At 35.3% G+C, this 72,089-nt stretch overlaps 2 protein-coding genes and 2 pseudogenes across 2 annotated transcripts; all 4 read left to right on the plus strand.

Moving 5' to 3' along the window:
- The first annotated feature begins 2,178 nt into the window (after window positions 1-2,178).
- Window positions 2,179-28,824, plus strand: LOC132598982 (uncharacterized; annotated as a pseudogene).
- Window positions 9,877-17,477, plus strand: LOC132598981 (shaggy-related protein kinase kappa-like; annotated as a pseudogene).
- A 17,915-nt stretch (window positions 28,825-46,739) lies between the features above and the next one.
- Window positions 46,740-48,319, plus strand: LOC132598983 (uncharacterized). Its single transcript, XM_060312176.1, has 2 exons — window positions 46,740-47,106; window positions 47,758-48,319. Exons 1-2 carry the CDS (start codon window positions 46,802-46,804, stop codon window positions 48,134-48,136), a joined length of 684 nt encoding a protein of 227 aa, XP_060168159.1. The 5' UTR covers window positions 46,740-46,801; the 3' UTR covers window positions 48,137-48,319.
- A 20,347-nt stretch (window positions 48,320-68,666) lies between these two features.
- On the plus strand, window positions 68,667-69,377 carry LOC132644672 (uncharacterized). The gene has a single exon (XM_060361270.1). It carries the CDS (start codon window positions 68,667-68,669, stop codon window positions 69,375-69,377), a length of 711 nt encoding a protein of 236 aa, XP_060217253.1.
- The last annotated feature ends 2,712 nt before the right edge of the window (window positions 69,378-72,089 follow it).

The raw sequence follows: 72,089 nt of genomic DNA on the forward strand, positions 1-72,089 counted from the left end.
TCTCTTAGGGTTCATTTGGTTGGAAACAAGTTATTCTGGGATAAAATAACACTACAATCCGGGATAACTAATCTCGAGATTAGTTATACCACCATTTTATTCCAACCAAACGTAAGATAAATTGATCTCAAATATAATCCCAGAATTATTTATCCTTAATTCCCTGTAACAAGCGAGCCCTTAGTTTTGAATGATCATTTATCTATTTTCTCAAATTTTTAAGCATTTTAAAATGTAAAACATGTATTAGCTAAAAAAGAAACGCTTAAAAGTCACTTCCTCTGCTCATAAGTCGCAGGCCTTTGAGGATTAACTGAATGGTTATTCTATTACTTCTATTGTGATCCAAATCAACCGCCCATTTTCCCAGATCAATAGTAAATACATTACTAAATATTGTGTTCTCTTTCTTCTTGAAATACAGATCAAACTGGTTTTGTCATCAACATAGCCTTCACCTTTGAAATCTTCACTGTCAGTTTAATAAAGCTTTTTATAAGAAAGCCTCAAAAGAGAACAAAATGTTCAAGGACCCCCGATGCCCAAGATCATGAGGAATAATTTCGTTTGGTTGATTTTCTTCACGGCAAATTGACAACCATAGTTTCATTTCACGGATGCTGCTTTTGTGGTTACTGAAATGTCACAGACGTTTAACTTCCTCCTTCAGAGTGATATAAAATGCTTCCCAATCTGGCTATGTCAATTAAGTTTGAAGTTTTAACATGCTTTTCTTATGATATTATCCAAGAGGCTTCTTCTTACTAAATTGACTTGCTGTTAGAGCCTTCTTTGTCTTTCTATATATATTTGCCTGTTATGATTGTTAAGCTCTGCCTTATAAGACAGATTTTTACCCGAATAAGCATACTTTGCTACCAAGCTCTGTCTTACGAATTTTTTTTTAAAAAATAACTGAGCGGTGGTTCAAAACCTAAACTTATGAATTTTTAGGTGAAAGACAAAAATTAAAGACCACCAATTTGAGGCGCAAAAATTAAAGACCACCCCAGGACAATCGTGCAAATTGGCCTACAAGAGTAGGTTCGTAGGACAATCGTGCAAATTTCACTTCATTTCAAGAATGAAAGCTTTTTGTAGATGTACAAGTAAATTTATCTGAGGAAATAAAATTAAAAAAATCATAATTATCTTTATTTGTACAGTTTTGTCAGACCAGTATTCATACTTTCCGAAGTTTCATTCACATGCTTCAACTCAATCAAAGCACGTATTTTAAACCCCTCTAATACTGTGTGTCGCTCACTTGCCCTGACATGGAGGATACATTAGATCCATCTAGATAGATTGATGTCATATCATCATTTATTTTATAAAAATTACTACTTTTATGAAAAAAATAAATTTATCCCTTTTTCTTTGAAAAAAAAAAAAGAACTCAAACCTTTCTCTTCTCTCTTCACCCTCCCATTTCTCCCTCTTCCCTCAACCACCGCGGCACCACCACTCCCTGCTTCATCACCATTTCTAAAGCCCTTTATTGTGGCCTATATTGCATAGATGTCTGCATTTGAATTCTTAAAATCCAATATTTAACAAAGAAAATTAATCAAAATTAGATCTTTACAAAAATGAAAATACCATGTCAGTGCTTTGGTGGAAATCAGAGTAACCTTTTTAACGTAAGACATAACCGACAATGTTTCTTGTTTTTTTTTTCTTTATCCTTAAATACAATCCTGGGACAACCATACAATACCATTTCAAGAACACTCCTTTAAACATACATTTCTTCATTTAAAGGGGGAAATAGATGGAGGTTGTCGCGAAAATAGGCGAGGGGTGACGAAGAAGAAGAACGTGGGATAGGGTTGGGATTTTTTTGTTTTTGAAATATTTAATTTTTAATCGAAATTATCACATTTAGGCAGTTACGCTCAGCACGATTAATGCCACGTATGCTTGGTCAACGATCATATGAATTTAAAATGCTCAGTTTTTAAGAATAAAGAAGCTTAGTTGGCAAACTCGTAAATACGAATATCGGCATGACAAAACTAAATAAATGCAGAGTCTTACAAGCTATTCCGCCTGTAAATATATGTCTATGTACATTTCGTAACATTATTAGCCATCCATATGCATGAGAAATCTTTTTTCAAAATCGGCCAAACTCAACTAGCTAGCACATTGAACTATCAAACTCTTCACGCTTCCCCTAATCAGTGCTCCACTTGTCTTCTCCTAACCAAATGGTATGATTTGGTCCCAACATCAACTTGACTTTGCCGACAGTCTTTATTTAGTAGTACTATAAATACATAGTCCAATCCGAATCAAACATACACCAAGGCAACAACATCGACATATCAATGGCTAAGTTTTTGTTCACAATAATCTTTTGCTTGTTTCTCCCAGCATTTCAAAAAGGAGGCCATGCACTCACTGTAACGTACAATGCGACAAATAGGGATCCAAACTCAGCTGGAGGCATACGATTCGCTAATGAGTTGGTTGGCTTAAATTATACCAAGCAGACGCTGGCAAATTCCACTAATTAATTTCATTTGGGCTATTTTTCAACAAACTGTTGATGCTGACAAGAAACTATGCACAGTTCTCAATGCTTTTATTGAGAATATCACTATGGGATATGTTGCCTATACTGTTGGCAATGAAATTTATTTAGGCACAAGTTACATAAAATCTTATTCAGGAAACATAAAAGAAAAATCTATTTGGCAAAATCACGTTTGGGCAAAACTGTCAAAAATGGGGGTATATTAGTCATTTCATAGGGGATCCTAGGGAATCTTTGCCTTTCATTATTTTATTGTCATATGCTTTTACATCACTGCCCTTGTTATGTTTTTATTGAGTCGAGGGTCTCTCGGAAACAGCCATCCTACCTTGGTAGGAGTAAGGTCTGCGTACACTCTACCCTCCCCAGACCCCACGTTGTGGGATTTCACTGGGTTGTTGTTGTTGTTGTTGTTGTATGCTTTTACATCACTGCCCTTCCTGATAAAATGAGACTCTCTTTCATACAGGTTTTTCATATAGGCTAATCATGGGTTATGTTTCCCATGCTCTTTTTCATTTTTTTAATGTATCCTTTTTATTATTATTATTATTATTATTATTATTATTTTTACATTAGTTGTATTGTGTATACATAAGGTAGGCCTAGGGTGTATTTTTTTTGTTCACTTATTGTGTATGCATATGGTGGGCCCAGGGTGTATTTCCTTTTTTCTTTTTGTCTTTTTTTTTTTGGCATCTGAAAGTTTTTTTTTCTTGTAAATAAAGTGTTATTTATTGGCTATATACATACGGTATTTAGCCTAAAGTGTATTTTTTTTCTTTTTTTTTAATTTTATTTTGGTATCTGAAAGTGTTTTTATTTTTTCTATAAATTTGTTATATACTGGCTATATATATACGAAATTTGGCCTGGAGTGTATTTTTTTCTTCTTTTTCTAATTCTTTTTCTTGTTTTTATTTTTGTTATGGTATATATATATATATATATATATATATATACACACAGTATTTGGTTCCCGTTGGACGTTATATATTGAAGAGTGGAATAATTTGAGTAAATGATTAATTTCTGTTGTTTAATTTTGTATTATTTTTTGTTGAGCTCAATATTATTATTTCTTGTGAATGCAGTGTCAAATCATTATTTATTAATAACATAACAAATCAAGTCACTATTAGTGTTGAAGTAACTATGAACTAAAATTAGTTATGACCATATTATGAACTGTTGCCAATTTAATTATGAAAATGCAACAAACCAATATTTTGCATTGAATTTCCTATTAAATATTGAAAAGTCATTTATTTTACCATTTTGCTCTATTAAAAAATGCAGATAAGTAAATTTCTGTTCCAAGAAATGTCGAATGCTATTGCAGCGAAATTGGTCAAGGATCGCGTTTAAAACCCTTAGGTCCCGAGTTCAAGTCTAGGTGCGCGCATTTAGTCTAAAACTTTTTTTTTTTTCATTTTTTCTTTCACTTATATGATAACCAAACTCAAACAAATCAAGTACCTGTCACACCCCTTTTTAACCCCGGAGGGTTAAATTAGAAGTATGACGTATTGGAGATTCCTAAATATGCTTGTTTTTAAGGAGTCGCCACCTAATTATTTATGGTGAATTAGGACACCTAAAGTTTATTAAAGTTATGTTTAAAGTTAACTCTGTTTAAGGTCTGCGAAACGTAAGATTCTAGATAAGGGTTCAATTAGTCTAAAGGGAAGGTATTAGGCACCCTTTAAGACCCATTAACAATGGTTAACCGACCGGACTAAAATTTAATTAGGCTAAGTATAAATATAGTATTATAGAAAAAGAAAGTAATTTTGTAAATATAGCTAAAATTACAGATAAGAATGTTATTTAAGATAGGATTTGTAGAAGATAATAATGTGTATAAAAGAATACTTCTAATGTTATTTTAAAATACGACTCATAAATGTTGTTAAGTTTTAAACAAAAGTATAATACTTGTGGAAAGGTAATAGTTGCATAAAAGAGTTTTAGTCAAAAATAAACTAAAAGAAAGCGGGACATGTAATGTTTTATATATATTTGAAGAAAATTGAATTATGCCGACTCACAAATTAAAAGGGTTATTGTAAGATTAATGTTAAATAAATCTTAAAAGTTTCATATGAAGACTAATAGTTTGATATGTATATATTGTGCTAAAGTTGTTTCAAACAAATATGTATTTCGAGTGTTGGAAAGGAATTAAAATGAAAGAGTTATTCGTTGAATTAGTTTGTCTTTTTAATCCTTAAAATAAGCTAACGTTAGTGTAAGATTTGTGATGTTTTAAATTTCTAAAATGGTAAGCACAAATTATTAATCCCTTAGCCAAAAGACGTAATCATGCTATGTTGAAAATCAATTACTCAAATAAATGTTATAGATACTATAAATAGTTTAAAATATAAATAGAAGGGAATGTAATTTGTGGAACTAAACTACCCATTACTAAACTACTAAATCTGCTAAGGTTCATTTAATCTAAGCAAATAAACAAGTAAAATATCAGTCATACAATTACCAATAAGAAATAAAATAGGGGATTAAAATGGTTTAAATGGGCTCAGCCCACTTTGTGACTGCTGGAATTATGCTGCTGCTGGGACTGATAGAGAGTAGTTCACGTTGGGGCTTTTTAGCCCAACACCAAATGCGGGAGAAGACGACGAGTCGCTTGGACTCGTATGCGAGATGTCATGCATAAAAATGAAAAAAAAAAAAGATTAGTATGTGATTAATAAATAAGGCTAAAACATGTAAATATGCACTTGAAACAAATTAGGATGACAGTGTACAGTCAGATCTTAACTAGAATAAATAGTTCAGCATTTCTATTTTTTTAGTGTGGAAAGAAAGAAAACACAAAGTCACAGATGGGAGAGACAGCAGCCCAAAATCAACCATTTCACTAACAGGGCAATATACATCTTATATACTGGATATACCGACTCATATACACCTAAATGTGGATGAGGCTAAGTGTTCCGGGAATACTGACTGTTAACGTTTACAAAGCCCAACCATACCAAAGAGAAGCAAACGAAAGGGAAATCATGCCAATGTATTTAAACTCCAAAGATACATGTACACAATTATGTACAGCACCAAACAGAATCAGCCTACTGAATCTGAAGAACTCTTCTAAGCAAAAAAGAAAACATTTGGTAGTTCAATTATCTGTTTCCAATTCTTATATCCAACTTAAAACAGAAATGGAACACCCTAACGAGAAACTCATGTTTTAAGAGGCATTGATGTCCTTAAAGATTTTGGAAATTCAAATGAATACCCAAGGAATTTTACGACTGTGGGGAAGGGAAACTGGCAATATCTGTTTCTTTTTTTTTTTAGCCAGTTCTCAGAGAGGGAAAATAAAGGAAACATCAAGCATTTTCAGTTAACAGAAAGTTCTGAGCTTAAAATGGATTTGGATCATCAATCAACAAGACACGACGATTAATCGAGCCAAACCGTAATCATTTCAAAATGAAGCTCAACCATATTATTGTTTCTAGATAAAACAGATCCCAAGAGATGGCAATTGCTAATCCTTTGATAATTTAAACACATTGATAAGACAACTAAAATAAACTATAAGTGGAATCATTTGAGAGTATACTTCAAAAAATGACCAGTTATTCCATGTAGACCAGGGACAACAACCCTTCTCTGTAAACATTGAAAGAGGAGTGAACTTAAAATCTTTACTTCTTTGAGCTGTGTTTTAATAAGCCTTGGTCAGAATAGTAATCCCTTAAATCATTACATCAACATTTAATTAATAAACATCTTAACCTATGTTTCGAATTAATCTTCAAATGAAGAAGGCAGGCCATTGTATCACATTAGCTTCACAACAGAACAAAGAAAACGAGATTTTGAAACAAAGCCATAAGTAGGAAACAAGGCAAATTTTAGCATTGTGGTATACTCTACTTCTACATGGTTTTCACTGATCGAGGGAGCGGGAGAGTTACAGCCTCACAGTATGAAATAAATGTGTCTATGTACAAAAAGAATTAGTACTGGGCAGTATCAAAGTAACTAGCAAATCATTGATAAGTCACATAACCATTTCTATCACATCTAAACCCCAAACAGGCTGCATTCATGTCGAGCTATACTACTTGAACAAAATAGCGCAAAAAAGGGGGACAATGCTGACCTGTCTTAATCCTATACGTGATATACCTAAGATATACACACCCTGGTATATATATATCAGATGTATGTCGAATGTATATCCTTTATTTACTTTAATAATCTACTGTATATCTTGTGTATATTCATTTCAAATGTGTCCTAGGTCCTGGAAATTCAGTCTCAAGCATCCGGATTATACTAGATATCTTTCAAATTTAATTAATGATTAATGCACTATCCTGGCAGCTCCCAAACATCGAACAGATTAATGCGACGACGAAGAAACCACACAATCACTAAACATATCGCAGAATAAACTAAAAGAATTTCTTAAACGAACAGACACTAAAGATCATGAATAATGAGTGTATCGAAGTTTACCTGTTTTGTGCGCAATGAACTGGGGTGTCAAGATCGTCGAAACTACTCTCTCGTATGCGCTGATTCGAAACTCGACTCGAAAATTAAAATGATTCTGTTGTAGTTAAAGTTCTTTGTTCGAACAGCGAGGGAAATTAATCGAATGGTGAGACCTTAACCTCTCATCACAAATCTCGGATTTCAACAAAAGTATTTTTCGATTTGAAGGGTTTAAGACCAGATCAAAAGCAAGGAATTTGTAACGAAATATTTTATGTATGCCCAATCACCCCCCAAATCAGTGTTCAAATCCTCTTGCGGTTGAACTTCACGAAATACTCTCAGAAATTGATGAAGATTGATTTTCTGGGGCGATTTGAGGCGATAAAAGTTTGTGTTTTTGTAAGGGAATTTTGTCCCTAAATCTTTTCTGTTTCTCCCCGTCCTCCTTCGCCGTTCAACTTTTGATCCTATTTATAGGGCTCGTTTGTGTTAAAAAAAAAAGAGGAGCGTCGGGGAGAGACGATCGACGTGGGGAACAAGAGGAGATGAAAGTGGCAGGGAGGAGTATGGCGTGGAAGGAGACAAGGGAACGTGGATGTGCAGGGACAGCAGGGAACGTGAGGAGCATGAGCAGGCGTGGGGGGACAATGAAAGGTGGAGGGGAACGTGGGAGCGTGGAGGCAGGTGAAGGAGGAGAAAGAGAGAAAAAAGGAGGAAGAAGAGGATGGGGGTGTCGGCTGAGGGTGAAGAGAAAGAAAGAAATGGTGAGGGTTTAGGGTAAAGAAAATGAGGGTTGGGCCGGGTAGGAGTTAATTGGGCTGGCCTATTAATTTAAATATGGGCTGATATAAATGTGGATTGGATATTAAAAATGTGGGTTGCTTATTCGGGTAGGGAAATAATATTATATTGGTATTTTGGGCCATTAATTTGGCTGAAAATTGTTGGTCCTTCCTCCGCTATTTTAATTATTTTCGGGCTTCTAATTTAATAACTAGTACAATATTTATTATGTCAAGATAATTAATAATTAATATGTAGACAAATAAGGATTTTAGAAAGTGTTGTCTAGTAGTTAATTTAACGAATCCGAACCCGAAAATGAAACGATGACTAACTGTTTAAAATTTATGATAAAGTAATGCTCATAATGTTGAAAATAAAAGTAGTGATATTAATAGTAGTAGCAATAACATATCGTGAAAAATAAAGTATTTAGCTCGTTAGTAAATTTAGAAACCCGAGTAAATTAAAATAAAGGAGGGACAAAATTGGGTGTCAACAGTACCAATGTACTTTAATCCTTTTGAACACCAAAACTCACTTAGTATTGCTATTTGATTGAGAAAACACTAAGCCTTTGAACGAAATGTCATATCACATACTCATTTCTTTGAAGATAGCACATTAACGTATCTAATACTTTGAATGCAGTGGCAACTCATTATCTCTTAACATAATGCATCAAGTCACTTTTGGTGTTGAAGTAACTATGAACTATAATGAGTTATAACCTTGTTATAAATGAGCTCACAATTACCGATCGGTAATATAAATCAACGATGAGAACCGCTAACGATCGTCGTGTACACAAGTTCGTAACGTAAAAAACAAACAAAGCATGAATATCATGAATTGATGCCAATTTGATCATGAGAGTGCAACAAACGTATAGTTTTCCTATTTGACCGAGAAAACACTAAGACTTAGAACAAAGTGTCATGTCACATACTCATTTGTTTGAAGACAACACGTCAACGTATCTAATACTTTGAATGCAGTGTCAACTCATTATGTCTTAACATAATGAATCGAGTCACTTTTGGTGTTGAAGCAACTATGAACTATAGCGAGTTATATAACCTTATTATACATGAGCTCACAATTACCTATCAGTAATGTAAAATAACGACGAGAATCGCTAACGATCGTCGTGTGTTCGTAACGTAAAAAACCACACAAAGCATGAATATCATTATTTACATTCCAATTTGATTATGAGAGTGCAACAAACCTATATTTTGCATTGAATTTCCTATTAAATATTGAAAAGTCATTTATTTTACCATTTTGCTCTATCAAAAAAGGCAGCTAAAAAATATCCGTTCCAAGAAATGACGAATGCTATTGCAGCAAAATTGGTCAAGATCCGCGTTTAGAACCCTTAGGTCCTACGTTTGAGTCTAGGTGCGCGCATACAGTGAAAAACTTCCTTTTTTCATTTTTTCTTTCACTTTGATATTGACCTGCATTTCTCCTCTTCTGCTAAATATGTGGGTTGTGGTTGTTTGGGCCTAACTTCTTTGAGCAACCCAATGCCCATGCATCTTTATGTTTACAACAAACAGCCCACAAAATTAAATTTGTCCACTAAAATATAAATATAATACCATGCTTTTACTGGAGTTTTCTGACTTTTTTCTCAGGATTAGTCTGCCTGATATTGCTACTGCTTTAGTATTCACTTTAGGATCCTTGGATGGAGGCATTTGGTTGCACCTGATAGATAGGATTTGAAATTCTTACTTAAATCAGTTCAAATCAATCTCTATATTGTATTCATTGAAATGAACTTGATAACCAGTCATACGAAAGTTCAAAAATATGTTTCTAATGTTGAAATATCCTTGTAAATCCAGACGTCTCCCACCCAATGGACCTATCAACAAATATATTATAAAGGTTTTTTTTCTATTCGATGCCCCAAGAAACATGCTTACTTATAAACATGGTAAACTATAAGTACACAAATCTTAATGATAATTATCATTAAGGAATTAAGTCATTATTCCTACGGAATTGTGTATTGTTATCACTATGACTTGTTCACTCTATAACTGAATTCTTCTCTAACAATCCTGTGTTTCTACCAGTATTGGTGGTCGAAATGGTCAACCCAAGCAAGTTATAATTAGTTACGAGAAGTGTTACTTATCATGTGGTTGGAATGAAAAATGACTTTTTTTATTGGGGTTCACAGGATGTAAGTTACATTGCAGAACATGTGGTTGGAACTGGTTCTTTTGGTGTGGTTTTCCAAGTAAGCACTGCAATAATTTCTGGGTTATTTACTTCTGTTTTTTCTTTACAATATTCTATATTATTCTGATATAAATTTGCTATTGTCACGGGCAAAATGTAGAGGGACTGGAGAGATTGTGGCAATAAAGAAGGTTCTTCAAGATAAGCGCTACAAGAACAGAGAACTGCAGATTATGCAAATGTTGGAACATCCTAATATTGTTGCTCTTAAACACTCTTTCTTCTCAACAACATACAAGGAGGAAGTATACCTCAACCTTGTGCTTGAATTTGTTCCAGAATCTGTCAATCGTATTGCGAGACAATACACTAGAATTAACCAGAGGATGCCATTGATATATGTCAAACTCTATACCTATCAGGCATGTTGCATTTTCCGGTGGATCTAAACTGTTACTTAGACACTAGCTTGGTCATGTAACCTTTGTCTCTGAATTTGCTTCTCTCATTGTGGACACTGGCTGGTACTGCTTGTGCTATGTTACTTTGGCTAGTTTTGAGTTTTATTTGCCTTCTTTACTATCCAGTACCTGCTGGTAGCTCAGTCCTCTTCCCATTACTGTATTTAGCTTATTTATTTTGGGTGGGTGGGTGGAGATACATTGTGGGGAATCCACCATTGAAATTGTCACATGGTGCAAATGCTTAAGTTGGGAACCAAGTTATACATTTGGTGCGTATCACGAACTTGTAATTTATCTTGTTTGGACTTTTTAGACCTCCCCCCCAACACCCCCACCCCCCCCCCCCCCCCCCCCAAAAAAAAAAAAAAAAAAAAAAGAGAGAAAGAAAAACGAACAAAAAAGAGGAAAACAAAGATGGTTAAAATGTTAAGACTAGAAAACCTGTCAAAGAAAAATTAGAGCACTTCTAGTATTTCTGCCTATAAGTTGCTTTATATCCATCTAGACTTGTATGAGTTATTATTTGTACCAATGGTTGATGTACCTGTATTATGGACCAAAAATCCATCAGATTCATACGCCCACTGTGTATTGAAATTAAGTCAATGTTTCAAGGTTCATAGCTCCCAGGTTGACATTAGACCTTTCCTTTCCTTCTGTCCTTTTGATTGTCCACCTAGCTTTGATAGTTTTCATAGATGAAGTATATGTATTCTTGAAACCAAGAGAAGGGCCTTAAAATATTTTGATATGTTTTATTAGAAAATTTACGATTAACTACTTACAGAAAATTCAAACATTTAATGCTGGACTAGTTGCTGATTCGAGGCCATCTAACGTCTCACTTACTATACCTTTTTCCTTTGTTTGGCTCAGAGATGCAGGGCGCTGGCCTATATCCATAACTGTATTGGCATCTGTCACCGTGACATCAAGCCTCAGAATTTACCGGTTAGGTGTTTCTTTATGATAGTGGATTCTGTTCTTTTAAGTAAATATTTTGTTAAGTTTTACTTTACTTGCTCTTGACCTCATTCTTTGGATAATGATTTTCTGGATCGAAGGCCCTCTAATCATGATTAGTTAATTTGGTGATTTTTTTTTCTGAATGTGTATGACTATCTGCAATTCATTATGTGTGTGTGATTTTATAACTTAATAATCTAGTTGGACTAAATGTAATTTTTTGTTTATAGAATAGACTTTGATATGATTCTGTATTATATATTTAAATGATGTATGATGACAAGAGGGGTGACTTAGATGGTAAGCTTCCTCCACCTTTAATCTTAGGTTGCGGGTTCGAGTCACCAAGGGAGCAAAAAGGTGGGAGCTCCCAGGAGGGGTAAAAAAAATATGGTTAAACTGAGTGGATGAAGTTCTATACTTTATCGCATAGAAAGCCCTATTCTCATCAAAAAAATTCTTATAGAAAGCCCTATTAAATAAAATTGTGAAACTGTATAGCAAAAAGCAGGAAAGGGATTGAAAGGAGGAACACCCAAGCATTTGCATAAATGATTGCAAATTGTATATTTAGGGTCTTATGATGTGTGTATAATGATATGTGATGCCCGGCAGAATACTCCAATTTTGGGAGAAGTCTTAAGACCATAATGAGTGAAGTGGTAAAGGGCATTGAAGAGGTTTCTTAACTTAATATTATTTATTGGGCAAGCCGCTAAGCAGACTATAGAGAAACCAAGGAACTTAGTATCTAGCAGATCAAGAATACAAATCCTTTAAGTTGAACTGTCTAAGAGGCAAAACATTTACATCTTTTAGAAAGAGAGATGCAATAGCATAATCCTATGGTAGAATACGTGATGATGTCAGCTAATTTTTTGATAGTGTCATGTTATTGCTATTGCTGGTATCTTGTGGTTATTATCGTGATATTCTTATCTCACTAAGCTGGAATACTGTTTAATACTTAGGTAAATCCACACACGCATCAGCTGAAGCTTTGTGATTTTGGAAGTGCAAAAGTTTTGGTAATTTCTCTCTGCAAAGAACTTTGCATTTAAGAATCTCATACTCGCTACAGTTCTCCGACCTAATTCTTTGACCACTGGTTAGGTGAAAGGTGAACCCAATGTGTCATATATCTGTTCGAGATTTTATTGTGCCCCTGAACTCATATTTGATGCCATCGAATACACAACAGCCATTGATATTTGGTCAACAGGTTGCGTGATGGCTGAGTTACTTCTTGGACAGGTATGTCCACTGTCTTAATGTTTTTGTGCTATTCTTAGTTGTAGTTGTATTCTTTGTCCTAATACTTCTAATAAATCCAGTTTGATAGCCATTGTTTCCTGGAGAGAGTGGGGTTGATCAATTAGCAGTGATTATAAAGGTGAATTTTTATGAACTTTTCTATTCTTGATGTTGTCTTCTCAAAGGATACTTTGCTGATTTCCCTGGACCACTGTTGCCTCAGTAAATAAGGGAGCATATCTCCTTTTGGGGAAATTCGAAAGAAAAAAAGAAGCAGCATGTTTTCACATTATGGCTTAAGAGTTTGCCAACTTCTGCACAGTATGATTATAGAGTTAAATTGCCTACGTGATATTGATAGCTAATTTGTGTACGAAAAATATCCAGTTTTGGTAGTTCAACGGGCAATAAATAAGAGAAGAAAGATCTTGTACCCTGCATTTGTTGAAATTTGTGCAACTTGCCCACATCCGCTTTTGTCCTATATTAGATATCTATCCTTGAGTCAATGAAGTTTCACTCATCCACTTTTTTAACTTTTGAAATGCCAACTAGTTTTAGGGGTTCTTCATGATGAACACATTAATTCATGTCTGTGGTGCTGTTATACACTTTAAACTTCTGTTTTCTGCTTCCCCCGAGGTGGATGGTGGGGTTGGAGTCCTCTTTCTTTATACTCTTGGGGACTAATTTTGTGAGTACTTTTGCTTATAATGTAGCTATACATGTTGACGGAAAAGATGGATTGTTATTTGTCAGCCTACTTATGCAAGCGGGATTTAATCATATATCAATTGCTGTAGGAGTACCAGTATTTGCGATGGATCATCTGCCTTGATAATAAGTTAACTTTCCTTTTCTGCTTCAAACTTTATGCAGGTTTTGGGGACACCTACTAGAGAGGAGATAAAATGCATGAACCCAAACTACATCGAGTTTAAATTTCCACAAATAAAGCCACATCCATGGTACAAGGTATGTCGTGTAAATTAAAGATGAAATTCAATATATAAAGCTTGATTATTGGTGATCACTGCAGCATGCTTATGTGCTCTTGGTCATTCCATCACTTCTACTTTTTGATGAAAAACGGGTTGTGATTATAGCTTTTACTTTGTTCTTCCTTCTACTGAAAGTCAGATATATGTCACCAGAACCATGGGCTACTTCTGTTACCATTTTCAAAAAAAAAAAAAAGAACCATGGGCTACTTAATTTGATTCATTTTTTTCTTACAGCAGGTATGAAGGATGACGTTAGAAATACTGATGTTAATCAATTAAAGTTGGTTAAGGACAGTTTTGGAAGTTGCTTATTTCTGCTTAACGACTTAAAAGTCAAAAGGTGGATAAGATACTCGTGCCCAAAAAAAGGGCCAAATATAGAGAAAAAAAATCGGGGAACACCATGCAATCTGATAACTTGATTATCCTTGAGATTGTATTTGCCTAATTTAATTGCTTGAATTGGATCTGGAGTGACGATCTCTAGAGAAAGGGTCAATGGTATAAAGTTCCTCGAAGAGAGCCCCTCTTCCTCTTTACAATGGTAAATGACATTTAAAATTTTCTAGAAGCAAGTGGAAAATTGCTGCTCTGAAGAAACAAATAGGACTGGCTGGTAATTTTTCACCCACCCTTCCATGGTGTGGAAAGATGGGACACTGAAAATCAAGAATTGAGAATACCAATCAAAAATAAATAAATCAGGAGTTGAGAATGAGAGCAATCTGTTAAAAAGTACAACCTGTTGGCAAAAGATAGAGAACATATGGCACTTGGTTCCAGAATATCTTAGAGGATGGTGGTATTTGGTGCACCTCCCTAATATATGGAGTACTTGAAAATCATAGTGTGTCAAATACCATGAAAGACATGAACATTCTTCCCGTTGGTTCACATGTGTCTGATGGTAAGGCATTGTAAGATCCAAATTCTTCAGAACAACAGATGGAGTAGAGATTGAGTGTGGACAAACAGAGAAGAATTCTTAGAAGAGTTTTAGATGAGCCTTGATTGTGAAATGTCCTACATATATAAATACTTCTATTTCGAGGCTCTTTGAGTCTTTGAGATGCTTCCAAGCCTGAACAAGACTTTGTACATCAGAATGTACAGCATGTCAGAGTACTAGTGGAGTGATGAGTTGAACTAGCTTTTAATGTGATGCACCTAGAAACTTATGCTATTGACTAGTGCAGTGAGATATTGACTATATTTTCTTTCCATTTAGCCCATGGGAACATTCTCATTTATTGTCTTTTATTCCATATATCTGGATGAACTATGCTTCTCTTTTCCTGATTGTTTTCTGTCATATACAGAGGGTTCATATTTCTCTGTCGCCATTATCCCTTTCATAAGTTGTTTCCTCTATGCAAGTCTAACTGTACCTCACAATGCATCTTGCAGGTTTTCCAAAAGCGATTGCCTCCAGAAGCGGTTGACCGATTTGTCGGTTTTTCAAGTACTCACCCTATTTGAGATGCACTGCTGTAAGTCTACTTTCATTCTGAATTAATTCAATCTCATTATCTTGAGGTTTGGCTGTAGTAGCCTAATGAATTCTGCTTTAATCATGCAGTTGGAGGCTTGTATTCATCCATTCTTTGATGAATTGAGGGATCCTAATACCCGTCTTCCCAATGGTCGCCCTCTTCCACTACTTTACAATTCTAAGCCCCAAGGTAATGTACACCAAAAGAAGGCTATTTTACCACATTGTAAGCATATTATGTGGTTGACTTATTAAATTAGATATGACTGGTTTCAGACTGAGGCGTTGGGACTAATAATCATTATTTCAACTGCAACCACATATGGGAAAGAAAAATATGAGACCTGAATTGGGCGGAGCTTTTACAGTGGATTCATATAGCTGACTTCAACTAATTCGTATTGAGGTGTAGTTGATTGATTATGATTATGTTCTAATTATGAAGGAAGCTTAACCACGACTTTTTTTATCACAACAAATAAAAACACAATTCAGTACCACACCGGCAGACTTTTGCTGGTTGATTGAGCTGTTTCGGCTCCAGCATGGATCTTACTGCTTTTGCTCTAATTATTCACCATGTAGGTTAACTTATGTTGCACCTAGGATTCTAAGGAATGCGGTTAACTACCATGTGTCCAGCTGTTCAAAAATTGAAATAGTTCAACTTCTATCGCTAATAAGCTAGTCCTATCTCTTGTAAACAAAGTGTCCCACTCTTGATGGATTATGTTTAAAACATTTCTGAAAGAATTAAAGTAATAAAAAAAAGGGAGGTTCTGAGTTCATAATTATAGTCTCAGCAAAAGGGTTTAAGTTGTTCAGACAAAGCAAATCTCAAAACTGCTTTGAAATATTTTTCCTTGAGCCGAGGGTCTATTGGAAGCAGCCTCTCTACCTTCCGAGCTAGGGGTAAGGCCTGCGTACACACTACCCTCCCCAGACACCACTTATGGGAGTACTGGGTATGTTGTTGCTGTTGTAGACAAAGCAAATCTCGAAAAAAAGGAAAAATTAGAATAGGAGAAGAAGAAACACTAAATGATTTGTTTGCCATGGTTACAAAAAGAAACACGAAATGATTTGTTTGTAGATAGATGACTGTAATGGAACCTACTGAATGACCACGCAGATGATCCCATAACCTCGCAATATTTGGGCAAGCTAGTATAGGATGATGTTTAGTTATTAATATTTTGATGTGACACCATTGATCTGTTTTGCCATTGATGTTTCACATATAGCATTTTCATGATAATAGATGGAAAATTAACTTTTGGTATATATTTTTTTCTGATATGAAATGTATTTATTTCATGTCATTAGTTATGTTGTATTTTAATCTTTGCTGGATAATGTAACCAGTCAGTGTCTATGCAGCATAGCTTTGAGCATCCTGTGTTCATGTAATACTCCAATAATACATTATTTGTATGCATGAATATCAAGTCAGGTGGTTGTTTAGAGTTGATCATTGAAGTTGCCATAACTTAGTAGTCTAATCAGGGAGGTATATCTAATTAGAAGCTACCACTTCTGTGAATTTAGTCAATGGCATCCGATTTCACGAATTTGCTCGTCAAAATTCAATAAGCAAATCAGATGCAGTCAAGTGAAGTGTAGATGTGGTTTGCTAATACTCCAGTGATTGGACCACACGACAGGTAGACTTAGGCAGTACCTTTTGGCAATATTTTACTCTGTGTCTGAATATTCAATTTCTAAATTTGTGAGCCCTAAATTTTTCTCTCGCTCTTTTGATGTACGTGTCTTTTTTATTATGGCATGCACCTTTGCAGAGCTCACCGGAATTCCTACTGAAACCTCCAGCGCGTCGTTCCAGAACATGCTCGAAGGCAGAATTTATTCATGGCTTTACGACCCTAGTGGCTATTTCACATTTTTGCCACTGTCCCTTTCTGTACAATGTGATAAAGTGGTGTTTGGACATCATCCACTAGTGCTTGTTAAATGTGGTTGTAGATCAAGTTCACAGCGCTGTTAGACTTGCTGTTGCACGTATGTGAGAGAGCATCTTGTAATTTGTTCCTGATAGCTGTAACGAATACTGTGCATACATGTCAAAGCACGTTTTGTATACATACGAAAACACTGAGGTTTTAGGTTTGGATGAAGAAAAGCTGAAGAGGATTTTTATATAATTTTTTCAGTTTTTTGTTTTTGCCCCAATTTGCTTCATGGGCAATGCCAGCTAATTGTCATACCATAAAAGGGTAATATACGTCTTCAGTATTTCCTTGCATGTGTTATTCAGTGTAACACGATCACATATTCACATGTTACTTTTCTAAGACTAGAAGAGCTGTTTTCAGCAAATCGGATTATTGTTGGCTTTGATAATCATATCTCCAATAGACTGTTGATATTCCAAGAGCTATCCTCATGTGGCCAATAGCAATGTGTTTCATAGGTCTTATACGGTGAGCATTGATGTATGTGCCTTGTTGCTAGATTAGTAGTAGTACTCTCGACATTGTCAAGTCATTTGCTTCCATATCCAAATTGTGGTTTCTTCAAACCTTGCTATAGTCGTAGCTTGAATAGGATATGGTTATAGGAACTAAATCTGTTTGCACTTTTTGGACTTTGTTTGCTCCCTATATTTAGTATAGGAACTCCTGTAATGAAACTAACAAATTTAATTTTGTACTTGATAGTTTCTACTATCCGCATCGTCTTGATACCATCAATGAAATCACTTCATCAAAAATAAGAATAAGGGAACAAAATATGTGGCACTCCTGAGGTGTAAGCTGACAACACTTGGCCCATAAGTGCGTTTTGCCTGGACGATTTTCACCAAAAGAAAGCAAGACTTACAATATCACTGCATATATTGACAAAATCACATTGAAGCGAGCAACCTCTTGATTATGGGATAAAAGCTTACATAGGATCTATAATTTTGATGTCCCTTAATGGGTCTACATATTGTATAGAACAGGTTCTGGAAACCTCATAGTGCTAGATATTTTTGAGAGCTGATTTGAAATCCTACTTGACTTATAGAATGGAGCCTGTTTCATTCTTAGAGCCTGTTTGGATGGGCTTATTTTAAGCAGCTTATAAGCTGCAAACAGCTTATAAGTTAAAAAAAAAAAATATAAGTTGGGGTAGCCCAACTTATTTTTTTTGGCTTATAAGCTGTTTTGAGTTTATAAGCTGCTTTAGATAAACTAAGTCAAACTGACCCATTTATTTTTTTGAGCTTATTTTGTCACGACCCAGCTCCGTGGGCCGCGACTGATGTCCTATTTGGACACCTCAAACAGACTTACATACTGACTCGTCATATTTTTATCTAACTCAGACTTTCATATTAATCATCTCAAACAGATTGAAAGCAAAGATTATCTTAAGCGGTCGCACGTGCAAAAATTTTCATATCATAGTCAGAAGGGGCGGCGGAATACACATCGCCGAACAGATATACACATATACAAACATACGGGCCATTATGGCCGCCATAACAGACGGGACCGCATTAAGACGTAGATCATAGACAGACGAACACACACACATGACCCATTACCCACATATATGACTACAGGCCTCTACAAACCATAACAGAACCATATGGCGGGACAGGGCCCCGCCGTACCCCAAATAACCAAATATACAGAAGCATATACATCACAAAAGATATGTACCAATATATGGGCTCCGGATCAAAAGGAGCACTCTGTAATAGCAGAATGTGTGGCCTACACTGGCAGATCACGAACCTCTGTACCTGCGAGCATGAAACGCAGCCCCCGAAGAAAGGGGGTCAGTACGAAAGATGTACTGAGTATGTAAAGCATAAAGTATAGAAATCCAAACCATAACTGAAATGAAGGGTACAGAGAGAGAATACCGGATCAAAATATCAAAATCTGTACTGAAGACACATGTACATAATGCAAATAGAAAATCATGCATAAGGCTCAGGAACGTGGTCACCACTCCGACGCTGGTGCCACAACACAGCATACTGCAGAAGGTTTCAAATCTCCGTACAACTCCGAACACAACATATGATCACATCATATCGTATCATCAAAACATATCATAAGCCATATCACAGCATAACTCCATAAACGGAACCCGGCCCTATGGCGAGGTCTCGGGAACCGTAACACATCATACTGCCGAATTTATCATAGTGCGCACGATCACAAACCGGCCCGGGAACCGGCGAACGATATCATAGTAATAGGCACGAGCAGAGTAGTGCGGAAACCATATGCGTATACACAATTAAATTCCAAGACTCGACAAATAAATACACACACACACACACACACACACACACACACACACACACACACATATATATATATATATATATATATATATATATATATATATATATATATATATATATATATATATATATATATATATATTGAGATCAGAAAATTCAAAATAAGTATCGAGTCTGTCAGAATTAGTATACAAAAGATATGAGCCTTTAAATTTACAAAACTTTCGAAAAATACCTCATAAGCCATTTTCTGAAAATTTAGTGTCGTTCACATTTAGGAGCTTTCAAATAACTTATGGAACAAATCAAGCCTTAAATTCATAGGCAAAAGTCCCCTCTTTATATCATACGAAAGTAGATTAAGTAAGACAAACGAAGGAAGTCTCGTGGCTAGTGGGCCCACCTCGGGTCAAGTCGAGGTGGCGGACATAAATTACGAACATTAGACTCTATGGAGTCATCCATGTAAGTTTCAAAACGATTCTATCACATTTGTGCAAATTATGGATGTTCGAATAGTTTCCAACAAAACATAAGAATTATAATTCAATTACATTGAATGAATAGTACCTAAAATCAGACTCAGATTTCCATGAACAGAATTGCCCCCGAGGATCAAATCTCAACCTAGTATGTCTAGGACATGCCAAAAGAAGGAAAGGGATAGCTTTACATACCTTTTTCACTTCTTACGCTCGCCCAAACTCAAATCCCGTTTGCTCCAAAATCTACAATTGGTCATAGTTACCAAATATGAGTTTCAAGCTTTTATGAATTCAAACTTAAATTCATATTTGTCTACCGAAATTTCGGCAGCATTTCCCCTATAAATTCAACATCCCCGAGAATTAACTCGGCCACAATATCAACAACAAAACCCACAACAATCCAACAACATCAAGAATCACAATAAAACACATTCTAACATAATTGCTCTTCTTTTCTATATTATGCAACAACTCTCATTCTAACTTCACACTTCCAACCCAACATCAACGTTCTCATATCCATTTACTGATTCAAAGTTGTCCAAACATAATTCAATAACATTTCAAGCAATACTCAAGGATTCAAACAATCCCGACAATTCCATATTCTATCCAAAACTTCTACAAATGCGACGAAACAACAAAGTCGCATTGTTTCCTTCCAAATTCATGAATGACAACCAAAATCCACATTTTTTTGAATTCTACTTTCATAGTTACATAGAAACTATATTAAAAACATATAATTTCCCCATAACAACATACTACCAATTCCAATGCCGACTTAAATCGTCAAACCTTTATTTACGTCATAAATGCCACAACGACACAACTAACACACCAAATGAATTGCATTTCACCTTCCTTTCCCCACCCTATAGCACACGGCCATACACCCACTTTCACACACACACGGCCATGCACACACACAACACAATCCCATAATTCTCATTCAATTCTAATCATTATAACATGTGTACTTCTTCCATAACATAAAAGAATAGAATTCTTACCTTTATCTTCAAATTTCAACTTGCCGCAAACGTGGTCCTCTCGCTTAACTAATTATACCACGTCGGAGAGCGTCTTGAACTTAATAAGAATTCAAGAAGAACGAGATTTTTGGATGAAAGCTAAAGGACTTGGAATTTTTTTTTCCTTGCTTATGGTTCGGCCGAATGGCCTTGAGCTCTTGGTCTCTCCTTTGTTTTATTTTCTTGAAGCTTCTATGGATAAACAGTATATAATTATCCTCTTATATTAATTGATCACATGACTAATCACATGACCAATTTCATGGGCTTGGGCCAAGCCTCATGGCCGGCCACCCCATATACTTTGGGCTTCAATTTCTCTTATTTTTTTCTTGAGCCCAATTCACTAAGGATCATAATTTGTAATTCACGAAACTAATTTCCGAAATTTCAATTTTGCCCTTGGCCTTCTCCCGGATTTCCACATCAATATTTTTCATGAATATCACACATGTGTTAGATAAAATAAAACATAGCCTTATTTCTTTCAAGTCAAAATCATTTCTAATTTCCCGAATGCACAAAACACGGGATATAACATATTTTAACCATAAAATGACTTTAAGCTGGCCAACCAAACACTCAAAAAAACTGAAAACAGCTTATAAGCAACTTATAAGCCAATCCAAACGGGCTCTTAGTAGGTGCAGAGAGATTATATGACTCTTCTGATCTGTACTAGGGGTGAATGGCCCGTGCCAACACGAAGGAGGTTTAAAGCGTATACAGTCAGCTTTATTCGCAAAAAACTTGATACTTACTTTTCAGCTTGTGAGTATATGCCATAAGCCGTGAACTGCAAACATACCAAGACTGAAAAGACAGGCTTATTACATATAAACTGCTTGATGCAGTTCCTTGCCAGCACGGACCCAATAAGTATCAAATCGTCGGACAACACTGCATCATAGCTAATCGTGAGATACAATATACAGACATTTTGGAACAACATCCATGATGCATCATACTGATAAATGCTAAAGTACATATTGTTTACATAATGTATGGGAGAACTATTTACAGGTTAGCCTATGTTTAGTCTTCTTTGTAGCATTCTTCTAAGCAACTTTGGGAAAAAAACACCTGTACAATTGGGCAGAAATAATCAAATGTTAGTTCTTATATCTTGGAAGCAAGAAAAGAGAGAAGGCAAATAGAAATAGACATTTGTGAATGGAATTAATACCACCTTAGTAGTCGAGCTGTCAACAAAGTTGAATGCACATCCTTAAGGCAAGTGAGAAATGAAATTAGATGAAAAAAACTACTTTTGTTGGCCATGTAGAGTCAAAATGAGCTTATGTTTAACCCTCTTTGCATGAACTTCGTCTTCTCCAATTGTTTGGCAGCCATTTTCAGGATGAAGGGAACACGGGAGAAAAAAGGAGCATGTTAACATTCAAACAATAATTACAAATAAAGAGCTAAACAAATATGTAGAAGTGGTGCAGTGTACTCCTCAATGCTAAAGTGGTCTACATAAATACAGAAAATAAAAATTCAAATGCCAATCTTCGGAATATTGAAACTAGAAGTAACTCTCCCATTCTAGATGTAAGGAACGCATAGTCTTCTTACCTTTGAACTGTTAAGAAGTAACACACATATCCTCTACCGAAAATTTGTATTTATTTTGAATCTACTGGAAAAATACAATCTCAGCTGGTATTAAATGTTTTTCATCGTTTGTTAGATTTAAAGTCATTCACCAGCTTTCTCAACACATGCCTCAATTTTTTTGCTACAGCTTACTATTATTTTTCAAAATCATGTTCATCACACATCTCTCGAACAGCTTCAGTTGTTTCCTCTTGTTTCACCCCTTTCTGAAAGATTATTAATCGTAAAGTTTTAGCGGCACACGCGCTAGGTGAAATTCTCAAATGTTTACAAAATGAATTGATCTCTAAGTGGCTTCTTAAACTTTATCTAAGAACGGGGAATACTGAGATCGTCAAGTTTCTCTTGTTTTTTCCACAGAAATCTCCATCATATTCATTTGGGATTTAAGCATTTCACTTGACTTGTTGAATGCTTTGGAAATTGTTTTTCTATGTTAAGAACCTATCATATAAGTTAAAAATATGTTATATGTATAATCAATTGGCCACTCTTTTAAAGTTGGAACAACATTTTATCGAATAAGTGTTGTGCAAACGAACAGAGACCTCTAAACTTGAAAGCACATAGACGGGAACACCCAAAGATGCTATTACATTCCAGATCTTGTAAATAAGTTAAGAGAAGATGTCAACAGAGATTAGACAAAATCACAGGAAGGGAAATTTCCGCAAAATGAAAGAGAAATCAACATTTTCGAGGCAAAGATCCGTAGCCATCATCGACGCCTATATGTTTAAAATTACTAGTAAATGTTTAACATTGATTAAATGCAGACATGTCTACATACATATCATTCAGGAATGTGTAACATACATAACAAACTTAAAGATCGAACATACACGTTATCAAACAGAAAATATTATCTTTTAATTGAAAAGCCTACAAATAATGAATAAAACAGACAAATCCTTTATTATATTGAGAAGATGAGATACATCTTTGAGGGTCTGAATCTCAGAACTTTTTCAATAAGGAGAAGTTAAGATGTAGAAGAGCAGTACTTTCCACGCTGTTAAATGCTACGGCAAACACACAAATACACAACCACCATTATCACTCAAAAGAATGTTTGGTTCTAAAAGTGTTCCAAGTTATAGACTGATTTTCTTTTAAGAAATTGAACAATTAGTTTTTGCTTCCTCACCATTAGTTGGTTCGATATTTTTAACTTAAAGTCTTCCATGGATAATATGTTTTAGCACATTCGCAAACAAACCAATACAGTTAAAGTTTGAACAGTGAGCTTACGTTGAATAGAGCAAAAATAGACGAGGCCATGTAGGCCGACCAAACTCTAATTTATCCCACCAAAGGCTAGCTTGAATTCTGCAAATTAAACCTGATAATGTTATAATTGGGATGAGAACTTTGAAGAAAATTCTAATCTTCCACTATAACAAAAATGTAGGAACACTAACATTGCTCTCCCAAACATACAAATGCACTAACTTCGTGTAGTTACGTTGACCAACTAACTTTGATAGAATTGATATATATATATATACACGCAATCCAAATTATTCAGTTCAGAAGAATAATTACATTATGGGCATTAGTAAAGTTACAGATAATATATGGTCTCTATTTATTATTTTCTGGTTCAAAATTTTCTTATTGAGGTTCTTTTTTTATTAGACTGGGGATGAGGTAGGAAAAGGGGGAAATGAATCAGTGAGAGTTGAACTCACACATATTTTGTGGGAGATTTAACTAGTGCTAATAGACTATAATGATTTTATTGACTTGCAAATTACATTCCTATGACGTGGGAATACGTTAGTTACTACTTTGTGATCTTAGAAATCAAGTAAATTACCGCTTATACCATTAAATTATACTCTAACATTGCCAGTCTTCTCTTTGAAATAATTCATGTATTCGTCCTGTTGAAGCACAAAAAAATTATTAACCAATCCCAATAGACAATTTTTTTTTATTTAATCTCTTATAAGCATTATTGTTTACCAAACAATTCTTTTCACTAAATATTCTACTTCGGACACGCTTTTATAAAAACGAAAAGGACAACCAAAATAAATTGTTTTAATAACATAGATCAGGTTATAGATGAGGTCCTATCGATGCATTTCAACGTTAAAAGAGCTCTTAGTTTCACTTGACTATGTGGAAGCTCCATATAAAAGACTTAAAATTGCGGTACTTCTATTTATAACAAATGCTTACTACGTTAAGATCGTTATACTTCGAATATTTGCACATCAATAAATAAGTAATGCCAAGCCAGAAGGATTTTCATGTAATTAACGAGTAGAGGCAAAGCTATAACGATGGAATTCTTGAACAGATACATGTATAAAGGTATATTTTACTGGTTCTTTTCTTTCTTTTTCTTCTATCACAGAGTTATCCCTCAAAAAACATTGTGAAGGAGGAGTTTTTATATAACTATTTTCTTCAGCTTTTGTTTCTATTTTACGTTTTCGTTCCAGCAATTTCCAAAAGGAAAAAAAAATAACTTTTAATTTTAGTACAACTCCAACTCTAGAAATATGATACAATGGTTAAATTCTAAGTATTTCTTTCACGTTTTCTCTAATCTTTAAAGAAATATTATACAATCTTTTAAAGATGCGTGGGCATTAGGCTGCTCAAAGAAGTTGGGCCCAAACAATCACAACCCATATATTCAGCAGAAGTGGAGAAATGCAGCCCAATATCAAAAATTTCCCAACATTGTATCAAATATACTTGATCAACAAGGACAACTCACTTTTAATTATATTCTAAGGGAATGCAATTAATTATAGGCTAGGCAATAAAATTTAGACAAAATTGGATAAAGTACATTGGTACTTGATTTGTTTAAGATCATCTAAGTGAAAGAAAAAATGAAAAAAGAAAAATCACGTATATGCGCACACCTACAGTCGAACTCGGGACCTAAGGCTTGTAAACGCGGACCTTGACCAATTTTGCTGCAATAGCTTACGTCATTTCCTGGAACGGAAATTTATTTAACTGCTTTTTTAATAGAGAAAAATGGTAAAATAAATCACTTTTTCAATGTTTAATAGGAAATATGCAAAATATAGGTTTGTTGCACTCTCATAAAATTAGTTATATGCTAGCAAATAGAATTTGGACAAAAATTTTATAGGATTAAATATTATTCTTTTATTTCTAAGCATAGGTGCTCTTCTCTTTCAATGAAATACACAGAAATTTGCAATCTCAATATCTCTCAATTTCTACATATAAGGGAGGGAGTTTTTTTCCCCTCTAATAATCGTCGTTAATTTCTCGAAATCTGGTCTTAGACATCATTGGTTATTTATTTAAATAACCACCCAGAAATAACATTGTTTGTGTGGACTTCTATTAAAAAATTAAACTCTAATTGTTATAGCATTTTTCTCTTTTGATAAATGCTAAAATTATATATGATTAAAATTGAATAGAATTATAGATAAGGACATTTACATGATCAAGGACCAACACTAGTTTATAAACACATAGCTAAATCTAATTGTCTACGATGATTGCTATGGTTACATTTTTGCAATTGAATATTTGATCAAATGTTTTTTTTAGAGAAATATTCCATTTTAAATTCTCAGTAGAGGAAATAGTCAAAACAAACTACCTAAATAGCATAAACCTTTAAAAAGATCTCCTAAAACTAAGCACGACAACACCTAGAACAAATACCATAATCCATGCCTAAAACGTAGGAATTAAATAATGCTAATTTTAAGGGCAAAGTCAATTTGTTTTATTTCCAAAGAAAAGGTGTGGACTAATCAGGACCATATTTATTTTCTTTTCTTTGAATTTAAATTTGATTGATACACATTATTTCTGTGTGTTACAGATTCTATTTAGAATAATTTTTTTGTTTATAATGTTTTTAACCTTTGAAAATTTAAAATTTTAACAATATTATATGTGAAATATATATTGTTGTAATTAAATTTATATTGTAAATACAATTCACATATTTGGTATAATAAATGTATGAACAATATATATTATTGATGAATATTAACATTGGATATAGACAATTCATACATTTTGAATAATAAATGTATGAGCTTAATACAGATAATATATTGATGCAATATTAACATAATATAAAATAGTTATAGTATAATATATTTGAAATATACTAAATGTTTCTTTTAAGAAAACTGTCAGCATAAAAATAAAGTTTGAAGAAATCATTGTGGAAGTGAGAGAAAAGAGTAAATGAGTAAAATTGTATTAATGAAAATAGATTTCATTAATTAATGGAGAGGGTTGGCTTTAATCGGGGTTTATTATTGTATTTATTTTGTTCTTTTCAGAGTGCTATATTTGTTATAAAATGTGCTATATTTGTTACTTTTAAAAAGATATGTTATTCTTGTATATAATTTTTACTAACTGGTTTAGTGGGTAAATATATCTAACAAGAAAAAAAAGGGGGGGAGGGGAGGATTAAGGTTTTGTATATTGTTTAGGTTGGGCCACCGTATAATGAAAGAAAAAAAATCTATGTATATTATTTAGGTTGGCCCACCGTATAATGAAAGGAAAAAAAAAATCTATGTATATTATTTAGGTTGGCCCACCGTATAATGAAAGGAAAAAAAAAAGCTGTGTATATTATTTAGGTTGGCCCACTGTATAATTATGTAGAATATATAGGTGTATGTATAAGTGTAGGTGTATGCATCTTATTTAAATATTGCCAATAATGTTTAAGTGTGTCCCACTTTAATCATTACACTACATTAGAGGGAAAATATGGACAAAAGTTGGCTGTTTTGGATCCTTCTGGGGTTGGGATATTCTGGTCATTTTACGTGGCCCTATCCCCATTTTTGACAATTTTGACAAAATGGGTTTTGCTATTTAGCAGCACCCAACATAAAAACCGAGCTCACTGGAATCATATTCCGTGAGGCAACTCATGTTTGGCAGTGGGCTGGCAACTCATCGACTCCAGGACAGTGTCGGATTTAAACTAGACGCAGTGGGTTCACAGAATGCACGTCGTCTAGCTAGGACTATGCGTGGGTAGACGTGTCAAGTTTAGCACCCGTTCAGATTCAAGTGGGTTGGGATTTGGGCCGACATATTTAACGAGTCGTTTAGCTGTTTAGGTATGGCCCAAGTTAGCCAATCATTTGGCCCCTTGGCCGCTAGTTTGGACTACAGACATAACCCAAAATTGGTTGTAATAGTGCATGCTAACCATTTTTCTAGGCATATAACTGTAAAATAGCAATTATCATGAAGTTTCAAATTCAACAAGTAAAACTTCATGATAATATTTTTCATTTTTACCTATGAAATTTTATACTCCATGACAATGCCTGCTTTCAACTACATGGACTATAAAAAATGGATATTTGTGAATTTTATCCCTCAAATTGACCCATTAAAAACATCTTAAAATATAGAAAAATAGATTTTTTTTGTCGATTTATTGATATAGACAGAATAAATAAAAGGGAAAGTTTTTATTCATTTAATTTGGTAATTAAATAAATTTCTTTAAAAAATAAATAAAGTAGTACGGGTTGGGTTGTGAAAAACAATTATGAGTACCACGAGTCGTCACTCTAACCAATTTATTAATTCGACCCATATAAATAACAGAATTCACTAATTCTAAAATTGAAATTTGTCAGTGTTCTAGGTGGATTAATAGAAGGGATTGCGTATTACGTGAGACTAAAGGCTGGTTATGCGAGTAGTAACTGGGCGCAGAACGGGCAAGGCACCCGATGGGATAAAGGTTATTCTGGCAAGGCACCCGATGGATGCAGGGGCGGATCTAGGGCCCGCCGAGGGCGTTCACCCGAACACCCTCGGCAAAAAAATTACACCATATATATAAGGTATTTTTTCATTTTTTTTATGTACACATATGGATTTTGAACACCCTAAAAACAAGAAAAGATGTTGGTTCAGTGGTCTAGGGTGTTCAAAATTCACTTGAGTTTCTAAGTTCAGATCCCAGTCACTATATTTTTATTTTTCAAACCTCCTCAGTAAAAATTTTAGATCCCAGTAAAAATTCTAGATCCGCCACTGATGGGATGAAGGTTATTCTGTCACAACTAGTTTTTTGGATTACTGTAATGGTTTGAGAAATGGATTTGTGCCAGCGATGAATAAGAAGATGAGAACTGACTATAGTAACAATTTCTTTGTTCAATTGCTTGGCAAAACACCTGACCAGCTTTTTTCTGATTACAAGGCTAAGTATTAAGGCCAAACCCATCGGTAGACATTTGTGGTCGTCCAGTTCTTTCACTTGAGCACCTAAAGTGGACCTTGTTTCATTTAGACACCTAAGGTGGGCAATACCTGTTCCAGTTAGACAATTTTTGCACCGTTGGCATGTCGCGTGTTATCAGTCAAAAAACGCACATGTAACATTTTTTTTTAATCCTATGTGGCAGCCAACGGTATTATTACTTCCCCATTTATACATATCATCTTCTCCACTTCAAAATAAAATCCAATTTAGCCCTAATTTTAGCCCATTTTCACGATCAATTTTTCCCTCAAATTCAAGCTAATATTTTCTGCTTCATCTTGTTCGTTCCATTGCTGTTACTATTATGTCGAGCTTATCCGACTCTTTCATGGAGTTTTTTGATGAACATGCCCGATATTGTAGATGTGGTAATGAAACATTATTGAAGACTTCTTGGACCCAATTAAACCCAGGTCGCAGATTTTTATGTTGTAAAATACCAAAGGTAAACTTATATCTTCATTCATTCCTTATTTAATTATTTATTAGATGATTAATTGTTGGGTTGAAAATTGATTTTGTAGAAAATGGGTGGTTGTGATTATTTCTTTTGGATTGAAGATAGGCACCCTGTGCAAGCAAATAGGGTGATGTGGGGTTTGTTGAAGAAAGTGAAGGCTTTTGAGGAGAAAAGAATTCGAGTGAGAAATATGCTCATTGTTGCTGCCATTGTTGCTGGTTTTGTGATGCTCGGGATATGGAAAATCAAGCCAAATTGTTAGATAGAGCAGTACAATATGTGCTCCTTAAGTACTTGCCTTTTGCTAAGTTGTGTAGTTGAATATTGTTAGGATTGTCGGAATATAATTTGGTTACTGCATTGTTGTGACAATTTTGTATGTTGGCATGGCTGAACTTTGGCCAACAGTCACTCATGTAAACCAGCATTTTGAATGAAATGAAATGAAATGTTGTTTTGTCTATACTGTATTTGCCAAAAATGCTCTGTTTTGAGCTCACACAGTTGCATAAAAACCTGGCCTGCTCTGTTTTGTATTTGCCAACAATGCTCTGTTTAAGCTACATATTATTGCCAACAACCGGTAGGTCAATGTTATTCAACACCAACAGCATCTATAATTACATTAGCAGAACTGTTTAAACACCAATAACAGATATATAATGGGCACAAAGTAACCCCAAATAGTAGCTAATATATTAACATGCTCAAGAATGAGCTCAAAGTTAGCTGACAAGTAGCCAAAAGCAAACATTAAAATACTGTAAACTGTTTACTGCTACATACAAGTAGCAGATTGCCAAAATAACCATCCAAAAAGAGAAATTGTTTGGTGCCATATTACATTGCCAATTAAGTACTACATCCTATCCTAATACTGCCAATTCTTCTTCTTGTTCTTGTTCTTGTTTGCCATCTGCCTCAATTGGGGGCCAGTGACAGCTTCCTTGTTTTTCCATCTCAATCCTCTAGCTTTATAACTAAGGCCTATGCCTGTTGAACTTGCATCCTTGTAAGCTGAACCAGTTTCTAGAATCCTTTGGCTTGATGTTCCTGGCTGCATTTTAGCAGAAAAATGAAGCATAATCAGTTTTGTTACATGTAGTTGTGTTTTAGAGACCAAAGTTAGAATTGACTTACATTTAGTATTTGAGTTCCACTTGTACTTGTGTATATGCCAAATCCAACATCAGCTGCCCTCTTGTGTCCCCTAGTTGCAGGTTCCTCTCTAGTTGCAACCTTGGCTCTCTTCTGTCCAGCAACTTATCTTCTTTTAGGAGGTAGTTGACTTGTTATTCCTCTTGTAATAGGAATACTTGTATCTGTAGGTGGGGCTGGCTGGCTTAAGCTTCTAACTCTTTTTGATTGATTCACCCTCCTAACTCTAGTTGTATCATCACAAACTGTTGCTGAAGGTATAGGCTGGCTTAAGCTTGTAGGTGCTTCTACAGGGTGTTGTAAACTTTGGCTAGGTGCTTCTGCACCTAGCACAACCTGCATATTTAAAGGCAGTAATCAACGTAAAAACCCAAAATATATGATAAACAAGTTAACCAACTCAAAGAAAACTATTTTACCTTGCAATATTTCTTGTTATATCCTTGTTGATGACACTTTGAACAAGTTATTTTCCCCCTTTTTCTGGACACCTTTCGATACCTCATCTTTTTTGGTTCATCTTTGCCTTTTGTTCTTTTCTTCTTCGGCCTGCCAGGCATTGGTTTAGGTGCAGGAGGCTCAATCTTTGGATTGTTTGTTTCAGGCCACATCTTCATATTTGGAATTGGTTGGATGAAATGACTATGTGCCTTTAAGAATGTATCCTTCCTATACCAAGGCTCCACAAAGTGTTCAGGCTCTAGTTCTATGTGGTAGTATGCACAAACAGCATGCTGGCATGGAATTCCTCTCAGTTGCCAAGTTCTACAACTACAACTCTTAGTACTCATGTTAACTGTATGCCTATACTCACCCTCTCCAATCTCAAATCCAACATCAGCATTCCAAAGAACCTTGCAGCCCCTAGCCATTTCCTTATTATCCTCTAAGGTAAGTCTAGCCATAGGTGAAATCTCAGATATCCAAGTGTTGGCAAACTTAATCATATCACATTGTCTAGTCATTATCTTTCTCCTAATTTTCTCCAACATGGTTATAATTAATTTGTGTCTACAAGACAAGATCCATGAATTGATGGTCTCACACATGTTATTCTCAACAACATCACACTTAGAATGCTCTTTAAAGTATGCCCTCACCCATGATTTTTCTGGATAATGCAATAAATCAGCACAAATATCATTACCAAGTTTGCTCATTTTATCAAGCTCTGACCTGAATTTCACTTCAAAACTGGCCTTAGAACATCTCCAAAATTGTTTTCTTCTCTCTTCATGATAACGTCCAAATACACTCCTCAAAGAGAAAGTGTACACGGTCGTATGCAATATATTTACCCAACTATGAGTCGGGGTCGATCCCACAGGGAACAATATGCTAGGCGATTAAGAAAGTAAGGAACTTTCACCAACTAAGCTAAAGCCAAACGATAAATGATATTTTGGGTTTTTGGAAAAGATTATAACTAATGCAAAAATATAAACTAACCTAGAAAGCGAGTAAAATGATCAATGGCCACAAGCATGGATAATGGGAGATTACACTCAAGTAACGGTCCAACGTATTTTACGATTTTACAACTAAGAGCGGGTTTGTGTTGATAGATAATGATATCTAAAATCTCATTGAAAGTCTTCCAACCAAATCAATGAATTTCACTCTAAGATTTTCCAAGCCTTAGAGTGTGATATTAGGCACAATCAATTGAACCTCAAGTAACTATCCTCTTCCGAGCTCAAGTTATTAGATGAGTTTAATGACCCAATTTCTTGTTAATTAATCTTTCCCAACCTAGATTTCCTCTTCCGAGCTCAATCTAAGTAAATGGGTGAGTCCTAGGGTTAGCTAATCCCTTTGGAAACATTCAAGAACGAGATTAATTAAATCAACAAAGACCCACTTCAATAGCAATAAGAATCATTCAATACATAAGCATAACAAGACTTTCAAACCAAACTTTAATCAAGAATATTTTCATAAACAAGATTCAAGTCATGGAATAGAAAGCTACACACTTAGATATACAATACAAAGCAAGGAATTGAAGAAATGAATTAAAGGTTTAAGAAATACTCAACCAAATCTTCAAATCTTTAACCCCAAAGTGTGGTGTAAAAACTAGTCTCCAAACTTGATGAAAAACTGCCAAAGATAAATATTACAAACCGTAAAAGAGTATTTATATCATTCCAAAAAACGGGAACAAAATCTGGACCAAAATACCCTCTTGCACCACATGCTATTCGCATGTTCAACATGCTAATCGCATGTGGTGCCAAAACCGTAGCATGTGGTGACATTTTCTCTGTCACCACATGCTGCTCGCATGCGCGATATGCTGCACTCTGCGAGTAACATATGGTGCCATTTTCACTGGCAGTAGATGCTGCAGCAGATGCTGCTAGCATGTTCAACATGCTGCACCACATGCTATTAGCATGTGGTGCCAGAAACGTTGATTTATTCTATTTTTGCTCTATTTTGGTCTGTTTTGCTCCGTTTTGCTCCGTTATGCTCTCCGGGCATCTTTTCCTACAAAACAACATAAAAACACAAAAAATAACAACAAAAGTGCTTAAGGAGTCACAAAAGCTTAAGGAATTAGCGTCGAATATCGCGTAATTTCACGACTCATCACTTCACCCTTCCATTCTTGATGCCAATTGGACCAGGTGTGTCTTGCACATCTCCTATGCTCAGCATCTGGTAACAATTCTTCTATAGCAACATGAAAACCTGATACAATTCGAGTGGCATCAAGACCTTTTACAAGGAGCCAAGCGAGGGAACTTCAAGCTATGCAAGCATTGTTCATGAGGAGGGACATACTTGAATACACTCTAGCACCTTCCCGGGGATTTCAAGTGTTCATGATAGCATGGGAGGATGGTTTGGAGAAGAGGGTTGAAGATGGTCATACTTGTAATGTGGCTATTACTTGAAGATTTGCAAATTCAAGCTTTGTTCCCAAAAGAAGACACCCAAACAAGGCCCTTACTTCATTAAGGGTAAAAGTGTAATAGTGTAGTTGTCTTCTTTTGAGCCTTAGTATAAATAGTAGTTTCTTTCATTTAGAAGACTTAGACTATTTTGAATATTGATATTTAATATTGTAAAACTCTTGAGAGTTGAGAGCTTGTGAAACCTTTGATTGAGTAATTGTTGAGAGGATTGGTTATTAGGGATTCCAAATCCCTCTTGGTCATCCTAAGAATTTGGTGTCTCTTTTGTTCTTAATTTAGAGGTTTTAGTTTTCTATAACTTTGGTTGCTAAATTAGGTCTTAAGTTGTGTCGAATTATCTATCCTTTTATTTTCTTGCATTTTAATTCTATTTTCGTTCTTAATCTTGTATCAATTGGTATCAGAGCTTGGATTAGATTTGTTCTATCAAATCTAGCCTAGTGTTTGTTACCAAAAAAAAAATCTGGAAAATTTCCACCGAAAACCCCCAAAATTTTGTGTTTGTTTTGTTATTAGATTCTTGTTCCTTAGTACATTAGGGTTTCAAATCTTCAAATTTCCTGTCATTCGGGTCAATATTGAAGAATCTACCATTGTTGAGTTGAAGCTTTAGGAAAAAGTTGAAGAACAACTTGGTGAGTTTTGATTTGTGACGAAATTGGGAGTTGATAACCATTGGGCTTTGTTCTACTAGGTTAAGGGAGCCTAAATCCGAAATTTGGGGGTAAAATGAGTTGATTTGAAGGTAGCTAGAAATTTGAATGTTCATGTGTTCTTGAGCTATCTTCATAGATTCAAGTGGAGAAGAAGACTCAAAAGAAAAGTTAGATCCAAAAGTTTATACCCCAAGTTTTGGAAAAGTGTTTTTTTTGCCCTAAATGGAATGGTCCTAGGTTGAGTGGGTCCATTGTGTCAAAAAAAGTCAACAAACCCAGCCCAAGATCCAAGAAAATACGTGCAATACGTCGTCACTGAAGCAAAGATACGGTCCAATTTCACGGACCGTAAAAGAAGTACGGACCGTGAATCCAGTCCGTCAAATTGAAGCTTGGAAAAGTTGAACACTGTTGGAGATCTACGGTTGCAATATACGGACCGTAAATAAGATACGGTCTGTAGATTTGAGAGCAGTTCCCAACCGTAGGTTGGAGTGAAATTTGCTACGCTACTGTTGCTGATTTACGGTGACCATATACGGACCGTACATTTTATACGGACCGTATAATTGAAGAAGTCCCTTCCGTGAATCTGAAGTCCAAATTCGTAGATTCTGTTCCCTATTTACGGACAACATCTACGGTCCGTCAAAAATATACGGACCGTATAACTTCACTCAGTCAGACCGAAAATTCCAACAACGAAAAGGTACATTTGATTTAATTCCTTCACTTCTTTTCCAAAAACTTTCCTTTGATCCTTGGTTGTTTGTTTGTCTCCTTATTTCTTAGGTAAGGAACCAAAAAAAAAAGTATAGAAATTTTAAAATTTTCATTATTTCAAATTGATACCTTGGATCATTTGGGACTTCAAGACCACGTTTTCAAGTTATCACCTACCCGGGCCCGAAAATTCGATTTATTTCCCGATTTTTGCATTTCATTCTCTTGTGTCTCTCAACTAGTAGCCATTTAGTAGTTGTTCCTACTAGTGTTTGCTAGTTCTTGTGTCCGCATTTCTTTCGTGCCAATTCTTTCGTGCTTTTCTTCGTTTTGCTTCGTTGTCAATTTCTTGGTTCAAGTCCGCTAGATTGAATTGAGTCGTCCGTCTTTCTTAGTCTAACAAGAATCTATTCCGACCAAGAGTAGATTTTGAACCCTTGTGACTAGTCGGCATTAACAAGCACACAATCTTTGGCGGAAGCAATTTGTGAGGCAAGTAAAGGTGCGCATACTTGAGCGATTGTGAGTTGATTTTACTAATCTAACGTGTTTGCTTGTTTTGTTGAGTGTCTTAATAGGTACCATGGCTACGGAGGATGAAACTCGAGTTCCCACCGGGGAACTCACACTAGTTGATGTAATGAGGGCCTTACAAGCCTTGAACGATAAGGTGGATAGTATGGGTGGTCGAATGGAAAACATGGATGGTCGAATGGAAAACTTGGGAAGTAGGGTGGAAGCAATTGAAGGAGGTAGTAGGGAAGTCTCGTATTCGCCCTGAGTGCAATACCAAGGAGGTACTAGTGGAGCTACTCGAAGCACTTCACTTACATTGTCACCCGGCACCTTCCATCATCTATATAACTCCACTCCCCAAAACACCCCCCAAAACACCCCTCAAAACACAACCCTTACTCCACCAAACAAAATTCCCCTAGGCCAACGAAACAATCCACCCCCGCAAGATCAAACTCCAAATGATCTACATCTAAATGATCCACCCCCAAATGATCCGCACCTAAATGCACCTATGCCACCCCAACACCATCCAAACATCCAACAACCAAATGACGATGAGATAGAAGAAGCTATACTCGAGCACGAACGATATGAAGACCAAGGTTGGAGGCAACGAGGGCAAGCACAAGGAGGTTATCGAGAGAGGGGTGGAAGGCATGGTCCTAACCCTCACATGGGTAGGCAAAGAGGGTACCAAGCTCGTGACCATCAAGGTTATGATGACGATGGAGATTTCAATGGGAATCACGGTTATGGAAGAGGGCGAGACACGAGTCTCAATTCCATCAAGGTTACTCTCCCAACCTTCAAAGGAAGTAGTGATCTCGATACATTCCTTGATTGGGCTTCAAAGAAAAGAAATCATTAAAGAAACATTCAACAGTAAGAAACAGTAAGAAATTAAACAAGTTACTATATACATTACCTTTTGCATGTCTGCCATCACAGTAAGACCATCTCCAGTACCCAACTCCAGATCCTCTTTCAAGTAACTAATGAAAAAACTCCAACTATGCTTAGTCTCTGAGTCAACAACTGCCTAGGCTATAGGAAACATCTGATCATTTCCATTCCTGCCAACTGCTACTAGCAGTTCACCTTTACAAGCACCCTTTATAAAACACCCATCAAAACCTATTATTCTCCTACAACCTTCCATCCACCCCTTCTTCAATGCATCCAAGCAGACATAGAAGTACACAAACAAATTCTTCCCTAGACAACTTTCTCTGTCCATCCTTACCCAAACAGAACTACCAGGATTTGTTTGTTTTATCATATCAGCATAGTCACACAATCTTGCAAACTCTAAATTCCAATCACCCATAGACTCTCTTAGTATCTGCATTTTAGCTCTGTAGCAAGTTGTCCTACCAACATAAAGTCCTAACTTATCCCTGCACATGTCTTGTATTTCCCATATTCTCAAAGATGGGTGCTTAATTATTTCATCCTTAAATCTAGCAGCAAGCCATTTAGTGTTGCACATTTTGTTCTTGTTAGAAGTTGTACACTTGTGTACAGGATGGTAACTCTTAATCATAAAGTCACCAAAATCTCTATCTGTTGCAGCATAACACAACCACTTGCACTGTTTGTTACCCTTACACTGAGCCCTTACTTTACCAGGTTGATTAGGCCTTAACTTAAGACTAACTTTGTATTCTATTGCATAATCAGCCAATGCTTTCCTAAATACTTTTTCATTTTCGAAAACCATACCAAGTTCAAAAATAGCAACTACACAAGCTAGATCATACCTGACCTTTGTGCTCTTCCTTCTTGCTGGTAGATCAACACCCCTTACAACATCAACATCTAACTCATCATCACTATCATCACTACCACAATCTGAACTGTCAATATAATCCTCATCTCCACCCAATCTTCCCACATACCTAGCAGACTTATTTCTACCAATATCTTCAAAGCCTCTATCGACACCAGCTTCACCTAATAGTATTTCCTCTGTGTTAGTTTTTTTTCTTCTAGGATTGGGGTTCCTTTTACTCCTCTTTTCAGCTCTAATGTTTCTCAATTCTTCATCAACATCTGAATCATCAAGATCTGGAAAATTTGATTCAGAATTACTAGCAACATCTGATTGATCCCCATTTGTTGCAACCCTATTCAGAATTGTTTCACCATCATTCAGATCTGTTTCAGCACCATTCAGATCTGTTTCACCCCCATTCAAATTTGTTTCACCGTCATTTGGATATGTTTCACCTCTATTTGGATCAGTTTCACCCACATTTGGAATTGGAAATGTTTTATCCTCCTTTGGAAGTTTTTCAGCCTCCTTTGGAGGTGTTTCAGCCACCTTTGGAAATGTTTCAGCCCCATCTGGAACATTTACATCAGTATTTATATCCCCCCCCCACCCACATGTGTTGCCTTAGCTTCATCAGTGCCACATGGGTTATTAACACAATCATCACCCTCTGGCCCTACCAACAAAACAATTGGTTGTGGCAACTCCTCCACCTCATCAATGCCATGGACCACAAACACATCAAACTCATCACCATGTTTTAAGTCATTCACAAGCCCCAGTAATTGTCTATCAGAAGTAAGCTAAACAAAGGCACTATCATCAACCTTTTTGCAGTAGAATCCAAGGACATTTGTGTACCCAAGATCTTTAGTGTATGCTTCCAACTCAACAAGACTAAAATTGTCTTTATCGATAGCAGCACCAAAGACCTCTAATTCCCCTTTGTACGTGGGACCCACTACAGGGTCTTCCACAACTTTACCCCCATGGTGAAAACAAGTAAGAATATAGTCGTCCATTACATTCCCCAACACCCCGCAACACACAAGCAACAAGGAAATACCCAAAAAAACCCGAACTTTAACACTGAAATTCCCAAATAAACCCTAGTAAACAAATAAAGTGATAACAACCAGTTTTGTATAAAAACACCCTAATTTAAACACAATATACCATACAAACACAAGAAAAGTTCAGTAGAACCTTAAATTTCTCCAATGTCGCAAATGAAGTTGAAACGAACAAAGTCCAAAGGGTCGATTTCCAGACTAAAATCTGCAAATAAATGAAAATAATACCTTATGAGTGATCATTAACTAAGAATTAAGTGAAAATGGATAAGATATTGAACGAAATCGACAAAAATTTTACCTCGATTTTCGTGACAAATCGCCTGATCGTTTGCACCTGAAGTGTGTATATGGAAATGGGTAATTTTGAGCCCTAATTTGGTCTTTAGTTGATTTGCCCGCGTGTGCAATGATGTGGCCAATTAAAATGAGTTGGCAAAATTTAAATGAGCTGGTACAATATAATTGGTCACTTAATCCACATAGAAGACGACTGATATACACGCACTTGGGATTTAAAAAATCTAGTGCAAAAATTGTCTAACTGGAACAGGTATTGCCCAACTTAGGTGTCTAAATGAAACAAGGTTCACTTTAGGTGCTCAAGTGAAAGAACTGGACGACTATAGATGTCTACCGATGGGTTTGGCCAAGTATTAAACTGCTTAATGCTTCTATGCTTACATGAGTAAATATGGGATGATGTATGAGAAGAAACATAATAAATGCTTATGGTCATGTACTTATTTAATAAGGTGATTGTCAAGCCTCGAACCATGGCCTGGGCGAAACACGGCACTCGGTGCCTTACTGCATGTGACCGAGCGAACCACATGGCTTGCTGAATCATCATGAGGCATAACATGAGCGAAATATAACGTGAATGCATGATGAGCCTTTATAAAATGCAATTATTCATAATACTTAATCAAAATACTTGTTTAAACATGAGTGCGGAAATACCGTGAATGAGCCAAAATGGCTATACGACTCTGAAAGTGTGACATGATATAACTGACTTGTCTAGTCGATGAAACCTCTAACATGAACATGAGTCTGCTAAACAAAACTGCTGGGACAAGGCCCCCAGCATACCTTTAATGCATAACCATCATAAAGTAAGTAATGACTAAACTTCGAAGGAGATGGGGCTCACCAAAAGCTGATACGTGGATGATCATGCGTCGTCCTGTAAATCAGTACCTGCATCGTGAAATGCAGGCCCCCGGACAATAGAAAGAGGACGTCAGCACATTGAATGTACTGGTATGTAAAGCAACTGAGTAAAAGAATAGGGGACATGATATAACATGATATACAAGAACTGAAACCTGTACATGAGCATACGCATGAGCATGAATACATATGAGTATAATATAAGAAAAATTGTTATACGTGGGGAGTACAATAACTTGTAACCGATCCATAGTCTAGTGCTTGCGTCCCGCCAGCAGAACACTCAGTCCTTGCCAGGGAACATGAGATTTAATAATATGAAAGGATCGAGTCATTATGAGAATCATCCGAAACATGAGTGGATTAATCCTCATCCTACAGTGGCAACGTAGTTTCAGTCTATCTGAAGCCCTCCTCGGTAATTAAAGCAACTCTCAAAAACATGAACATGTAAAATAGTGACACTTGCTGCCCATGGTATATCATGAATCATAACTTGCTTGTACATGGTTTTCATGAATCATTACTTGCTTGTACATGGTTTTCATGAATCATAACTTGCTTGTATATGGTTTTCATGAATCATAACTTGCTTGCATGAACTTGTAAAAGTTAGTATTTTGCTTAAAAAAATATCATAGTTTATCATAACATAACATGCATGTAAGAACCCATGGAATGAGACATATGGATTTTTCATAGATTACGGACGGATTCTTAATAATCATAAAGAAATATTAAGAACACAATGATGGAATTATAACAATTTATACTTAGTATAATCATAGACATGGACCTAAGGTTATCATGAGCATGGCGTAAAAACCCTAGTTTTCATGGAGAGTCATAATTTATGGATTATGAGGCGTGGGGAAGAATAACGATGTTCCCACACGTAGATAGTAACCCTACATACCTGGTAATGCTCCAAAACTTGAATTAAGGACTTTAACTTTGAAGAAGATTTCCAAAATCTTGAATTCTTGAACCTTGAGATGGGTTTTCTTGAAAACCCTAGATTAGGAATGATGATTTCTTGTTTGGATTACAAGGATATATATTAGAATTGACATGGAATGATTAGAGTAGGCTTACCTTGGTGTTCTTGATGATGGGAGAGAATAGAAGGTCGTTCTAGGGCTTGGGGGTGTGAAGAATGAAGTGAAAAAGCCTTAAAACGAAGTTTTATAATTGTTGTCGGACCTATTTTACACCCTATTTTACGACCCGTAGAAGTTTTATGGACCTTAGATCCCACCGTAAATCAATTAAAGTGATTTGGGCTTTCTGGACCAGTTTTACGGCCCAAATCTACGGCCCGCATAATTTTTACGGCCCGCAGATTCCACCGTAAATCGACAAGATACTGTTTTAGTAAAACGGGTATAACTTTTTGTACAGATGTTTGTTTGACCTCTATAATACACCGTTGGAAAGGTATTTCAAAGATCTACAACTTTCAAGAAGGAAATTTTCCCAAATTCCTTACAGATTTTTCCGTATACTCATTTTAATTCAGATATGGTGCAAACTCACTTGAAAACACGCTCCGTAGGGTAGCTTCCGACTTTCTTTTGCTCAAGGACTCTTCTCATGTCTTGATTGGATTTCAAACACCATTTATACACTACTCAAATTGGGTTCATTATACCCCGTCTTACGAGTCAAATCTTAGCCCGAATGCACGAGGTGTTACAGTGATGTATTGGATTAACAACATGTCATGAAGATTATGTTATCATCGCTGCCTTTCGTATTATGTATGTTTGTGCTTGTTACCTTAATTAAATTTGACCGTCTATGGTCTATATTTACTAACAATTACATTTTCAATTATACATTATATTGATACTAGATGGTGCCAGCACGGGCCCAACACTTTGGATTATAGTGTATCTATGTGTATGTAATTGTGTATAATTATAAAGATTTATGCATTGGGTAGTGATAGTATATATATATTTTACATTGCTAATAAACATATACATAAGCTTGCACTGTTTTTATGCATATATATATTTGTCTATTACATTGATGATTGCACTATATGCATATCATTTTAATTTAGTACAGTAAGCAAAGAGAGATTTCAAAGAGATTTCCATTCACGATGAGACAATGTGCTACCTCAAAAGAGAACCAAAAGACGCTAACAACAGTCAATGCAATATAAATTGTAGTAATTAAATGAGTTAATTAAAACTATACAACCATTTAAAGTGACATTAATTGATTATAATAACAAATATTTGAATATTGTTCTACATAAATTTTATTTATAATAAAGCTTTTTTCAATAAAAATGTATAATCTTATTTGCCAAATATAGCGTATGGGTAAAAGTAAATAAAATAATATATTTTAACGAGATAAGATAGTTATTTTTATTTATATAGATGTATCATATGTTAATTTTCATAATAAAATGATAAAAATGACAAGAGAATTTTTTTAAGACATTTCATGAATAGGTGGAAATTATTCATGGAAAAATGGAACAAAACAATATATACATTGTTAGTGTAAAGAAGTTTTTCACTATCAAATTTCATTTATTTATTGTGCGTAATCTGTGCTATTTTAATATTATAAATCTCATTTTATATTTTTTATATGATGTGGATACGTGAATACCTTTTAAATATTATTAGTATCTTTTTTATTATTCTATTACAATAACTCTTTTGTATGGTAATTACATGTGCAAATAACAGTTAATTCTAACTTTTCTGTGTACATTTCGTTTCAATAAGACAAAATTAGAAATATCACCTTATTAAAAAATGGAATAAAAATGAGTATAATCAACAATGACATAAAGTATTTAAGAGGAGCACTTGTAGTGGGGTAACGTGGGGCCACGTGAGATGTCACATCAATTGAGACACACTTGTCATTTAGAAAAAGAGACTTGGGATAAGGAATTTAATTATTAACTTAGAGCCTGTTTGGATGGGCTTAAAACAAAATAGCTTATAAGCTAAACTTATAAGTAAAAAAAAAAAAAAAATATTGGGGTAGCCCAACTTTTTTTTTTTTGGCTTATAAGTTGTTTTCAGCTTATAAGCTGCTTTAGATAAGTTAAGCCAAACGGGCCTAATTATTTTTTTGGGCTTATTTTAAGCATAAAATGGCTTTAAGCTGGCCAGCCAAACACTCAAAAAAGCTGAAAACAACTTATAAGCTATTTTTAGCAACTCATAAGCCAATCCAAACGAGCTCTTAGAGCCCGTTTGGATGGGCTTAAAAAAAAAACAGCTTATAAGTCAAAAAAAAAAATTGGGATAGCCCAACTTATTTTTTTGGCTTATAAGTTGTTTTCAGCTTATAAGCTGCTTTAGATAAGCTAAGCCAAACGGGCCCAATTATTTTTTTTGGGCTTATTTTAAGCACAAAATGGCTTTAAGCTGACCAGCCAAACATTCAAAAAAGCTGAAAACAGCTTATAAGCTGTTTTCAGCAACTTATAAGCCAATCCAAACGGGCTCTTATATGCAAGAAATACTCTTGTTCCACCTTACTTTGCTATGAAAAAACCTTCGATTCACTTGATAATATAAGGATTTGCTATTGTAGTTAAAACTATATAAGAAGATAGAGATGCATCCTATACGTACATATAGACATACATATGCAGCAACGTTAGTTTAAAAGGGGAAAAAAAGAAATATGAGAAGTACACTTTGTTGTTTCCAGCCGGGCCAAACCTCTATCACTTAACTTATAATATCAACTCCTTAATTATGAAGGAACATTAAGAATTTATGTAGACTTTTCCACAGCAACATGTTAACTGCATGTAATACATATCCAAGTATTGCCACCTAATCAATTTTCAAGAAAAGATATCAAAACCAAATTGGAAAACAAAGAACGTAAAATAGGCATCCTTCCATTAGCTTACACGTAACTAATTGTACATGTGGGCTTGGCCCACTTTATTTATCGCCTTTATATATAGCTAAGTCTATTCACTTAAAAACAAATCACAAAGAGGCTTGGGTTTTTTGTCAGAAGGAATTTATGTCCAAGCTTTGAGGCTTATAAGCACAAGTGTGCAATGCATGAATTTTTGTGAAATGACTGTGATGCCCCTCAAAATTGCCAAGCAAGCATGTTGACGATCCTGCCTCCAAACCCATGCTTGCAAAGCCCCGTGGCAGCACGAGCCCAACAAATTATATTAAGAGTGGTATTAAGCAAGATACAATATTTATGTTTTAATATTATTTTAAATAAGAAGTTTTAAAGCCTGATAATCACATTGTTATTAAAAAAAAAAAAATCTTTGAAATACAATCTGCATTGTAGAATGAAAAACAATAATAAAGTAATATATATTCATTTTAGTTAGTTTTGTTTTTCTTACTGCTTTTTAAATACATCAAATAATAGTACTCATATGGCAAGAATTATTGTTGGAATGAAGTAGTGAACAGGCGTGTGAAATGACTATTAGTGGGACCCACAAAGTTAGAAAAAACTCAAAGCAACAATGCAGAGTTTTGTAGTAAGAAAATGCAATGCCAGCGGGCCTCATAACTTTTAGCAAGGACGACGTGCAGCTTATAGGTAAAAAAAAGAAAAAAAAGTTGGTGTAGTCAATTTATTTTTTTGGCTTATAAGTTATTTTCAGCTTATAAGCTGCCTTAGATAAGCTAAGCTAAACGGGCCCAATTTTTTTGAGTTTATTTTAAGCATAAAATGGCTTTAAGCTGGCCAGTCAAACATTCAAAAATGTTGAAAACAGCTTATAAGTTATTTTCAGCAACTTATAAGCCAATCCAAACGGGCTTTTATATGCCAAGAAATACTCTTATTCCACCTTACTTTGCTATGAAAAAATCTTCGATTCACTTGATATTGTAAGGATTTGCTATTGTAATTAAAACTATATAAGAAGATAGAGATGCATCCTATACGTACATATAGACATACATATGCAGCAACGTTAGTTTAAAAGGGGAAAAAAGAAATATGAGAAGTACACTTTGTTGTTTCCAGGCGGACCAAACCTCTATCACTTAACTTATAATATCAACTCCTTAATTAGGAAGGAACATTAAGAATTTATGTAGACTTTTCCACAGCAACATGTTAACAGCATGTAATACATATCCAAGTATTGCCACCTAATCAATTTTCAAGAAAAGATATCAAAACCAAATTGGAAAACAAAGAACGTAAAATAGGCATCCTTCCATTAGGTTACACGTAACTAATTGTACATGTGGGCTTGGCCCACTTTATTTATCGCCTTTATATATAGCTAAGTCTATTCACTTAAAAACAAATCACAAAGAGGCTTGGATTTTTTGTCAGAAGGAATTTATGTCTAAGCTTTGAGGCTTATAAGCACAAGTGTGCAATGCATGAATTTTTGTGAAATTATTGTGATGCCCCTCAAAATTGCCAAGCAAGCATGTTGACGATACTGCCTCCAAACCCATGCTTGCAAAGCCCCGTGCCAGCACGAGCCCAACAAATCATATTAAGAGTGGTATTAAGCAAGATACAATATTTATGTTTTAATATTATTTTAGATAAGAAGTTTTAAAGCCTGATAATCACATTGTTATTAAAAAAAAAAAATCTTTGAAATACAATCTGCATTGTAGAATGAAAAACAATAATAAAGTAATATATATTCATTTTAGTTAGTTTTGTTTTTCTTACTGCTTTTTAAATACATCAAATAATAGTACTCATATGGCAAGAATTATTGTTGGAATGAAGTAGTGAACAGGCGTGTGAAATGACTATTAGTGGGACCCACAAAGTTAGAAAAAACTCAAAGCAACAATGCAGAGTTTTGTAGTAAGAAAATGCAATGCCAGTGGGCCCCGTAACTTTTAGCAAGACGACGATCCTTGCCTCCAAAACCGTGTTCCTTGCCTCCAAATCCGTGTTTCTATATAATAGAAATTTTATCTTGCTTCTCAAATTTGATTGATATTTTCTCTAATATTATATAAGTTTTATTCACAATTATTATGTAAACATCAACCCATAAATTGCTACATTCAGAGGAGACTTGTCGCACCCTCTCTAACTATTCAACAGATATACTCAGGGGCTAAGCCACCTTATACTAAGGTGTGTCAAATAACACTCCTTTGTCGGAAAATTATAATGTTTAGTTGGGTACATAAATTTTTTAGTTTTATGTATATAGATTCCCTTAATTTTCTACGTGTATTTGTTCTTTTTATATTTTGACATTCTTAGTAAAATTTATGGCTATTTAGAGTGTGGGAAGGGTATTCACCGAACACTCTCGGCAAAAAAAATTACATTCTATATATAGGGTAGATTTTCTATGTTTATGTACATACTAGTCTCTACGAACGTGCCCCCACGTTATCCCCTGTCGATCTCTCAAATGTTTGGTGATGTTATTTGAAATTATATATTATTTATTTTAAAAGGTACAAAAATATTGTTTGATCGTATCCACTTAATACTTCCCATTATCCTTTATGTTTAAATTTATCACACAAAAATCATTTTTCCTCTTTTTGTTACATAAAACTCATCCAACTTTGATCAAATTAACTAAAAAGTAAATTTGAAATAAAACAAAAATAAGAATTAAATAATCTTTCGGACCGGCTAAAGCGCATTGGTTGTAACTTGCTACTGTAAGAAGACATAATTGGGTAATGAAAGTAAAACAATAAATCATCTTACTTCTCAATTTAATTAATTAAACCGTCTTTTCAAAGAATTGCGAGTCTCTGTTTTGTCGGGGAAGTGAACTATTGCTTAGGAAAACCTGATTATTCTTCTTTAATAAGGCCACGATGGACTGTTTCCCCTTATCTTGAGCCTCAGAGGACCGTTACTCATGTCCTACTTATTTGAGTTTGTTTAATATTTACTTATGGAAAGTCCTAATCCGTATTTTGTAATCGTTGTGGACTTAGTATGAGTTGACCTGTTGACTCTTAGCTTTTTTGGCGATTATGAATGTATTGATGTAATTGTTGTTCTATAAGATCATATCAAAATGTGATTTTGCTGACAATTACAATCTTAAAAACTTAAAAACGCATTTTGATATTGAACTTGACAAATCTTTGAAGCTAAATTGGATTAAATCAACTCAATATTTTATAATTAAAATTTAAATATTAAAAAACTACGCAAAAAATAATACAAACTGCAATTTTTCTTATGTCATTACGACGAATATGTATTTATATAGTTTACTCTTGAACAGCAAACATGACAACGAGTCTGAGAGCGGAGGAATAGTTACATTATGGTACAAAAGCATTAATTACTTGACCAACTAGAAGAGTACTTGGAAATTTCTCATTTCCCTCTGGTGGCTTTGAATTTGATCTTCTCTTTTACTTTTCCAACTGACTTGGTCCAACTTCACTGCTTCTAAGTTTACGGAAATACTATATATTGATCGTCTTCTTGGAGACCATATCACTCACTAAGCAAAATTAGCAATGGCTCATAAAATTTTCTTCATTTCTTCTTTATTCGTCCTGGCAATATTCACCCAAAAAATCCATGCTGTGGATTACACTGTCACCAACACGGCTGCAAACACCCCTGGTGGTGCCCGTTTCGACCGAGATATCGGTGCCCAATACAGTCAGCAAACACTGTCAGCTGCCGCTACATTTATATGGAATACCTTCCAACAGAATTCTCCGGCTGATCGCAAAAACGTGGAAAAAGTAAGTATGTTTGTCGATGACATGGACGGAGTAGCTTACGCTATCAACAACGAGATTCATGTTAGTGCCAGGTATGCAAAGATGAACTCAATATATAAGCAGCGAATGCACGTTTTTTTTTCCAACATATGTACTCTCACGTGTGTGTGTGTTATACATAAATTTATTACTTACTACTCATTAACATATGCATATCTGCCTACATAGCGGTGGCAGAGACAATGGCAAGAAGAAAGAAGGAACAAAAGAAATTAAAACTCAAAATTAGTGTGAAGGGTCATATTTGACCTTTGAACTTTGTTAAAGGTCCAAATTTATCCCTAAACTATGAGAAAGATTCAAATTTTATCCAATGTTTAAAAAAACTTAAATTTTTAATTGCGTGACACATGGTATCACTGGCTGCTAAGTTTTCACTGTCTAAAAATAAGGGCAATTTATTCTATGTCGCATAGTTTAGGGGCAAATTTGACCCCAACTAGTGACTGCAGGGGCACACTGACCCCAGCTATTAACAGCAAGAAATTTGCATAGTTCAGGAACAAAAAATGAGTCCAACTAGCAATGGCGAGGGCATATTTGAAAAATGAGTCCAACTAGCAATGGCGAGGGCATATTTGACCTCAAAATATTAACGTCGGGTAAATCCATTTCATTTTGCATGGTTGGAGGCAAATTTGACCAATTACCCTTATATTTAAATCTTGAATTCATCTTTGCAGGAGCATCCAAGGTGACTCTGGGGATGTCAAGAGAGGGATTACTGGAGTATTATACCATGAGAGTACCCACGTTTGGCAATGGAACGGGAACGGTCAGCCGACTCCAGGAGGATTAATTGAAGGGATTGCTGATTATGTGAGGCTCAAAGCTGATCTTGCACCAAGCCACTGGGTGAAACCAGGGCAGGGCGACCGTTGGGACCAAGGCTACGATGTGACTGCTCGATTTCTTGATTACTGCAACAGCTTGAGAAATGGGTTCGTCGCAGAACTTAACAAAAAGATGAGAAATGGCTATAGTAATCAGTTCTTTGTTGACTTATTGGGGAAGACGGTTGATCAACTTTGGAGTGATTACAAAGCTAAATTTCCAGCATAGTGTAATATTACCTAATTAGACTGAAATTAAGAAATATCTTCTAATGCTATTGTACCAATACAAGGCTATTTGTGTGTATGGTCTTGGTAAAAAATTATTGTAATAACAATAATCTATATAATTAAATAAAAGCGGGACATATGCCCGCTGGCGTGGCATTCCCTGTGAAAAGTTTACTATTTATCTTTTTTTCTCAGGATTTTGCATTTTCATTCTTATTTACCTTCTTTTTAAAAAGCTGCTTAAATTAAAAACGTTGCTTTGCTGAAAAAGGCTGAACCGTCACTTCCCTTAAGCAATTGACGACTTTATTAAGAATTTAGGTTTACGCATTGTGCTTAACTGCTCCATCGACTTTCCTTCCCATCTCTTCTCTGCTTGCTGCGAACTTTGTTGCTATCTGTTGTCTCTCCCTGTTGTAACGACTACTGATAAGTTCTGTACTTTCTACACCGTATCCCACGTCTTCTATTGAACTATCTTACTTTCTTTGTCTCCTCTTTTCCATCTACTGTTTGATGTGTTCTCTTTATCATCAATTATTTGATCTATGTCGTTCTATCCTTTTAGGTGATGAATTTTATTCTCTTTTCTTTAATTTGGTTTTGTTACGAGGGAGACGTGTAAGTGAAAAGGGGGTTATCAATTTGTCCTCTATTTTTGTTTTCGGCTAAGCCGGAGTTTTTCTGTTTTTTCAACCGCTTTTTTTTTAAAAAAAAAATCTATTAACTTTGTATTTAGGCTGCAATTTGTAAGGCATTGGCTTGACCATTGTATTGAACGTATTTTTGAAATCCAAAACATAAATAAGATTAACTTTAAAAAGGACCTAGAAAAGCATATAATCAATCAAACTTTAGGCACAAATTAAACGAAACGCAAGCCTTACTTTGAAGATTACCTAGGTAATAATATGTGGGGGTGGGAGAATAGACGGGCTAGATGTGGTATCTGTAGACGTTTAAACCTGCTGGAAATCTAAAATATTTTCTAAATTGGTTGTCTCAAAGAATTTTTTACAACATCTTTGTAGAGAAATTCATTTCCTTGAAAGAAATCAAATCATACTTTCAGTATCATTGAACATTTTGAAACAGAGAAATATAACCTAGTATGTACTTGTAAGAGCCTGTTTGGATAGGCTTATTTTAAGCAGCTTATAAGCTGCTTTAAATAAGCTAAATCAAATGGACTCAATTATTTTTTTGAGCTTATTTTAAGCACAAAATGACTTTAAGCTGGCCGGCCAAACACTCCAAAAAGCTGAAAACAGCTTACAAGCAACTTATAAGCCAATCCAAACGGACTCTAAATCTATTCTTTACTGTTTGTGACTTATGAGACTCTTGCAATATTCGCTGGGTAGGAAATAGCCAAGTGAAAAATGAGGCTCTACTCAAATGAACTTTGAGTCACTTTAGATTGACTAAAACCCTCACATAAAACAAAAAACGTGTTAATAAAATGGGTTAAAATAGTATTTTTAAACATCATAAGAGTCTCTAATATAATTCCACATAAATCTCTCTCTCTCTCTCTCTCTATATATATATATATATATATATATATATATATATATATATATATATATATATATATGCAGTCAAACCTCCTTATAATTGTCATTCGCTATAATATCATTTCACTATAACGGTCTGATTTTCTCCGGAACCGATTTTTCATATTATATTTTACTTCTCTATAACAGCATTCTGCCTCTAACAACAGTGACAGCCGTTATGGCGGTACACTCTTTGTAAAATTACCTCTCTATAACAGCCATACTCAAATAGCGTGTAATAACATTTTGTAAGAAATATATTTTGTGACAACAAAAGTGTCGATGAAGAGCCTCAACCTACTGCTACTTGGAGATAGAAGAGTCAAATGTTAAGCACTTGGACAGCCTTCAAGGAAGGCTATTGAATTTCCTTTTGCTGAAAATTTGGATAAAATTTTTCGTCAGTTCAAGCGTTATATTATCACTAAGAAACTAGAATTTACGAAACAGCCTACAATTGTAGAGTTCTTACGTCAAATTTGAAATATCTAAATTCTCAATTAATTTAAAATGCATATGTTCCATATATTTTAATTCTTTATCTGTGTGGTACAACTAGTTATGGATTTAGTAGTAATTTATTAGTCTTTTCAATTTTTAATTTATGAGATATGAAAATCAATTGAGATTTTAAAATTTACAAGTATATTGTTTTCGTTTATAACATAAAAAGTACAAAAAATTAATTGTTTGCGTACTTTTATTTATAACATCTAAATGAGATCTAAATATTGAATGCTAGCATACATATGCATAACAGCACCTCACTATAGCAGCCATGAAATTTCCGAACAAATGCTACCACTAGAGAGAAGTTTGCCTGTATATATACAGGCCCGGTGATGTGGCATATCTCTTAGGGGTCGTTTGGTTGGAAACAAGTTATTACAGGATAACTTATCCTGGGATTAGTTATTGCACCTACCCACAGAGATAAAATAACACTACAATTGCGGGATAACTAATCCCGAGATTAGTTATACCACCATTTTATCCCAACCAAACATGGGATAAATTAATCTCAAATATAATCCCGGGATTATTTATCCTTATCCCTCGTACCAAACGAGCCCTTAGATTTGAATGATCATTTATCTATTTTCTCAAATTTTTAAGCATTTTAAAATGTAAAACATGTATCAGCTAAAAAAGGAACGCTCAAAAGTCACTTCTTCTGCTCATAAGTCGCAGGCCTTTGAGGATTAACTGAATGGTTATTCTATTACTCCTATTGTGATCCAAATCAACCGACCATTTTCCCAGATCAATAGTAAGTACATTACTAAATATTGTGTTCTCTTTCTACTTGAAATATAGATCAAACTGGTTTTGTCATCAACATAGCTTCACCTTTGAAATCTTCACTGTCAGTTTAATAAAGTTTTTTATAAGAAATCTTCAAGGATCTCGATGCCCAAGATCATGAGGAATAATTTCCTTTGGTTGATTTTCTTCACGGCATATTGTTAACCATAGTTTCATTTCACGGATGCTGCTTTTGTGGTTACTAAAATGTCACAGACGTTTAAATTCCTCCTTTAGAGTGATATAAAATGCTTCCCAATCTGGCTATGTCAATTTAGTTTGAAGTTTTAACGTGCTTTTCTTCTGATATTATCCGAGAGGCTTCTTCTTACTAAGTTGACTTGCTGTTAGAGCCTTATTTGTCTTTCTATATATATTTGCCTGTTATGATCATTATTCTCTTGGCAGAATGTGAACATCTTATCCTCTTGCAAACTGATCCTAAGGATTTGAGGGATTATGGCGTTCTACTATACCATTGTGGATTTTATAAGGAAGCACTCCAGTACCTTACATTATACCAGGATATATAGGAAGGTATTTTTCCTTTGCTTAGTGACTCTTATGTTAGTTCCGTTTTCATTTCAAAATCAGAATTCTAACTTCCTGACGACTTCTAAATGTGACGTGGAGAGATGAATATACCCGAGACGAAGAAGTGAGGTTTAGTTTGATACTATTCAAGGTTGTCTCTTCAACTTCTCACAATATGTGCACTGATTTGCTCCTTTTAATAGTTTAATGAGATTTATTCTGTAAATCGACTCTATGGTTGTTCTCGATATGTTGAAAGGGAGAACAAACCTGTTAGAATTTTATTAATTCTAATATGTGGCTCAATTAATGTAAAGCCCATAACTAATATTTAATGAGGAATAAATCTCGTCCGTTAGATCGGTTACTTGATGGATGTACCGGATTAAGTCTCAGCTCTTATAAATTGGTCTTCCCTCCACCCATTAGGGTTACCACTTCTTCTATATACTTTTCCATCATTGACGGCTGTGGTAACGTAAGACTAGGGCAAGGAGGTAGAAATCAGTTTACACAATTAAAGCTTCCGCTTTCGTGATAATGTCTTCCGCATCAGGTATGTTTTTTTCCGTATTATCTCCATGTAAGATTATTGTGTTCAAGATCCTGTGTGAATTAAATTAATCTTACATGTGGTATCAGAGCCTGAAAATTGAATCAATAATCTTCGTAAGAGAATATAATATATATATGGTCATGTGCCGTTTTGTCAATTTTCGAACAATTGAATATGGGGCTGTTAAGAGGAACTAGGTTCATGTGCCGTTTTCTTGCATATAATATATGTGCCGTTTTCTTGCATATAATATATGTGCCGTTTTCTTCCATATATATTATGAATATAATATATATGGTCATGTGCCGTTTTCTTGCGTTTGTTTACAAAATTAGGTTTTTTCTAATTAACCTAATTATTATAAACTATTCATGTTAGAAGATTGCTTCTGAATTCCTTTTTTAAAAGAAAATAAAGCTTCTGCTAGCCAGTTGATAATATTTAATCCATAAAGTACATATTTGTGATGAAAAGCCGTGACATGAAGCTTTAATGCAAATACTTGGACTTGATTTTATTTAAGTTAGATCTCGGCAATTATGTTTTGGATTGTAATGTTAGGTTTACTGTCTAAATATTTTAGACACTTAAGATGATGATGTTTCATTATGAAAGATTCTGGAATGCATAATTTTTGCACTTACACGTATGTGATTTAATTCTTATATGTGCGATCATGAAAAGTGTTCTTTACATTAAGTGATAGTGTATGTGTCTAAAATTCTATAGTTTGTTAGTCACCAAAGTGGCCAAACTAGAATGTCTAATATTTACACATACATTATATTCATGTTAACATTATGCATGTAATACTGTTCATATAGTTTGTTAGTCACCAAAGTGGCCGAACTAGAATGTTTAAAGTATTCACGTGCATGAACCTTTATGATATTGTTTTATGTGTGCATTTATGTTAATATGGTTTATTAGTCACCAAAGTGGCCGAACTAGTATGTTTAAGAAAAATATGCATGCATAAAATTGTCGTTTATCCATTAAACTAATGAAATGCCTATTGTTGAAAATAAATGGATAAATTGACTTTCACTATTGCTAGAACTTAAGGATTTGCCCAAAGGTGAATCAATTATTCTATGAGTAGTGAACATAATGAGGTAAATTAATATTATTTAATCAAATATGTATTGTATATCCAAAGATGTCGTATATGTTTGATTGAAAATATTTAATTGCCTGTGAATGTTGAAAATGACATTTAAATTATGATAGTATGTCGTAGTATCACCCAAAGGAGAATTACGATATACTTTTATTGTTTTGTTGAATCCACATTATTTTCTAATTTGTGAGCATATGTATATCTATTTTGCAGCTATTCCTCTTCATTCGCTTGCTTCGTCTATTACTGTGTTCAACGGATTGAACTTCTCTGAATGGCATGAACAAGTCCAGTTCCACTTAGGTGTGATGGATCTTGACTTGGCTCTGCTGAAAGAAAAACCCACTGCTATTACTGATACAAGCAGTGAGGATGAGAAGTCTTTTCATAAAGCATGGGAACGCTCTAACAGATTGAGCCTTATGTTTATGCGAATGACTATTGCCAACAACATTAAGAGTACTATTCCACAGACAGAAAGTGCCAGGGAATACCTGAAGTTTGTGGAAGAACGTTTTCGTTCTGCTGATAAGTCTCTCGCTGGTACACTAATGGATGAACTCACGACCATGAAGTTTGATGGGTCGCGTAGTATGCAAAATCATATCATCGAGATGACTAATATTGCAGCAAGACTCCGGACTTTGGGGATGAAAGTGGATGACTCCTTCTTGGTTCAGTTTATTCTAAACTCATTGCCTCCTGAGTATGGACCATTCCAAATTAACTATAACACTATTAAGGATAAGTGGGATGTTAGTGAATTGTCCAGTATGCTTACTCAGGAGGAATCAAGACTTAAGAAACAAGGAGGTCATTCTATTAACCTCATGGGTCAAGGAGCTGGTAAAGGACTTAAAGTGAAGGCCAATAAGTTCAAGAAGAAGAGAGCACCTGCTAAAGTTCAACAGGATGCTCATAAGGAACTCAAGGCAGATGTGTGTCGTTTCTGTAGGAAGGAAGGACACTATCAGAAAGATTGCCTGAAACGTAAAGCTTGGTTCGAAAAGAAAGGTACTTTTAGTGCTTTGTATGTTTCGAATCAAATTTAGTAGAAGTTCCTAATAATACTTGGTGGCTTGATTCTGGTGCAACTACTCATGTATCCACTATGTTGCAGGGATTTCTTACGATCTAAACTATAAATCCAAATAAGGATTTCTTGTTCATGGGAAATCGTATGAAGGCTCCAATTGAAGGCATAGGGACTTATCGTTTGATCTTGGAGACTGGACATCGCCTTGATCTATTACAGACTCTTTATGTTCCTTCAGTTTCTAGGAATTTGATTTCTCTTTCAAGACTTGATGTTTCTGGATTTGATTTTAAGTTTGGACCTGGATGTTTCAATTTATATAAGAATACTGTTTTTTATGGTTCCAGTGTTCTTATTGATGGTTTATATAAATTGAACTTGATAATGTTTTTTCTGAATCCCTTCTTGCTATACATCAAAATGTTGGAATTAAACGTAGTTCACTGAATGAAAGTTCTGCTTACTTGTGGCACAGGCGTTTGGGTCATATATCCAAAGAAAGGTTAGAAAGATTAGTAAAGAATAAGATTCTCCCGAATCTAGATTTTACTGATCTTGATATATGTTTGGATTGCATTAAGGGAAAGCAAACCAAGCATAGTAAGAAAGGTGCCACAAGAAGCACCCAGCTTCTTGAAATTATACACACTGATATTTGCGGACCTTTTGATGTTCCATCTTTTGCTGGAGAAAAATATTTTATCACTTTTATCGATGATTTTTCACGTTATGGATATATCTACTTGCTGAAAGAAAAATCTCAAGCAACAGACGCCCTCAAAGTGTACGTCAATGAGGTTGAAAGGCAATTAGATAGGAAAGTGAAAATCATTAGGTCAGATAGAGGTGGTGAATTTTATGGAAAATATAGCGAATCGGGACAATGTCCAGGTCCATTTGCAATGTTCCTCGAGGAACATGGCATATGTGCACAATATACTATGCCAGGAACACCTCAACAAAATGGGGTTGCAGAAAGGCGTAATCGGACACTTATGGATATGGTTAGGAGTATGATAAGTAATTCCTCATTACCCAAAACTTTGTGGATGTATGCTCTTAGTACCGCTGTGTATTTGTTAAATAGGATTCCTAGTAAGGCAGTTCCAAAGACTCCTTTTGAACTGTGGACTGGAAGGAAACCTAGTTTAAGACACCTGCATGTTTGGGGCTGCCCAGCGGAGGCTAGAATTTATAATCCACATGAAAAGAAATTAGATTCTCGAACAGTAAGTGGTTACTTTATTGGTTACCCATAGAAATCTAAAGGGTATAAGTTTTACTGTCCAAACCATAGCTCAAGAATTGTTGAAACCGATAATGCAAGATTCATTGAAAATGGTGAAGTTAGTGGGAGTGTCGAACGAAAAAGTGTAGAAATAAATGAGGTAAGGGTTAATGTTCCATTGCCATGAATGTGCCTACTTCCACACCAATAACAAATATTGTTCCCGTTGTCGAAGAACACTTTGACAATACTAAACAACATTTGAATGAAACACTCCAAGAAGAAACTAACTCACAAATATCTGACGCAAATGAACCACAAACAGTGCCATTGAGAAAATCTCAAAGGGAAAGAAAATCGGCTATTCCAGACGATTATGTGGTTTATTTACAAGAGTCAGATTTTGACATTGGACTTAATAAAGATCCGGTTTCATTTTCACAAGCCATAGAAAGTACTGAGTCCGACAAATTGATTGATGCCATGAAAGAAGAGTTAAAATCAATGGAATACAACAAAGTCTGGGATCTGGTTGAATTGCCAGAAATTTCTAAAAGAATCGGGTGTAGATGGGTCTTCAAGACCAAGCGCGATTCAAACGGCAATATTGAACGATATAAAGCCAGACTTGTTGCCAAGGGTTATACTCAGAAAGGAGGCATTGATTATAAAGAGACATTTTCACCGGTCTCAAAGAAAGACTCGTTAAGAATTATTATGGCTTTGGTGGCTCATTATGATTTAGAGTTACACCAAATGGATGTGAAAACTGCCTTCTTAATGGAGACCTCCAACCAGAGGGTTTCAAAATTGAAGGAAAAGGTCAAATGGTGTGTAAATTAAAGAAGTCAATATAAGGACTCAAACAAGCCTCACGACAATGGTATATAAAGTTTAATGATACCATCACATCTTTTGGATTTAAGGAAAACACCGTTGATCGGTGTATATACCAAAAGATCAGTGGGAGCAAGTTTATATTCTTAGTCCTATATGTTGACGATATTTTGCTTGCTGCTAATGATTTGGGCATATTACGTGAGACGAAAGATTTCCTCTCTAAGAATTTTGAAATGAAAGATATGGGTGAGGCATCCTATGTGATAGGGATTGAAATATTCCGTGATAGATCACAAGGACTATTGGGACTGTCTCAGAAAGGCTATATCGAAAGAGTTCTTGAGAGATTTAACATGAACAATTGTTCAGCAGGAGTTGTTCCAATTCAAAAAGGGGACAAATTTAGTCTCATGCAGTGTCCAAAGAATGACGTAGAACGAAAAGAAATGGAGTCAATTCCTTACTCTTCTATTGTTGGAAGTTTGATGTATGCTCAAACTTGCACAAGACCGGATATTAGTTTTGCGGTCGGAATGCTGGGAAGATATCAGAGTAACCCGGGAATTGATCATTGGAAAGCTGCAAAGAAAGTTTTGAGGTACCTGAAAGGAACGAAGGATTACATGCTCACATATAGGAGATCCAATAGTTTGGAAGTCATTGGTGTTGACATCCAATTTTGTCCCTCATTAGTGGAGGAAGGATCAACAATTTTCAGCCAAATTAATGACCCAAAATACAAATACAATATTATTTCCCTACCCAAATAAACAACCCACATTTTAAATATCCAACCCACATTTATATCAGCCCATATTTAAATTAATGGACCGACCCAAACGAATTATTGGCCAGCCCATTACCCGACCCGGTCCGGCCCAACACACATTTTTCTTACCCTAACCTCTCTTTCTCTTCCCTCATTCTTTTCTCTTCTCTTCCGCCTCCTTTCCTTTTCTTTCTCTCATTTTTTTTCTCCGCCTCTTTCCTCCTCCTTCAACTCACCATTGCCGCCCCCTCATCTCCACGCTTCTACACCTCCACTATCCCGTGTCCCCCACGTTTCCCTGTCCCCCACTTCGTTTTGCCATCTCCACCATCACTGCTCTTCACGTTCCACCCCACTTCAGCCGACACCCTTCCACTTCTCCTCTTTCCCAAGCTCTGCCATCTCCACGCCTGTCCCCCGCTTCCTCTCTCTCATACGCTCCTCCCCTTTATTCAATACGAAGAAAAACCCTATAAAGATGGTCGAAGTTGAATGGGAAAAAAGAGGAGGGATCCGAACATCAGAAGAGGATTTGGAACCCAAAAAACAAAACATCAATTTTGATCAATAATATAGCCACATATTACTCTATTTTTACTTTCTAATCTGAAGCCTTAATTACTTTAATCGTTTTCGAGTTCGAGTAGATTCGACGACCTCGACATCCCAGTTCATTGCGCACAAAACAGGTAAACTTCGATACGTTTATTACTTCTAGTCTTTAGTTTCTGCTTTTAGTTAAATTTTAGCTGATTCTGCTACTTTTAAGTTATGTAATTTCTTTGTCGTCATATTATTCCTTTGAGGTTTGGGAGTTGTTAGGACAGAATTTTAGTCGCCAAAATGAATCTGAAAGGTGTATACTGTAGTTTGGATGTTTAGACTGAATTCCCAGAACTTAGAACCCATTTAGAGCCGAATATACATGTGGTACACAATGAGCTAACAAGATAAGAAGAAGATATACATTCGGTATACACCCGATATACACACCCTGATACATATTCTAGGTATACTGTGTATATGGTTAAAACAGTTCTAAACTATCCCTCTTTCACTCTGTTTATTCAAGTAATATACTCCGACATGAATGTGATTTGTTTGGGTTAGATGTTATATAACCTTGAATCTGTTCAGCTTTTTACTGGGATCTAGTATGTTTTTGGTTAACCTATCCTAATTATAGCAATACATCAGGCCTGCTAGGTTTACTAAGATTAATCAACTTATTCCCTGCTCTGATTACGCTATTGTGACTGTCGTCTGGCTAAGCGTAAGCTAATTTGGTCTGAATCTCGTTGTGATATACTTGACGATTCATAAGTATGATTAAAAGATGTTATGTTTGGCCATATCTATGCTTATGAGTGTGATAACATGAACAATGAGGCTGTCAATTTGTCTTACAAATCAGTAGGTGTTACTTGCAGATTTTAGGACAAATATGCATAACTGTAGTTCGAACTATTAAAAATAACAATTTCTGTTGGTCTGGTTCTGTTTTAGCCTCATCTGAATCAAATTCGAAGCTTTTGAGTGATTGTCCTCAAATGAATCAGTCACTAACCAAATTTACTCCTTAACTTTACAAAGAATGCTTCTCTTTAGGTCCGTAACAAGTGTTGTTTACTGGATGCTTTCCCTTCATGAGCTGATAAAGTTCTAGTCAAGTTCATGCTAGTTTCAAATCTGCAGTAGTGATGCCTCTCCAATCATGATTCATAGATTTTTTCTTTCTCGTCTTGCCTAGGAACCAAGGAAGTAGTTGCCCCTTTTTAGTTTGAATGAGAGGTTTGTTGTAGTATTGCTTATTTGACAGAACATTAATATATGTCTTCTCAAAGTTCTGTTTTTTGGTTAAGCTCTTATCATTACCTCAGCTAGTCTTAAGATTTCATATTGCCAAAAAATAGTTTCAAGTCCAAAAGTTCAACCTGTGTATCTTCAGCATTATATTAGCCTTTGGAACCAGAATTTGATCTAGTTGGTTCAGGATGATCAGGTGACTGTTTTAGGTATCAGCAGTCTAAAACATCCTGTAAGATGTATATGGATGTCTGGCAGTACTAATATGTTCATATGTGACTCAAATCTGTGAAGTATACCTCTGTGTTTGACTCTATTTTCCTGCTGGAGGAATATGTTTTGTGGTTCTTCATTTGATGAATAAGATCTATGCTATATGTGTGTGAGTATTAAACTGAACTGTTTTCAGTTTCTGTGTGCAAAAGATAAAACTGGTTCTGGAAAAGACAAAAAGAATAAGTATAAATCCAGTGTTGTCTAAGAGAGAATGAAAAGGTGTCTTAACTTGAACTTTGCAAGATCTCCTCTTTCAACTCTTTAAAATCTGTATGAGTGGTATTCGTCTGTCCTTCGCCATTTGTTAAAATTGAGTTTACCCTCTTTTAGAACTAAACATGCACTGGTTTCTCTTAAATACGAATTGATGATAGACATTTCCTTTCCAGCCTTCTTGTTAAATTATCATTTTCCTTTTGTCCCTGCAATGTTAATAGAACAGATAGGGATATCAAAACCCATCAGGGCGTGATGATTTTTGTCGATGGAAATCTCTCTGATGGGAATTCCTGAATGTTTGCCTTTCTCATTGATTTAGTTTGTGTTCCGTAAATGATGTAATATACTGTGATAAGAAGACACGAATGAAATTTTCTCTGAATTTACATTATATACGTTTAATCTTATTTACTGATTATGTACTAATCCCTTTTCATTTCATTTTATGCATGATCATCTCGCATACGAGTCCGAGGGACTCGTCACTTTCCATATTCGGTGTTGGGCTAAAGCCCAACGTATTTCTCGAGTCATCCAATCCACAACTGTGCAAGAAATGATATTGGGTCGAGGCCCATATGCCATACAGTATCAGGCAGTCCGCAACAACACATATAAATTATTACTGGGCCGAAGCCCAGTTGCAAATAGATGGCAACAGTCTAAAATGGGATGAGCCCATTCTCATTATATCTACTCCTCTATTTTTATTTTGTATGTATTTAACATGTATTGTATGACTAACATTCGTGCTTGTTAATTAAACTTTAGTAACATTAAGGGTTTTAGTTTAGTTATGGGTAGTTAATTCCACAAAATCACATTCACTTCTATTTATGTTCTAAACTACTTATATAGTATCTATAACATTTATTTGAGTAATTGATTTTCAAAATAGCATGATTACATCTTTTGGCTTAGGGAATAATAATCTATGCTTACTATTTTAGAAACTTAAAACATCGCAAATCTTACACTAATATTAGCTTACTCTAAGGAACAAAAGGTAACTAATTCAACGAACAAACCCTTTCACTTTTAGTTCTTTTTCAACACTTAGAAATACACATTGAAATACATATTTATCTATAACAACTTTAAAAACTTTATTAAATAACTCTTTTAAATTTTAGTCATTTCCTCCATATATAAACATTACATGTCCCGCTTTCTTTTAGTTTATTCTTGACTAAACCCTTTTATGCAATTGCTATTTTCTACAAGTATTACTTTAAACAATGCTATTATACTTTCGTTTTAAAACCTTAATAACATTTATAAGTCGTATTTCAAAATAGCATTAAAAGTACTCTTTTATACAAATTATTATTTTCTACAAGTTCTATTTTAAATGACATTCTTATATGTCTATCTATAACTTCAGTCATATTTACAAAACTACTTTCTTTTTCTATAATACTATATTTACACTTAGCCTAATTAAATTTTAATCCGGTCGGTTAACCATTGTTAATGGGTCTTAAAGGGTGCCTAATACCTTCCCTTTAGACTAATTGAACCCTTACCTAGAATCTTAAGTTTCGCAGACCTTAAACAGAGTTAACTTTAAACATAACTTTAATAAACTTTAGGTGTCCTAATTCACCATAAATAATTAGGTGGCGACTCCTTAAAAACAACAAAACATAGGAATCTCCAATACGTCATACTTCTACTTTAACTCCCGGGTTAAAAATGGGGTGTGACAATTGGATACTCGGATTCAGATCATGGTGGATGTGTTGACACTAGAAAGTCCACTTTTGGTTACTTGTTCCTACTAGCTAAAGGAGCAATATCATGGAAAAGTGCTAAGCAATCCGTCATTGCTACATCCACAATGGAAGCAGAATTTGTGGCATGTTTTGAAGCCACAATCCATGCATTATGGCTGCGGAACTTTATTTCAGGACTTGGGGTTGTCGACACCATTACCAAGCCGCTGAAAATTTATTGTGATTATACTGCAGCAATATTCTTCTCCAAGAACAATAAGTACTCCAAAGGTGCCAAACATATGGAATTAAAGTACTTTACCGTCAAGGATGAAGTTCAGAAACAAAGGGTGTCACTTGACCATATTAGAAATGATCTCATCATTGCAGATCCGTTAACGAAAGGTTTACAACCAAAGACATTTAAAGAACATGTACATAGAATGGGTTTTGGTTGTACTTATGATTAATGTTTTTCTTTATGATATTTGACACTCTGAGCTCAATTATGTGTTTTTGATATACTTTAATGAATTTCCTGTTTCTCATAATGGTGTACACATTATTGTTTTGAGATATTACAGGATAAGTCTCCATGAGACATTATTGTGGACCATAATGTTAAATGTTTTATAACTTATGAACCTAGTATGATTAATTGCTAATGTTGTAGTATATGGAAGGGAGTATGTAGCACAAAATTATGTATAACAACCATAACTCGCATTAGTGCTTTGTCATATTAAGGTATGTATGATGGACATTATAGAAGAGATTTATTTTATGCGCTACTAATGTTTTATGTCGTTAAATATCAGTGTTATGCGGTCATTGGGACAAGTGGGAGAATGTTAGAATTTTATTAATTCTAATATGTGGCCCAATTAATGTAAAGCCCATAACTAATATTTAATGAGGAATAAATCTCGTCCGTTAGATCGGTTACTTGATGGACGTACCGGATTAAGTCTGAGCTCCTATAAATTGGTCCTCCCTCCACCCATTAGGGTTACCACTTCTTCTATATACTTTTCCATCATTGACGGCTGTGGTAACGTAAGTCTAGGGCAAGGAGGTAGAAATCAGTTTACACAATTAAAGCTTCCGCTTTTGTGATAATGTCTTCCGCATCAGGTATGTTTTTTTCCGTATTATCTCCATGTAAGATTATTGTGTTCAAGATCCTGTGTGAATTAAGTTAATCTTACAAAACCTCCTTGGCATCTTTGTCAGATCATAAAAGACACAAGGCAGATTACTAATCAAAATATTACTAATCAAAATTTAGTCATAATTTGACACTGCATTCACGAAGGTAATCAAGTCACAGATATTCAGTAAGGATATATGGCCACTATCTAACCCTTTTTCTTGGAGTGGTTAGTCAATCATGCAGAATCCAAGTCAAGATTACTGGGAAGCTTTTTGTCCTATCTTGAGGTATCTCAAGAAAACCCCAGGCTAAAAAAAGGGGCATTCACAAGCTATTCTTTATGCGTGGGTGTGAATATCTTAATTCAATTGTTTGCCCTGTCCAAACTGGGTACTAAAAATCGAATCTCGATGACTCTCAATTTCATGGACTTACCTAGAGAAAGCAAGGGTCCCTCATAGGCTTGACAAGGATTAGATGCCAATTGCAAGTTTCTGACATAAGGTTGTGAAAATAATTTATTTGGCCAGCAAATTCCTGAATTAGTTTATATTTAGTATCTTCTCCCATGAAGCTCCTCTGTATATTTTTTTTATTCTATTAGAACAGGGGAGTAGTTTTTGTATGGAAACTTAGCTAGGTATTTTTGGTTTTGGATGCCGAATGGGACTGTCCATTCTGCAGATTGAAAAGGGAATGGTTGTTGCAGTCCACCTTTTCATGTTTGTAATTTTGGTTATTTTGTAGAAGGTAGATGCCACCTTACTGCAGAATTATACAAAAAATAGAGATGATGCTTAAACTAAATCTATTTTGATTTATTTTAGGATTGCACTAATAGTTCTGGTATATAGCAGTTCTTTCTTTTCTTCCCTTCACTGTGCAATAATAATTATTATGTAAAGTTTTATATTTGTTTAGAATTTCTGTATTAGCTTAGTGCTAGAATTAAAATTAGAGTTGTAGTTAAGTTTAGTATTATTAATCTACTAATATGAATGTGAGATTCGTATCGCAATAATTCATAACATTAGAAAATAGCTATATACAACCCATTTTATTTTTTTAAGCTATTTAAATAGTAGTAAAAAATCATTCGATAAATATAGTTAGGTTTTTTAATAACCGCTCGAAGCGCGGGAAGTTCACTAGTAATCTATATTATTTTAAAAGTATGAATATAAATATTGGTTGACCAAATTAATCTTAAAATATTGATCGACTTTTATAACCTTCAAAACCAAACTATTTATTTGAATAGATAAATCTCTACTGGATATACTTGTATATCTAAAACGTCTTTTTAACATAAATTTGAATTGAATTAATACCGTTTAAGAGTCCTGCTGATTGTTGAATTCCAAAGTTATACCAATCCTGTATTAGATAAAATACTTTAACCACTTCCTACAACTATATAAAGGGTTACAGCACTGCCCACATGCTCGGTACAAGACCGATAAAGAAAGACTACTACTCTTCCTCTTCATACTTCTGTTACTACTTTTTTTTTATTGTACATGCATGTTTGTTTTATTTTAATTATCATAACCTTTATTGTATTGATTCACTTGGTTATGTATTTCTTCAGGAGAATTGCGAGTCTTTTCTACCTTGCTTTGTCTTGCAAGGTCAGGTCCCTCTTAACTTGATTTGTCTTTTCACGTTTTAATTAATTAATTTACTTTGTTAATTACCTCAACAATTTCATTAATGTTAGTAGCAGTGTATATCTTTTTTATTTTCAGCACATCTAAAAGTTTGTGGTTGGTGCAATAATAAATATAGGGAGGCGACTTTGATAGAAAACATTTTACTTCAGTGTGGATTCACCAACGCCAATTCAGAATAATCAGGCCACAAAATGAGTATCGAACACAAAGTGTAATTCAATAAATAATTATAAAGTGCATATCTATAAAAAGACATGTGATCCAAAATCGCGTAGCACAAATAAAGAACGCTCACCTACAACTGGAAACTGTTTGTGAGTCAGGCGACAAATACAGAAGGTACCAAGCTCTTTCAAGTAGTGTCTCTCATTTTTAGAGGTCGAGAAGCAATTAGTTTTGTGTTATTGACATTGTGTTATGATCTGGCTTTAATCCAAATAATAAGTATGTCTAGCTGGGTTCGAACTCGAATAGAAGGCTACAGAGTTGTTTATCCAACGATCCAGATTAATTGTTCATTAAAGGAGATCAATGAGTCAGATCATGCCAGCTGGGGAAGAGTTTGTTATTTAACTAACAAACTCAGTGGAGAAAGGAAACAAATACATGGTCTCAAGTTCATTAATGGAGAATCACTGTCTTTAGTTTCATTTTCCTTAGTTTCAGTTAGTTTAGTTCAGTTTCAGATTTTGTTCAATATAAATTGAAAATTGTCCCAAAATTGTGCAATTTCTTTTCGAATTTCATTTTAATCTCAAATTAAATAGTCAGATCGTGACAATTGGTATCAGAGCACTGATTTTGTAATCTGTGAGTGCGAAAATGGCCGAAGGAACACACATGAAGCTTGTGGATGAGAAACTTGCAAAACACGATGAAGTCATGGACGAGCTTTCCTCTACTTGTAGAGAGCTTAATGAGATACAATTGGCAATACGAGGAGCTCTAGAGTAGATCATCGATTGACTGCACTAGAGAGAGCACCTGCTCGAGCAGCTGAAGCTGTAAACCCTCCAGAGAGAGTAGTGGAGCCTGCAAATCGAAATCCTCAAGGCGATGGGCTATTACCTAGACCTGATAGAACGAATGAGGAAGTCAACAACAATGGGGGTGGTCAATTACCCAGACCTACTAGGGAAGAAAATGGCAATCCACTTGGTAAAGGTATGTTACCAGTACCCGGATATGATGCTAGAGTTAATAGGATCCCAGGATGGCCAATACCTCCTCCTAAATGGGAACTTCTATGTTTTGAAGGTAATGAACCCAAAGTTTGGCTCAGAAAATGTGAGAGATATTTTAAACTATATAGGACTGCTGAAAAAATGTTAAAGTAGATGCTGCTGCTTTATATTTGAATGGTGTAGCTGAAACTTGGTATAATTCTCTTGTTTTGAGTAGAGAAAGGATCAGTTGGGTGGAATTCAAAGAGGAACTGTGTATGAGGTTTGGGGAAACATTAATGGACGATATTGTAGAGGAATTTAACAAGCTGATGCAAACTGGATCTGTAGGGAAATTTCTAGGACAATTGAGGATCTTAAAGCTCAAATGATAATTTGGAACCCTGCATTGAATGAAGCTCACTTCATATCCAGTTTTATGGGAGCTCTTAAGGATGAGATTAAATACTCAGTGAAATTATCTAAGCCTACCACCTTGAGTGAAGCCATTGAGAAAGCTAGAATGCAGGAGAAGGCTATTGAAGCAGTGATTAAGAAGGATCATGCAGCTGGTAAGAATGTTGTAAATGCAGGGGTGACAACCACAAATAGAAACTTAAATCCAACAAACAACAGAACTGGAGCTTATTTAGTACCCAACAGAACTGGAGTTTATAGATTAACTCCTGAAGTGTATGAATACAGGAAATCCAATCGTTTGTGTTTTAGGTGTGGTGAGAAGTATTCCCCAGGTCACCAATGCAAAACTAGGCAGCTGAATTGTCTAGTAGGGGAAAATGAAGACAATCCTACAGTAGTACTAACAGATCCATAAGTTCCAGAAGAGGACCTTGCTTTGACTAACATTATTATTGAAGGAGAGATTCAGCAGGAAGTTTTGGAAGCTGTATGCCTTAGTGCATTAGCAGGTTGTAATTCTGGGATAAACTCCATATTAGTCAATGGCATTATCAAGAGCAAAACTCTTGCAATTTTGATGGATTCTGGCAGTACTCATAGCTTTATTGACGAACATGCTGTGAAAGAGACTGGTTATATGTCAGTTTACAGTCCACCTATGAGAGTGACTATTGCATATGACAACTATGTGATGTGTAATGCTAGTTGTATGGGATTTAGCTGGAAAATATGAGGGAAATCATTTAAAGAAGATCTGAGAATCATAAACCTAGGTGGTTGTGACTTGGTGTTGGGCAATGATTGGATGAAAAAATACAATCCCACCAAATTTGATCATGAGAAGAATATTATGACCATTGGAAAAAAGGGAAATAAGACTGTGCTACACTCCATTACTGAAGAGGGCAACTTAAATATGATTAGTAGTAGTTCTATGGGGAGATTGCTAAAGAAGGGACACACACTTATGGCCACCTGTTCATGGCCAGTGTGAGTCCATCACCAGAAACAATAGCTGATACTATGCAGGAGGTGTTGGATGACTATCAGGATGTTTTTGCTGAACCTAAAGCTCTACCTCCCAATAAAGCATTGGACCATCATATTCCATTGAAACCTGGTGCAATTCATGTTAGCCTGAGACCCTACAGGTATAGTTACTATCAAAAAGAGGAACTAAAGAAGCAAGTGATAGAAATGTTATATAGTGGTATTATACAGCCTAGCCAATCACCTTTTTCCTCTCCAGCATTACTAGTGAAGAAAAAGGATGGCACCTGGAGGTTTTGTGTAAACTATAGAGGGTTGAATGACATTACCATCAAGGATAAATATCCTATAGTAATTGTGGATGATTTTCTTGATGAATTACATGGATCAAAAAAAAATTCTAAGGTGGATTTAAGGGCAGGTTACCACCAGATTAGAATGAAGGTAGAAGATGTTTTCAAGACTGCATTTAGAACACATGTTGGGCACTATGAATTCAGAGTAATGCCCTTTGGGCTTACCAATGCCCCTGCAACATTTCAAGCTCTAATGAATCAGGTTTTTCAACCTTTCCTCAGAAAATTTGTCTTAGTGTTCTCTGATGATATATTGATCTATAGCAAGTCCTTGTCTAATCATGTTAATCATCTCAAACTGGTTTTTGACATACTGAGGGAGAACAGTCCCTATGCTAAGAGGTCTGAGTGTTCTTTTGGTCAGCCTCAAGTTGAGTATCTTAGTCATGTCATAGATGCTCACGGTGTAGCATCTAATCCAAGCAAGGTGGATGCTATGATTAAATGGCCTAGGCCAACAACTCTCAAAGCTTTCAAGGGATTCCTTGTTCTTACTGGATATTATAGGAAATATGTGGCTCATTATGGAACTATTTGCAGACCACTAATAGATCTGTTAAAAAGGGAAGCATTCAAGTGGGGTGAAGAGGATGAACAAGCTTTTATAAAACTAAAGGACTCCATGTCAACCACTCTAGTGTTGATTTTACCTAATTATTCCTTGGAATTTATAGTTGAAACATATGCTAGTCACTCAGGTATAGGTGTTATTCTCATACAAAGAGGCAGACCAATTGCTTTCTTTAGCAAAGTATTAGCACCAAGACACAAAGACAAATTCGTTTATGAAAATGAGTATATGGAATTGCTCAATGTCATAGATAAATGGAGGCACTACCTTTAGTAAAGGCATTTCATAGTAAGGACTGATCACCATAGCTTGAAGTACTTACTTGAACAAAAGGTTACTTCAGCTATCCAGCAAAGAGGATTGACTAAGATGTTGGGATTGGACTATGAGGTCCAATACAAGAGGGGAGCTGCGAATAGAGTTGCTGATGCACTCTCTAGGCAATATGATAGGTTACAGATGCCAGAAAACACACCCTCCCAAGCTTCATTACATGCTTTTAGCATGACAGTTCCTAGTTGGATGCAAAAAATCAATGCTAGTTATGTGAAGGATGTTCAAGCTACTGAATTGATTGCACAACTATCTGTTGATTTACAAGAGCCAACAATTTGGCAATTTACTTCTGGAGTGCTGAGAAGAAAAGGAAAAATTTATATAGGATCAAATGGCAACTTGAGGCAACAATTGATTCAAGTTTTTCATGATTCTTCTATTGGTGGACATTCAGGGCAGTTGGGGACATTAAAGAGACTTGCTCAACTATTTTACTAGTCCCTGATGAAGCATATAGTTATCACTTATGTATCTTAGTGTGACATATGCCAAAAGAGCAAGGATGAATCTGTAGCCTACCCTGGGTTGTTGCAGCCACTCCTTATACCTGATCAAGCATGGAGGCATATCTCCATGGATTTCATTAAAGGGTTGCCCAAATCCAAGGGTAAGGAAGTGATATTTGTGGTAGTAGATAGAATGACTAAATCAGCGCATTTTATGTCATTATCTCACCCATTTACTACTGTTGATGTGGCTAACAAATTCTGGAAAATAGTGCATACATTACATGGTACACCTGAGTCTATAGTCTCTGATAGAGATAGAATTTTCCTCAGTAATTTCTGGCAGGCTTTGTTCAAGTTGAAAGGCACTCAATTGTTGTATAGTTCAACTTATCACCCTCAAACTGATGGTCAAACAGAGAGGGTGAATTGATGCATTGAGAATTATTTGAGATGCATGACTAGTCACAGACCAACACAATGGAAAAGCTGGTTATATCTTGCAAAATGGTGGTACAATACCAACTTCCACAACAGTCTCCAATGCAGTCATTTTGAAGCTTTGTATGGGTTTTCTCCTCCTCGGATTTCATTAGGGCCACTCTTAGATACTACTGTTCCGGCTGCTGAAGATGTAGTTATGCAGAGGCAACAGATGCAACAATTACTGCAAGATAACCTCTTGAAGGCTCAAGAGAGGATGCAGTTGTTTGCTGATCAAAAAAGGACTGAGAGAACATTTCAACCTGGTAACATGGTGTATTTGAAACTTCATCCTTACAGGCAATCCTCATTAGCTCTAAGGAAGAATCTCAAATTGAGCTCCAAGTATTATGGTCCATATTCAGTGCTTGGGAAGATTGGACAGGTTGCTTATAAGTTACTGCTACCCCCTACTTCTAAGGTTCACCTAGTGTTCCATGTTTCGTTATTAAAGAAAAAGGTTGGCACTAAGGTTGTGGTGCAATCTACCTTGCCTATGACTAGTGATGAATGCCAATTTTTAGTCAAACCAGCTGCCATTTTGCAGAGGCAACTGACTAAGAAAGGAAATGTTGATGTTGTGAAAGTACTTATTCAATGGTCCAATCTTTCTCCAGAGGATGCAACTTGGGAGGATTATGATTTCATCAAAGCTAAGTTTCCTGATTTTATTTCTAATCCTTGAGGACAAGGATTGTTTGTAGCAGCCAGGTATGTTATGATCTAGCCTTAATCCAAATAATAAGTATGTCTAGCTGGGTTCGAACTCGAATAAAAGTCTACAGAGTTGTTTATCCAACGGTACAGATTAATTGTTCATTAAAGGAGATCAATGAATCAGATCATGTCAGCTGGGGAAGAGTTTGTTATTTAACTAACAAACTCAGTGGAGAAAGGCAACGAATACAGGGTGTTATAACCCATTTTAAACGGGTTAAATTAGAGCACAACATATTGGTGATTCCTAAATTGCTTTGTTTTGAGGAGTCGCCACCTAATTGATTTAAGCTGAATTAGGGCACCTAATTATTAACTAAGGTAAAGCTAACTAAACCTCCGTTAATAGTCTGCTTAATCAGTGTGATTCTAGGTAAGGGTTCTACATTATCCTAAAGGGAAGGGGTTAGGCATCCTTTAGAATCCGTTAACTACGGTTATCCGGCCAAACTTAGGTTAATTAATTAATGCTAAATAAGGTGCTTTGAATTTTAAGAAAAAAAAGGCTAAGAAAGGTTATTAAGGTTTTTAAGGAAAATATAATAATGTTTTTAAAATAAGATTTAGGGAAAATATAATAATTTGCATAAAAGAAGACTTTAAATAATTTTAACATAAGAACTGAAACCTAGGGAATTAACTATTGGTTTCTCCTTTAAATTTAACTACCCGTTACAACTAACATTATCCCCACTAATCCGCTAGGATTCATCTAATGTTAAGAAAACGGAACAAGGCAAAGCGTTAGTCATTCAATGCCAAAGCAAAAATGCACAACGGAGCCTAAAATAGAGGAGGAAAGGAATTAAATGGATAGGCCCATTTCAGGCCAATTGCTGTGCACTGTTGCTGCTGTTATGGGCCTCGACCCAGAATCGTTTTACACAGCTGATGGGGCTGACTCGATAGAATGTTTCGTTGGGCTTTGGCCCAACATCAAATGCGGGAGAAGACGAGTTCCTCGGACTCGCACGCGGTGGTCATGCATAAAAAACGAAAGGAAAAAGATTAGTATGTAATCGATAAATATGGCTAAACATATAAGATACAGACTCAAAACAGATTGGTAAGTTAAATATATATTGTGTATGTTTAAGTATATATACACAATTCGGCCAACACACATTTATGACACATGAACAGGGCAACACTCAATATAAATCGAATCAAACAGCGTAATATTTATTGGATTATTCCTATCACACACGATAACTAGCATCAGATAGACATAGAACATGCTACAGAGATCTACTTCCTGACAGATTAATACTTCAAACAAATAACAGATTAATAGTTCAAGCTGCTCTGAACTACACTACTATAATTGAATCACAGACATAATGGGATAAAGACTAGCAGCTAAATATACATGAAACTAACACTTCAAACTACCTTAAAACATTAACACGAAACATGGAGGCAAATAATTTAAGCAGCTAACATGAGATCATACTGTTGAATACTATCCGCTATATTAAGCGAGAAATCGAAACAAACGAGCAAGAATTAAAACACACATAAGAAAACGATGAAATTAAAAGGAGATGAAGATTACCAACTAAACAATACAATACGGCTGAACCCGAAACAATGCTAAAAAGCTAATGCGCCTAAACATGCTTGCAACCATTAACGAACATAACTAAATAAGAACGACAACCAACACACATAAGCACATATTGAACTAGTAATTAAAAGCTACCACAATACCATCCTAGAACACAGCTAAGCCGGAAACAACTATAAATTCAAGATAACTAAAAAAAAAAAAAAGCTTCACTGACCTTCTTCGGGTGCAGCGAAGTGGGTGCGGAGGGTTTCCAATCTACTCGAACACTATCAAATCCAAGCTTGCGATGTTCGGATTCAAAGCAGTACCAAAGCAAACGAAAATAAAAATTGATTTGGGTATTCTTGACCCGATATGCAGAAGTAAAGCTGATGTACTAATATTGCTTAAGGGGGATTTTGGCCACTGGAAAACTTCTTTTTTTCAGAACTTCAATTTTCAGGGGGATTTTTGCGACTTCAAAATGTGTTATTCTTCTTTCTAGGGGAATTTTGACTCAAAAAAAAGAACCCCCCCCCCCCCCCATTTTCAAATGACTAGAAAACGATTATTTATAGGGGATTGTTAGGTTTTCGTTTGAAAGGAGCGGGGACAAAGGGAAGTGGAGGCGGCAGAGGCGTGGGGGACAGGGGAGAGAAGAGACAGAGGCGTGCGTGGGAGACAGGCGTGGGGGACAAACGGCGGTGGTGGGGATTAGATGACGATGAAAGAGGGAGAGAGGAAAGGAAGAGAGAGGAGAGAGAGGAGCGGGTGGGGTGGTGTGCGCGGCCTGAAGGGAAAAAAAGAAGGAGAGAGGCGCTATTAGGGTAGAAAATGATCAACACAAATAATTGGGTCGGGTCGGGTCAAAATTTGGACTGGGTTGGCTAAAAATGTTGGGCTGGTTAATTAAAATGTGGGCTGGGAATAAAATATGGGCTGGTGAATAAAATGTGGGCTGCTTGATCCGGAAATGTTTATGTTGATTGGGTTCGGATTTGGGTTGATGAATTAAACATATGAGCTGGATGAGAGAAATAAATTTGCTTCTGAATTTAAGTAAAAGACCTATTTTAATTAATCATATACTAAGTGTGCTAAAATATCACCTAATATAAAAGCAATTATTTA

The sequence above is a fragment of the Lycium barbarum genome, chromosome 6, assembly GCF_019175385.1.
Source record: "Lycium barbarum isolate Lr01 chromosome 6, ASM1917538v2, whole genome shotgun sequence".
In the NCBI taxonomy this organism is placed as follows: Eukaryota; Viridiplantae; Streptophyta; class Magnoliopsida; order Solanales; family Solanaceae; genus Lycium; species Lycium barbarum.

Coding starts and splice junctions, on each gene's coding strand:
- LOC132644672 (XM_060361270.1), top strand. CDS start 68,667: ATGACTAGTCACAGACCAACACAATGGAAAAGCTGGTTATATCTTGCA.
- LOC132598983 (XM_060312176.1), top strand. CDS start 46,802: ATGGCTCATAAAATTTTCTTCATTTCTTCTTTATTCGTCCTGGCAATA. Junction 47,107..47,757: donor GAGATTCATGTTAGTGCCAG/GTATGCAAAGAT, acceptor TCATCTTTGCAG/GAGCATCCAAGGTGACTCTG.